The following is a 72,089-nucleotide window of genomic DNA, read 5'->3' as shown; positions in this document are numbered from 1 at the left end:
TCTACCTAATCTTTTGAAGTTTGTGCATATATTGTTGATTTTTTTCTCTTGGTCACTTCTTTTATACTCTTTATATGGATCCCATGCAAGCATGCATAAAATTAAAGTTTAATTTTGTGGTTAGAAGCTTTAGATTTATTTTCTTTATGTGGTGCTCATTACAAGGAATTTTTTTTTTTTAATTCCAGCTATTAAATCAATTCTAAAAGTTTACCCTAATACTTTGACAATGTTTTAGATAGACACAAATTTTAATTGTTATTATCAACTTTTTTATATATGCACTATGAGGTCCTATAAAACATATCACAGATAGGGCACATCAGTGAAGATGCAAAGATGGTTGTAACAAGTTTGATAGATTAGAGTTTTCAACACACATTCTTGCACAATATTCACAACACTTGGATTGTTTTAGAGCTTAATTAAAAGATATAATAGATTGTATTGCCCATAATGTTAACTAGGAAGCTACTGCATTTATTTTAACGGTCTACTATTCTCTTTGTAGTTTAAGTTTTATTCTCTATTGTTTAGCATATTGTATCTCTTCGTAGTTAAAGCTTTATCATCCCTTTGAAAAAACTTATTTAGGTGAACTAGATAGCAAATATCATACTAAGCATTTTTTTTTTTTTTTTTTTTTTTTTTTTTTTTTTTTTGGTGCTACTTATTTTGTTTTGTTAATAATTACACAGAGAGTTTGAGATCAAATAATAGAGATTATTGTTCACAGGCCAAAAATGGCCTACTATTGAAAGGTATAACTTATTTTCAATGCTATATTTTCAATTGTGGATGAAAACTTATTACCAATGTCTTAACTCTTAGTTTTTCTCAACCAAAAAAAAAAAAACTTGAAGTATATATCTATATATATACACACACATCCTCTTTGTTTATTATAATTTTTTGCTAGGGTGAAAATCACTCAAGTTTTGGTGTCTTCTCCCATGTAAGTCTCTCTTCTTCAAATTCTTAAATGTTTATTAATTTAAATTGTTCTTAATTATTGAATTAATACTTCCACTTAAATATGCTTTCAATCATTTTTTGGATAGTTTTTAATTACTAAATTTAAGGTTTTTCCATTTAAATATTACTTGAGCCTTAAATTTTAGGTATCTCCTTTCATATTAGTTACAAGCTATCTACCATCTTCCATTCAATTATTATTATTATTATTATTATTATTATTATTATATATGCCTTTTATAATACATTAGTCTTACACAATATACATTCATTATATAACTTAAAAGTAAAATAATCATTTATTTTTATTATCTATTTTATAGTTTACATATGAATTTTGATTAAACCGTGCATCGCACGGGCATAATACTGGTATATATATATGATCGAAGCCTCTGAAGCTTCCACAATTTTCCACGTCATCACTATTTTCTTTTTGTTTTTATTTCAGATTCTTTTTCCACGTCAGTATTATTTAAAAAAAACAAAACAAAAATTCTGATTTTATATGATAGATATTAGAAGATCATATATAGATACGTATAGTAAGATTAATGCCACTTAGTCGGTTGCCATGAATTAAGAGTCCCATTAGGAATTGGATTTTATTGGAGTGGCGTGGAAGTCTCTAAACCATGTTTGTATGCAATGCAAACTCCTTCACAGTGAAGGAGGTGCCGACTTACTCTCCTATATATGTATAAACAAAAATTCTGATTTTATATGATAGATATTAGAAGATCATATATAGATATGTATAGTAAGATTAATGCCACTTAGCCGGTTGCCATGAATTAAAAGTCCCATTAGAAATTGGATTTTATTGGAGTGGTGTGGAAGTTTCTAAATCATGTTTGTATGCAATGCAAACTCTTTCACAGTGAAGGAGGTGTCGACTTACTCTCCTATATATGTATAAATCTATTTGTGTTACCGCAAACTATTCTTTTGTTACAAACACTTCTTTCTCAAGGTATGAAAATTTCTCTTCATAGCTTTCTCTCTTTAGTTTTTGTATTCTTTCTTTAATAGTAGTTTGTATATGGTCTGTGTTTGTGTTTGTTTTTCCTTTAATAGTACGTGTGAATATATTTCTTGGTACTCATGCAAAATCTTTAAAGATGCCTTCATATTCTATGTTTCCTTTTCATTTGCTATTTCTTGGCTTATATTATAGATTGTAATGTATATATTCATCAAACAATTTAGTTAATTGGTTTTTACATCCTTAAACATCACCCGTTCATGAATGGAGATTCCGTGCAATATACCACTAAGTTATTGTAGAGTGAAATTCTCTCATAACAATTTTGACATTTTGATTTTTTTTTTCCAACTTTTTTTATTCAAGGGTTTAGATTCAAAGTTACAGAAGCAACTTTCAATCCAAACCTTTCAAAAAAATTTCATAAAGTCATTTTTTTTTTTATTCTTAAGTAGAAAGGATAAGATTAAAAAAAATGTAAAACTATTTTATAAGCATGCTAATTACATGGAAACCTAATTCAATTAGGAGAGAAATTCAATGAGAATTAGGAGAAGAAGCTACAGGTCAAATGGAAACATAATTCAATTAGAATTAGGAGACATAAGTTACCACATAGAATAGAAACCTAAATTCAATTAAAATTAGTAGAGATAGAAGTTACCAAATAGAATAGAAATCTAATTCAATTGGAATCAACAGAGATAGCTAAGAACCTTGTATAATATAAAATCTATAATAGTGTTCCGTATTATATTTTAATATATTTATATTTGGTTTTGAAATTTGTTATTATTTTTTTAAAGTGTTCTAGATTCAAAAGATACGCTATAACCCTCTATTCCAAATGTTAGTTTTATTATTTTTATAGTTTTACTTAAACTAAGTGACATTTGAACATCGGTGGAATTTTCATAGTGAGGTTGTGTTTGAAATTGTAACTTTTAAATCAGTATGCTAGATTATGATACTTTTTCGATACTAATATTGTTTGGTTACTTAGCATAATAGTTAGAACTTAGAAGCTATATGGGCGTGGTCATAAGAATATGTTTTTTCTATTCTCTGCCCTGTACAACACTTCAATATATAACATTGGTTACACATTTTTGGATTGAATATTCACTTTAGGATTTTGATTATAATGAGAAGAATTTTGTATAACAAGTCGCCTTCTTTGAACTCTACCATTGGGCCCAAATATTGGAAAAAATATTTTTTATAGGACCTTTAATCCTTCCTTAACAATTGTAGTTGCTCTTGCTTGTGCTAAATTTTCCGACTTTGTAAATCAAATTGTTTTCTTCTAAAAGCCTGTGTTATTACCCTATCCATTAAATATCATTATCTTTGTTTTCACACTAAAAGTTTGTGTTCTGGTAAATTTATATCTTTGTGATGGGAAGTTTAATGAAAAGTTTTTAAAATCTCATATCCAATAACTTTCCCGTGCATCGCATGGGCTAACGACTAGTTTCAATTATTTCACAACTTCATAATTGCTATCTAAATCTTTTTTCTTTTCTTTTCTTTTTTTATTAATGTAATGTTGCTTTCATTTGCACTACCACCAAAGACCATTTTTATTAAGTGCTAATTACAATGTATTATATTATGACCTCAATAACTATGTTTTTTTTTTTTTTTTTAATTTATTTATCATTAGAGATATTGAATTCCGCTTTAGGTACAAATTGTAGTAACTATATTGTATGACTCCAATAATTTCACCCTATTTTTCCTGGCAAGACTAACTCCACGAAAATTGTCCTTATGCACAATTCATCAGAATTTTATTTTATTAAAATTAAGTACAAAAGAAACACAATTGCAAGAGAAAGTAGTTCATACATGTAACTCAACTGGTAAAAAAACCAGTTAGCTACCACCGCACACCCTTAGTGCGATGGTCACTTCATAAGTATAAATGCTTGTGGGGTATGGGGGTAAGGGCTAGGATTCAAGTCTCCAAGAAGAAGTTTCACACATATATACTTAAATTAAGTTAGAGTAAAATTTCTATCTTCTAAAAAAAAAAAAACCAGTTAGCTAAACTAGTAAGATCTCTAATAATTGAATAAAAGATCTAGTGTTCAATCCCCGCTTACACCAAAAACCATTGGTGTCTTAGTCTGATGATAAAAGAGTTACTATCAAAAACAGACACCATAGTTTACCTTCCACGTACACATTAGTACACATACCTAACATGTCTATAACTATTGCATAATATGTTGCAGTCAAAACGTTGAAACTTCTGTATTATCAAAGAAAAGTCCAGAAGGCTTAGAATCAGGCATCAAAGCCAACATCAAATAAAATAAAACAACAACAACAACAACTAGGGCTGTGCATGGGTCGGGTTGGGTCAGGTTGAGGGGATTTTTTGACCCAACCCACCATGGTGGGTCAAAAAAAACCCAACCCATCACATAAGTCCAATCCAACCCACATGGGTCGGGTTGGGTCGGGTAGAACCCATGGGTTTGAAAATTTTTATTATTATTATTAAATTGAGTAAAAAAAAATTAAAATATTAAAAAAACCTAAAGATTAGTATCAATGTAACTCTTTAAGGCAAACAACACTAATGACTAAACAACAATAGTAATTTATTAGGATTTGTGTGAACTAATTGGCTTTTATATAGGATAGGAAGAACTGACTATTTAAAAAAATTTATTAATTATATAATATATTTTATATATATTAAATTAGTATTAATATGAGGAATTAAGGAAATACTACTCTACAACTGTTTTTTTAATTATTAAATATATAATATATATTTATATATATATATATATAAAAGTTCCCTACAATTGATTTTTAAAAAATTATTAAATATAAATATATTTTAAATATATATTAAATATGAGTGGGTCGGGTTGGGTTTGGCGGGTTTATAATTTTATGACCCAGACCCAACCCAACCCGCCATAAAAATTTTTTTTGTAACCCAACCCAACCCAACCCACCAACCCTTAAAAACCGACCCAACCCGGCAGGTCGGGTCGAATCGGGTTTGGCGGGTCGGTGGGTTTTCTACACACCCCTAACAACAACAATCTTTAGCCTTATTCTGTCTCTGCCTTCCACGCACACGTTAGTACATGCAGTCAAAACGTTGAAACTTCTGTATTATCAAAGAAAAGTCCAGAAGGCTTAGAATCAGGCATCAAAGCCAACATCACAGGGCCTTTTGCAGCTTCTTCAGTAGTCAAGACCCCAGCGTTGTAATTCAAATCCGTTTTGGTAAATCCAGGACTAACTGCGTTAATGGCAACTGTGGGATACTTCTTTGCTAGAACCCTTGTGTACGCATTCAAAACTGTCTTGGAGACAGAATACGCTGAAAAATTATTACTAGGCCAACCTTTATCTTCTATCAAATTCTCCTTCACATCTTCTAAGAACTCTTCAACCACCTCATCCACTTTCTCTTCTGTGAGACCATCCACATCTCCTAGCTTCTTCTTTGCATTCTCATTTGAAATAAACTGAAATACAAACACAAATTTTCAATTTAAATATTTTTTCTTTTTTTCATCTTGGTCCAGAAAATTCTAGCACCATTCGTTTAATGCATGTCAAATACAGTTTCAAAGCACAAATAAAAACATGTTTATATCATCTAATTATCAAGAACAACCATAAAGTTTTCAAGTTATTGGGGAATTTACACACTAATTAGTGTATACTCCGTACACATTAAATCTAGAATTTCGTGCATAATTTTCACAATTTTTTTCCAATTATTTATAATAAAATGTGAATGATGACAGTGTGTACGGATCATGTACTCTAATGAATGTTTAATGATCATGACTTAAAATACTAAATCTACAACCAATTTTTTTTCCAAAATATTCATAATCTAATATTATAATAAATGTGAATAGTAAAACATCAACAATATCATAAATAAATAAAAATTATTATCCTTTTATCTTGTATTTAAAAAGTGACATTTCAGTTTGCTTGCAAGATTTAAATAATAAAATTGTGATATTCCTAACTAGTATTACTCTTTAAATTGTCACGTAATAATTTTATTAACCATGTGATTACAAAGGAATTGTGCCTCTTTTAAAAGTATCCTACGTATATGGTGTATACATCCAACCTCTTACAGCCTATAAGACCACAAACTGTGACGGATGTAATGTATATATCCAATACATAAGATACATTCTCTTTCTTCAGTGGTAGCATGTCTACTATGACATAACTAGAGGTAACTAGCTTCTTTGGATTAATAATATTTTACCTCAAGCTGTCCCAAGGTGGAGGAGATGTTTACTATTCTTGCTGATTTTGATAACTGAAGAAGTGGAATAAGTTCTTTGCTGAAATGCTTGATCCCATAATAATTTTTTTTGAAAGAGTTCACCGCAGATTCATAAGTTTGCTGTACAAATTTCTTAAAGGCTCAGGCATTTGGACCTGCAACCTGTTATCGCATACAGTGGTAAACGATCTTTCATACATGTCTAAGTTAAATTATTTGATTACTACTTTTAATTATTCATCTTGCCATGTTACTAAATTTTGGATTATGTCCTCAAATTTTGAAATACTGAAAAGATTATATATTACACTGAGAGACTCACATCATCAGGACCAAATTTTAAGTCTTTTGGATCCACTGAACCAACTGTGGTTAATCCATTAACTGCTGCGTTATTTACCTGCATAATAAGAGCAAAATTTCATCTAGTTAAATTGGGTTTTAATTTCGCCAATTAAGCTAGCAAAAAATAGATGGAAAAAAGAGAAAAATAATACATGGTTTATCTTTATTTAAAACTCTATATAGAAAAATAATTTAATTATAGTTGTCTTTTTCAAATCTCATAAATTATTATTTGTCTCAAAAGTTTAAATTGTTAAAAAATTATTGATTTAATCTTTTAATCTAAGCTGCCGTATGTGATAATTTTTTTTTTTAATTTTATTTAAATAAGAGAAGATGTGGAGACAAAAATAGCTTAACTAGAAATTCCTACTATGATGACAGTGATAAATTTTGAAACAATTAGCAATGTATTAGAATCAAAACACCATAATATAATGTATTATCTTTGTTAAAATCAAAATTTTGCTAATCCCAAATTCTAGGAAAATGGTTGCAACAAGTTAAAGAAGCAATTAAACAAAATCTACACGATCACATGCAAGTAGTAGTATATATAGAGTCAAGTTCAGAAGATGGGTAGAGAGTTGGATTAGCTAGGTACCAATATGTCAAGCTTCCCAAATTCGGTTTTGATGAAATTCACGAAAGCAAAAATGCTAACTGGGTCCGAGACATCAAGTTGATGAAAACTCAAATCGGAGTATCCAGCAGCCTTGAGTATATCAACAGCTTCAGTGCCCCTCTTCACATCTCTAGCAGTTAATATCACCTTGACTCCATTTGAAGCTAGCTGTTTGGATATTTCAAATCCTATCCCTTTGTTGGCTCCTGTTACGACTGCAATTCTGGGAAAGAGTTTGAAATAAATGCAAAAAAGAAGAAGGAAAGAATAATGAGGATCAAGGATGTCACTAGAATCTCTGGCTTATGTTCAATTAAGAGATTTAAGATTTAATCTCTGCCTACATCAGAAACTGACTGATGTTTTAATCTAATAATAATAACTATTATCAAGAGCGGATATCATAAACTGAAACTCTTTAAAAAACTAAAAATATTATAATTAAAGATCAAATTACCTCTTCGTTTCAGTATTCTTGGTTGTTTCAGCCATTTGTTATGAGCTTAGAGTATGTACCACCAATTAATGCAGAAGATGCCTTAATTAAATTTGTGGTTTGAAGTTGGTTTAAAAAAGTTAAAGCTAATTGGTATTTATAATTTTGGCTCATTGAATTGTCTCTTTCTCAGTCTTGCTAAACGTTTGCATACGTAAGCCATGACATTTTTTTCCATCTAATCCATTCTATTTCTACACGAACGCCATGATGACATCTATGATCTATATAATATTTAACTGTTCTTGACAATGAATTAATATTGACTAATACATCTTTTTGCTCCTCCCGATTGGAACAACATTAAACTTTAGTCTCAAATATATTATATATAGTTTCTCAAAAAATATATTTTTTATATATTGAACTCAGTCAAAGGAACATTTCTACATCATTTTTTTTTTTTTTTTGGGAAATAAAGATTGCAAAAAGGCTAACAGACAAGAACGGAAGAAAACTATAAAGAACAAAGATAGTGCTTAACAATAAAAGTTTCTTAAATATATATGTAAATAACCAAGAACTTGGTAGTTCAATTGGATGACACTTTTTGGTGTTTTAAAGAAGAAATTCAGGATTTAAATCTTAAATCCCCCAATTATCAAATTAGCAAAAACAAACTATAAGGTTAGTATATCACTATATTGTATTACAAATTTTATGAATACTTCAAATTTTATTATATAAAACTTACAAATTGATGTGTAGTCAATTACAAAAATAAATAATTCAAACATTCATTATAACTATTTATACATTCTTGATTATTCTATAGACAATTAATATGATTCAGTACATGTTCACACAACGCATTCACAACCCAAATCTTCACACAAAACCAAATTTAAGGTATTACAGAATTATTACGGTGTATGCATTTAGGGATTTTATGATGAAGAACTTTTGCTAAATGTTGTAACAAATGCACCATCGGAAGCTTTATCCACACTTGATTTGCTTCATCTTCCATTCTCCAATTCTACATCAAGCTTGAAACAACAAGCACATCAATAAATGTTAAGAAGGACATCACATGGTGTCAATTTTTGATATTTTTAAACATTAAGTAATATTTCCTTATTTTATATGGTTTTTACGGTCACATTCAAGCCAATTAGAATACTATGCGCAATTTAGGAATGTTATACATGCTGGTTGAGTCTTCTATGCCATATAAATATGCAATAAAATAGGGACAAAGTAAAATTTGACAATAATTTCACATTCAAAAATTAACATATCACCTCAAACATGAGTCTCATCTAATATGCAATTTGGAATTTCTTTTAATAGCCCACATGTGCAGTGATAGGCTAATTTGAAAATGGTGTGAATTTTTGTTTTATCCTAGAACTCATAAATAGGCCTAAATGTAAAATGAAAATATATAATTCTTCTTTTGATTTTTTTTTAGGCTTCAAAAACTTTTATGAAGTTAGGGGTTCAGTCTAAGTTTTTATAAGATGTAGTTTGAATAACCTCATAAAAAAAAAGGCCTAATTAGAATAAAATCTAATTTTTTGACATTTTTCTTTTTGTGTCAAATAGAAACACTTAGTTATGTCCTCAGTACCACATTGGTGCAATTTGAGTTCTTCCCCTCATGTGCAATATCTCATGTAAACGAATTTAAAGCCTTTTTTTTTTTTGTTAATTACTAGTTGTTACTGATCAAAATTCTTGCCACCACCCCCCTCCCCTCCTCCCTGTTTTTCTTAGGCTAAATGGAAACAGAACCTGGTTGTAAAACTATTGTCATCAAGAAGTGAATGTTTGAATTCTTAGGATTCATGCTTTCCATTGTTTGAAAGGCAGAAAACCTTCAACAATAAATTAATAGCCAAAAATCCATTCCTGATTTTGAAGAAATAAAATCAAATAAACTAAGTAACTTCTTTGCAGGAAAAGATGAGAACAAATAATGTCATATGTGGTGTGGAACACAAGGATTATGATTCCCTTGTGATTATAATTAGGTAAGCAAAATTTGATTCTAATAACTTTTTTCACTTTTGGGCCAATTCAATTCTCACACACACACAGAAATTGGTGTCTATAAGTCTATAACAGGCCCTAAAAAAAAAGTCTAAAACAGGCATAAATGGCCTATCTAAACGAAATAGACTAACGGGTTTATCCATGTAGTTTAGGTGTCGATGGTGTCAAAAACTTCAGGCCTACACGGACTAAATTTTGGGTATGGTTTCCAGTCCTAGGCCGAGCTACCACAACTACAAGGCCATTAATGAGAGATGGACTTCTCTATCAACAGTGGCACTAGTCCCAACTCTTAGGGTCCTTTGAGCCTTTGACTATCCATCAATTATATTGGATTCCATGCATGTCTCACAGACAAAAGAATAAAAATTTAGGCATATAGTTGTTAATTTTCTCAATTAAATTCAACAGTGTAACAATGTGATTGCATTGATCAATGAATCACATAGTTAAATTCTGTTGATCTTAAAAATGATAACAACATGACACATTTGTTGAAAGCTTTTGTTTTTAGAAGAAACATTTGTTGAAAGCTGTAAGCATATGATCTGGGTTTTTTTTAAGACTTTTCCTAATCATTGAGCCAATTCTTATTTCTTTGGAGTGCCTCGTTAAACTGACAAAAGCACAAAATTTATGCTAGAGCAAATTTCATGCCTATAGATCCATTTAATGCTTCTCCAGTTAGACTAGAGACTGCTTAAAACTGTTTTCCTGCTTCATACTAGGAAGTGTGTGAAGCATTAAACAAACCCCTAGCCTTAGCTTATCAGTACTTTATCAAAATTACTGTAGATAAAAGGTAAAAATTAAATAAAATAAGTGAAAAATTCACATAAGACCCAAAAAAAAACAAGAAAAATAAAAAATAAATTTTTTTAGAAGAAATATAAGCAATAAATTTGCTTATAATCTAGATCCAATAGAATTAGTATCAAGTCAAAGGAGGTCAAAAGAAAGACTGTGCATCCAAATATGTTTTATTGCTGTGGTCCTAGCACCACAATTTTCACCTCCATAAAATAAATGCTTCTGCAAATAGGACATGATCGGCCTCAGATATGATCAGGACACTTGAAACTGTCAATTGTCAATGAATGAGTGAGTGAGTGAGAAGGGTATCGTTTTTGTGCTTTTTATTTGTTAATTTTAAAAACAAAGTCTTAGTTTACCCAAAATTTTTACACATTTTTCAAGCATGATTTCTTGTGATTTAGTGATAGATTCAAGTTAAAATGATTTTGTTCTGATTACAACAAATTATAGCAACAATTGTGAAAGAAAAATATTGTATCCTTTTTTTTTGGGCTGCCTTTGGTCAGTAAAAAACACAGCATGGCACATCACGGTACGCTTCGATGGTGAAACCAAAGTAATACATTTATTTACAACAAGAAGCATCTTTAATTAAACAGGCCCTCAAAGATACCATTCCCTCTTGATGTAAAATTCCTGCAATGTCCTAAAATGCAGGTGATGCTACAACCACTTACGTGAGGTGAAACTATTGGGTACAACCAGACTTCTGAAGCATTAAATGCAACTAATAGCAGAGGATAATGAAATTATTGGATACAGTAATCAACTTTCACTTGATTATTGTTTTCAATTTTATTCACATTGAATTTAACATAAGAAGAAATTTAACAATTTTTGAGTGCTTTACAAGGTTAAAGCATCACTGCATAAGAGTGGTTAGGAGAGAAGCTAGAACTTAGAAGACCATTTGATGGAAAAATTATTTTTAATTTGACAAATATTAATAAAAACTGTAGGATGTTATTTACAATTTTGAATAAGATTATGAGATTGATTGCTCAACTTTTAACTTTAAAACATCTTGCAAACAAGTGATATTTTATGGTGTTAAAGCAAATCAGGAAGAAGAAAAATACCAATTATGAAATATATGAAGCAGAACATAATAACAACAAAGCATGTACTATAGTAAAAAGGGGCTATTTATTTTTGAACCCCAACATTTACATGAAAGTAAAAGTCCTAGACCACTTAAAAAATGCCCTTTGAACAAAAAAGAAAGAAAAGAGAAGCTTCCATATCTGTCCATCATATTTTCATCTTTTCCTGAACAAAACCCATGTACAAGCAGCTAAGGAGATATCTACTTTTAGTTTTATAGCCTTCCAAAACTTCCTATTCTAAAAAAATATTCTTACTTCCAACTGTCCCTAATCATCGCCTCAATCTGCTCTTTGTACAGTGGTCTTGAATAAGAGGATGTAGAGCTTTTGATCCATTGAGAAATACATGAACCCACCTACTGAATGAGTAACAAAAGACCCAAAACTTGTCCCCACAATACAGTGCCATGCTGGCCCATACACCCCATCAAATTCCTGCAAAATCACAACCACCCCACAAAAATCTTTTACCACATCAATCAACTCACATAACATCAACAAAAAAACCTCAAGTAGATAATAGATTCATGATCAAAATATGAACTAATTACATTGCAATTAACAACAATTGATTACCTTTTTGAGAGTCAAAGCAAGGGTCTTAGAAGTGAACTTTTCCATACTATCATAAGCCTTTCTAGCACAATCCACAACATGGATCTGCATAAATGGTGGCATATCAGCTGAAACCACTTTCACCCCATTGCTTGCAAGGATATCTGCTAAGTCAACCTCTGAGTCACAGAAAGACCTCCTTCTGCCACCTCTCACAGCTAATGAAACTGAAACTCTCTTACTTTCACGACAATCTTGAAGATCCTTCATTTCTACATCCTTCAATTTCTCTGACAATCTCTTAACATCAAGCTCTTCACGGGTTTCTTTCTTTTTTTCATTCACTTTCACCTCATGAAACTTTTTCTTATCCAACTCTTTCTTGAGTTTCTCTTTAGAAACCTCTTTTCTTGCTTTGGTGCTGTCTTTTTCAAGCTTTGGAGCAATAGTTGTTCTGGTGAGGTGGTTTGATTTGGTTAAGGAAAACATGGAGGAATCAACAGAAACAGTCAAGGCTTTGGCTTGTAAATGGGTGTCCATAACACATGGGGTTGGATGTGGATTGGTGGGGTTTTGGGGTTTATGTGCTCTTCTGTGATATGGGTTTAATCTAGAGAAGTTGTGGGACATGAAAGAGGAGGGTTTAGAGTGTAAAGGGGGATCTGGGTTTGGTCTTATGTGGTGGTGAGAAGTGGTAGTGGTGGTGGGTTTGGGGTGCTTTTTGATGAGAGTGGGATCCATGGATGGTTTGAGTTTGGGTTCTTCTTCTGGTTTTGCTAAGATGCGCCTTTGGGTGGTTTGGTGAGCCATGTTGGTGGGGAATGGGAAAAATTAGGAATTGGTTCAAGGGAAAATGGAGGGGAATATAAGGTGGTTGGGTATTGGGACTTGGGGGAGGGAGAAAGTATATGAGTTTGGGGTACATGGAAAATGGTCAGTGGTGGGGTTCATTGGGATAGGGACTTGTGTGGTGACGAGTGTGAGATCTATTGCTATTTTGTTCTAACATGCGCCGGGGGCGGAGGACATGGGAGGTTTGTGCTTGGATTTGACTGTTGACTTGATTAGTGTTAGGTATTAAATATAAAAATATCCATGTGTTTGATAAAGATGTATTAATGTCAGCATCGTACATACCATTACATTGAAGAAAGAAAATTAATCTTCATTTTACTTGACTTGAAAGTGAAAGGATCCTATAATTGAAAACTTTCTTTACAAACCTTCTATGGTTGCTTGCATTATTCAATCACTTCCTTCTGAGTGGCCCATAGATTTCATCTCACATGTGTGATTTTTATATGAAAGAATCCAAAAAAGATAATAATTCTTAAACAAGAGTACTTCTTAGATACTCGAAAAATGGTAAATGATGCTTCTTACTCTCATATTCATGATAAAATTTACTCATTGAATTCATTGTAAAGTTCACCGTAAAAGAAGAGAACATCATTTTGTTATATTATGAAAATACTTAAAAAATTTCTCTTAGAACAAAATTGTTACCGGAACTCAAATTACTTCTTGGACTGTGGAAGTGTAAAACTTTACTTGCCTCAAAAAGGTGATTTAATTTATCTGATTACAATTTCTTTGCTCGCTGAGCAGAAGTTACTACAAGTTTGGTGATACAGTTGCGGCGGTTATGTATTATTGAACTTTTTAAATTGTAATGTAGATCATGCATCGAATCATGACAAATAAGAATTAGGAGAGAGAAATACCATAATGGCATCTACTTTTTGGTAGAAGCTGACTAGGATTACCCAAAATTTGTAATAGATTTCGTCGTGATGGGCAATAAAAATAGGGCAAATGACCATAACCAACGACAGTGTCTTCTACAGAAGCATTGAAGCACATGGCTCTCATTATTTCCTTTCTTATATCTTATTGCTACGTGTCCTTTAATTTCACGCCGATTTTTGCAGGCCATTCCTGCTAGCTGATTATTTTTGGAAACATGTATTAAGAGGTACACACAAATGTTAACAAAAAGACATACATCACGAGAAACAAAAACAGTTTTGAATTTTCTAAACAAGAACATGTGGTGTAACCTCCCTGACCTCTACATCCATACAAGTGGACTGGAGAAGATTTCATCAAACTGGTTTAGAGTTGATCTTTTTTTTTTTTTGAGAAACATGCCAGTAAGGCTTTATTGATGAATATTAATAAAGAAACATGTCGAAGAATAACAGATAAAACATTAGGTGAAACATCTTCTAACCAGACTTGCTAATCAAATAAGGTTTAGCTGGCTAATACATGTGCAATAACGACATTACTGCTGTGTTTTACATGGTTTAGAGTTCATCTTTCTCATTTGGGATGTTAACCCAAAATTACATCCAAATACACCACTTTTAGTGAATAAAAGAAGACTACAAAAGAAAAAAGAAAACAATTCAGTGGAAAAGATATTTCAAGAAATTTTATTTGCTCTTTTTGGGCATAAATTCCAGTAAAATCTATACATTGGTCAGAAGTATAACTCTGAATTCTTGTGCATTTGGGCTAAAGTTTGGCCTTTAGGTAAGAAAATGAAAATCATCATGCATGGGTCCCAAGAGTGCAATAAGTTCCGAAAAAGTATGTCTCCTCCCCCACCCCCACTGACTTTTCAGACTCAAGTCCAACAAAAGGAGGTTTTTATCATTCTTTTAAATAATTTTTTTGAGAAACAGCGAAGTCTATTCCACGTATTTGAATTTGATAAACATGATGTTTGGTTAGAATGCTCAAATGGTTGTCAAAAGATTCTTCCATTGAAGAGTCTCTAGACTATGTAAGGAATTCAATTCGATCTCATGCAACGATGTCTCAACAACACCATCACAAAGCACATCTATATCTTTCTCTACACAGATTGAACATTAAAGATAGATATATAGATCTCACTTGTAAGTCGTAACTTAGATAACTAGAGTACTATTTTCCAAAGGTAGACAACAGTATAAAATGTGAAGACCATTATAAAAAGAAAACAATACATCAGTCTAATTTTTCAATTCTTGAACATTTTTCTTTTGTACAGCTCAAGCCTGCAAGAAATTTTTTTTAGTTTACAACATCAATACACAGAGCGCTGATTCAGAAGAATGATACAACACAAGTTTCTGATTCTCGTTGACCACAAATGCTGAAAGGGTAATAAAACCTGGATTTATATTTTCCTGAACAGAAACTATAATGGCTCTGAGAAATTCAAAAAAAGAGGTGCTCGACATTTCAGAACTCAGCATGGTAGCATTGCCCAATCAGAAGATGACGTACCTTGACAGGGACCAAAAAAAAAAAAAAATGAGACTGATGTTATGTGAAGGATGTTGACGTCTGACCTTCTAATTCCATGGACTTGGTAGCCGAGCATCTCTAAAAGCAGATGTACCACCAGATGCTGCAGGGGAAGGAGAGGATGGAATGTAATTTGTTCCTGATACAGATAATGTGGGCAGGTTTCCAGAATTCCCCGGATGCCCAGTGGGAGCAAAGCGTGATGGACTGCCGATTGCCACTAAACTCGTACGTGAGGGGTGTGAAACCTTCACATAAACATTACATACTTGCATTAACATGTTGTGCTTCATAATAATAAACCAAAGGGCTCCTAGTAAACTCCTTCTAGTCATCCAAGGTGTCAACCATCATATTGAAATGAGTAATGGCTACTTTTTCTTTAGTCAGGAAAGAGTCTAAAATTTTTAAATGAATGGGCAAAATGATTATCCACATGGAAGGAGAAAAAAAAGGGAGAGGGTATGCACTTGGCACAACCATAGTGTGCAAGACACAACTTTTATTATATAAAATATAATATGACTTTTATCCTGGGATGCACGGACGCGGCTCCGAACCCAGCGCACCCGCGTCCGACGCGGCGGGACACGCCGACGCGGGAGGGACGCCGCAGACCGCGCGTCCGTGCCGCGTCGTGCCACGTGGATTTCCCGACTCGCGCCGACGCGGCTCAAATCGACGCCGACTCGCACCGATTCGGCTCCCACGCATGCCGATTCGGGCCGAATCGGATTGTATCGGCAGAATATCGGCGTGTTTCGGCCGGAAAAAGGAAATCGGCCGGTAAGGGGAAAAAAAAAAAAAAAAAACCTTCTGGACTGGACTGGATATTCTTACGCTACTGTTGCCGGTGGACTGATTTGCTTCTTCGTGTTCTTCTTTGCATCATCTTCTGAGTTGTTCTCTGTTTTTTCTTTTTTTCTTTTTTCTCTGGAAGTCTTCTGTAACGTAACTACTGTTTCTCTTTTTGACAAGTACAAAAACTTTTCTTTGGTTTTTGTCCCTCTCTGACCAAACGTGAGAGCCACATCCTCTCTCTTTTTTTTTTTTTTTCTTTTTTCTTTTTAATGGAAAGCTACACGTGAGAGCCTCCAACCTTTTTTGTTTTTTGTTTTTTTTTTTACTTATTATTATCTATTTATTTTATTCTTATTATTTCTATACTATTATTATTATTATTATTATTATTATAATATGAGTTTTCTATTATTATTATTATTATTATATAAAAAAGCATGCTTAGTAATATATTAAAAATATTTTTAATAATTTTTTAATCGCCGAGTCCCGCCGCACCCGCACCCACCTTTTTCAAAAATTGTCGAGTCCCGCACCCGTACCCGCACCCGCACCCGAGTCCTAAAACGCACCCGTGCTTCATAGCTTTTATCTAAGGTGCCTTGGTTAATAATTTAGCCTGTTTTTAAATCTCTTACGAACACACATGTCCATGTACTACACCACATAGGACTCGTTTAACAGTAGACTGTAGTATAGTGTGGTACTGGTAGAGTACATGCAACAAAACCTTCACGTCTAGTTTCAAACAATCCTCTCAATAAATATGTTACTATTTAGAGTCAATAACTTCTTTTCATTATATACTATGAATCTTTCAATTAGAGGCTATTATATATATTATGTTTGAATAGTGAGTGCTATACTTCAATCAGGCAAGTGCTTGTGCTTTCTGCCTAAGCTCTAAGAGGCATGTGTGCTTAAGTGTGCTTGACAGCTTTACTAATACTGCTTCACCCTCCTCTCTGTTCTTACTATCGGAAGAATTGCCGCTTGAGCTATGGCTCATTTTCTCTTTTCAATAAATATACTGCTTCACCCTCCTCTTTGTTCTTACAATTGGAAGAAGTGTTGCTTGAGCCATGGTTCATTTTCTCCTTGCAACAAATAACTTCCTATACTGTTATTGTTTCCATTGTTTAAGTCAGACCAGCCAGAACTTGGTCCACAGCTTGTACCTTACAATGGGCTATAACCTGGGTCTTTTGTATAGCAGTAAAAAATTTAAAAGGCTGTGGTGTGCATAAAAAAGAGTGGTTAATTTCAGAGATGAGCTTATTTAGCATGAGACCAACTCAGGCTGCCCCATTTGACAGTCCTACTCCTACCTTAAATATTTAAATAAAAATGTTCATACTCAAGTTGTAAGTTCTCAACAAAAACTCAATGACAAAACAATCACGACAATCAGAGGTAAATAAAATGTGAAAGAAATCAGAGGAAATTAATACTTAAGTTATCAGTTCTCAACAAAACCCAATGACAAAACAATCATGATAATCAAAAATCAATAAAATGTAAAAGAAATCTGAGGAAATTAAAGCTGGAGTAAACAGCATGCTTAGATACTTCACTACATGATACAAGTAATAGTAATTTGTAAACATTACCATGTGTTGATTATAGACAGGCCTTCGAAGAGGAGACTCTGAAGATGGTGACATACTGCTAGTCCGAAGCACATGGCGAGGATTAATGCTATGATTTAAAGGATCGTCAGCTTCTGTCCCTTCCATATCTCCACCAAGATTTGCCTCTAAGCCCATCCTTGGAGCAATATGCCTAGTCAATGACCCCATGTCATTTGCGCCATCCCCTTGAAGTGGAACAGAAGGACGAGTCGCCATTACTTGCATACTATTTCGCCTCTTTAGTTCTTCCTCTGCATTCAAGATCTGCCAACCACCGCCAATTGATTATATCTACCTATCAAAATCATTGTCAGAGCAAAAAAGGGGAAAAAGAAAAAGAAGAGCAGTAGAACATAGTTCCAACACAACACAAAGTGATGAGTTATGCACTTATGCATGTAACATCTAAACAGATACCCAAACAAGAGGAGTATAAAACCAAAGCTTACCTGCTTTAGCACTAGTACTAGATTATGTTTCTTAGCATTCAAACTTTCTAACTTATCTTCAATCTCCCTTTTCCTTTTCTGTTTTTTGTTTAACACATCCACTTTGTCGCTTACCTACCAAAAAACACAGTTAAATACAGTAAACAAACACTGTAAAGAACAGAGCCCAATAACTTAAAAACTCATACTTTCAGAATCAAAACCCATGTTTAGCTAGTACTTTTTTTCGGCTAGGTAAATTGGGGGAGCAGGGCTGGTGGGGTTCGAACCCTAGTGCTGAAAACACTCGGGCTTCCCTTGAACCCCAATGTTTAGCTAGTGATTCACTGTTTCTATAACATGTCTAAGATTCTTAATAGTGAATACAAATTACAAGCATTCTTGACTCTCAAATAAACTAAGCTTCTTAAGGAAGCAATATCGTATGGGAAATTTGTCATTTTCTCTTCATCTTTCTGTACCAATTCATACATACAAAACAATGTCAATCACTCAATTGTTAAGTGTCAAAATCTAAATAAATGGTTATTCTTTTATTGCAATTTGTAAATGAATTAGTGACTAGGAAGATATGGCTATATCTATCATCTGCAAAAACGCAATCTTCACAGACAATTCAAGATCAATCATAAAAGCCCTTTGTAAAAAAAAAAAAAAAGTGATTACCTCAGAATTAGGGTTCGCGATTGCCAAATCAACCGGTTTTGTTTCGGCCGGCAAAGCTTGTCCGTCGACATCGGCACCAACCGCACCGGAATCGATTTTCTCAGGCTTCAAATCCGGCGCATCAACAACAACCGGTTTCACCGAGCAATCACCGCCGTCACCGGTTCCTCTCTGATCGTTTTCCTCATTCTTCGGCGGGGCTTCTTCGCAATCACTGGCCTTTTCTTCTTCCAACTTAGGCTCAACCAAAACCGGGTTCTCTTTCGGAGCTTCGGCTTGCTGGTTCAGGTCGGGGTTCTGGCTCGAGTTCGGGTCCGGGTCAGGGGTGGTGGAGCGGAGGCGAGAGAGGGCTTTGGAGCGACGGTGAAGGAGAGACTTGAAGTCTTTGAGGGAGAGTTTAGGGGTTGGCATGAGCCATCGACGAGGCACGTCGGGAACTCTGTGCAGGTTCCCTCTGTATAGCGATATCGCCACCATTTTTTTTCCTGATTCTTCTTTCTCTCTCTCTCTCTCTTTCTGATCCGAATCTGATTGACCCGTGGATTCTCTGTATCTATTTCTGGTTTGCTCTGTGTTTTATTTTCTGAACATTGCAATAGTATAATGAATGGTTTGCTACAGGTCGTTTATTGGGAATAAGATCAATAACTACATACCCGTTTGGACAAAGCTTCTTTGCGTCTGCGTCTGCGTTTTTCGTTCCGTAAGAAGCGCGTTTTTGTGAATCCGTGCACTGTTTATAAGACTCGTAACTTTTATTTTCCACAAAAATTCTATTAAAAATGAGTCTTACGATATTATTTACATATTTAAAATTTATTTTGTTACAATATTTTCAATTTTCAGTTTTCAACCAAATAAACGATATCCAAACATACCCACATCATTTTTTTTTTTAAGAAACAGTAATTCTTATTAAAACACACATACAAGAAAGTAATATATAGAGTTTTTTAAACAGATTTATAATACATTACATAATAAGACTATGTCTAACATTTGTAGTAGTAACTTAGGGTTAACTACATCATATCTTTGAGTGGGTTAGATTGGTATTTTTCTTTATCTTTCTTTGGCCATATTGACCAAAATAGAAACATTAAAACGTATTAGTTATGTGACTCTTTGAGACTCGAGTTCTATGAAGAAAAATCTGAGATTATAATTTTTTTTTAAGCTTCTAGTGAGTTCCATAAAGAAAAATCTGAGATAATATTTTTTTAAAAGTTTCCGAAGGAAATCAAGTTTCAGAAACTCAAGTTCTTCACATTAGAATGCGAAAAACTTGAGTTCCAAATAAGGCCATATAATTAATTAATTAATATGTTTTGAGTTCCTAAAAAAAAAAAAAAAAACTAATAGGTTTTGTTTTCGGTTGCATAATGAATATCTTTTTTTTGAGAAACAGTTGCATAATGAATATGTTTGCAAAGATAGCATAACTGGCAAAAAAGACCTAGATTAGATTTCCTACGGCCTACGAGTTGTTTAATAAAGAGAAAAAATAATAATAAATTAGGCTGAGCTTATAAATAGGGCAAAATTTGCAAAATAATAGTAATTATTTGAATTAAATTAGCACAGTTTGAAACCATTTGGGATTTTACATGTTCAACGCTTAAAACTCATCCAAATCAGTTGAAGTCAAAATACAATTTAAAAAAAAAAGAAAAAAAAGAAAAAAGAGACCAGATTCTGAAATAACTTCAAAATATTACCAATTTAAGTAATTTTTATTAAAAAAATATTATTTTTACAAATATTTCCTCTCAAACATAAGAATAAAATACTAATACCAAATTCAACCAAAACTTTTTTTTTAAATACTCACTTTGCTCCCTCAATACAAACGACACTTAAAACCATTTGAAAGTTCCTTATTCATTGCTTCTCTTTAATAGCTTATCTTGATTGTTACAATGACTGCATTATGGCAAATATTTGCACTAGGGAGTGTCTAAGTGATAGATAAATAGCAACTCGGGATGGAGAAGGAAGACGCGGAGCAGCGGAATTTTAAAACGATTTTAAGTAACATTTATGCCGAATGGGGTTGAAGAGGATAAAATGAACGTGGACGGTCTCATTCTACTGGATCAAACATGAGCAAGAGTACCTTTTTGGTTGAAATTAGTATGGAAGAGGACGGATTCTTTCTAAAGGACGTGCAAGAAGACGGATGGGTACAATCTAGACGGTGACAGAGTCACGTAACATTCATATGATGTAAGACTGTCCTCAAGGTGACAGATGCAATGTGGACAATGATAGGGTAACGTTACCTCCACACAGTTTAAGTAATCCTTAAGAAACTTAAAAATGAAATATCTTGCGCTTTACGGCTAACCCTAATCAATAAAATCACTATATGGAAAGGATCCTGTAAAATACGTACTTTTATGAGGATCTTCTCCATAAGGAAAGACCCTATTTGCCAAGAAACAAATGTCAACTCTACACTACTATAAAAACTCCAAAACCCTCACAAATTAAGGTACGTATAATTTATCCCAGCTCTGGCACTCTAGAGTTGTGAAGAGTTCTCTAATTTAACTATCGGAGGGTATTTGGCCGGTACCACACCGGTACTCTCCTGAGATCTTATTGTTTTGTGTTGTGAAGATATTGTCTTGAGCACATGAGGATTGTGTAACTGACTGGTGATTTTCAGCATCATCAGGGATATTTTTGAAAAGTTTTGGTAGTACCTAACATTAGCCGAACGTAAGGGGTAGGTTTTGTATTTTACCAACAAGTATAAGAGCATTAACCCTAGAGATATAAGATAGTACATTTTCTGCAGAAACTTCAAATTAATAAACAGGAAATCTCTAGTCCAATGTAAACTTTCTTATGGAGGGCGAACTTTGAAACAATACAATTTTAATATTATGTCATTAGAGGATGGTCTGCTGGAAAAAAAATAGTGATGCATCTAAGTACATGATAAATAGTCTAAGAACAAACTATTAGAAGTAGAAAACCATAATTTTAACACAATGATAAACTGTTAGCCCTCAACCCATAAATGCTGAAAAGGTTAGAAAACTAATTTAAAAAAAAGGAAACCAATAAATCCTTATTCGGTAATTCTTAACCTACTGAACACCATAATGCCATAAAAGTGATAAAACTTGGGGAAGACTCAGACTCAGTAGTAGAATGGTTCCAGGTTAGGGAAGTCTAACAACATTTCATATTCTTGATATAGCATGGCTTCCACAAAAGCAAAGTCAGAGGACGATGAAGCCTCAAAGTCATTGCTTATGACTGCACATTCTATTGCTTTAGCTCTGGTATTACTTTCTTGAATGGCAGCTTCATTGTCAGTGTCACTAACTTGCAGTATCCCTTTTTGTTTTTGGCTTGCAAATTCTTTTGATGAATACTCGGCAGTGGTTTCTTGTTCTTGAGGATCAGCTGGTTGAAATGCCTCATCAAGAAGAAAGTCGTGCCAGCTGAAGTCTAGGGATGACTTTTCTTGCGCCGCTGTAGTAGAACATGTAGGAGAATATGACACTGAAGATGATGACAACGAGGCCTCAGCAAAGGCTGGTGGTGGGATGGTCTCATTGTTAGAGCAATTTGAGGCCTCTGTGACAAGTTTTATAGCTTGGAGCTCAGCGAGAAGATCCGATGGGTAGTTGTCAGTATGGTTGTTATTGAAAAGGGTATCTTGGATTGGTTCTTTTTTTGCAGTCATCAATTGGCTATTGAAATTTTGGAATCCCTGTGGTGCAGCTGGATATGGTTCTGATTTTAACATAATTGCACTCTTCAAATCTTTATTAAGAGGTCCAACTCTGATGCCAGGTTTTCGGAAGCCACCAATGTTTCCATAATCAGCAAGTATTTGAGAGAAGGGCTTGTGAGTAACAGGATCGATTCCCATTTCAGAAAGCTTCTTTCTCAACTTGGTGTTCCAGTAGTTCTTAACATCATTGTCTGTCCTCCCAGGAAGTTGTTGTGCTATTATGGACCACCTGGACCACAGAAACCATGAGACTATGAGAGAGAGAGAGAGAGAGAGACATTAGTCACATTACTCTAGCACTAGTAACAGAAAACAGTCTATAGTTGGTAGTTATGTTTGTTATCATCTTCCGAGAAATGACACAACTTTCTCCATAAAAAATACAGAATAGCAATACATAGCCAGATTTTGGATATTCTTTCCGTTTTTTGTGGGGGCGGGGGGGGTGCTGAAGATTTTGGAGTTGCTTTGAAAATTTTGATTGTTTTCTTCAGAGAGGAGAGAAACCAGAACTGCAAAGCAACCTGAGTCATACTATTTTGTAAGAAGCTGTTTCTCTAAAATCCAGAAGTGCGCTAAAGTACCAAGATTTTGGTAAGTTAGATATACTAGGAACAAGGATGAGAAAAACTCAAAAAAGGTATTTAGAGAGACTGGTGGAGACAGCATAAATGCAAGAGTGGGAAAGTGGTTTTAGAATATGAAAATTATTTTTAGAAAATTGTAAACTCTGATGCTAATATGAAAAATAAGCTTATATACATGGTAAGTGTTGGAAAACAAATATGAAGTGTAGGAAGCGCAAGGGAATGCATGTGATAAACTCTGCTTTGAGACAGAATATTGTTTCCAGAGTAATTAGAATTAAATAATTTCTGGAAGGAAAATCAACTTAAAATTGAGAGAAAATAGCAAATATGACTTGTATGCATTGCAACTTTCTACATGAGAAAGAGAATGTTGGAAGAGCAACATGGAATATGAAAGAAAAGAAACAGGAAGCTTAAAAAACAAGATCCAAAAAGAGTTTTATTCCCTTTTAATAAGTAATTTAGAATTAAACCAAGTGAAGAGAGAGAGAGAGAGAGAGAGAGAGAGAGGAACTACTATAGAAGTTTATAAGAAGCCCACCTGCTACCTATAGCCGCATGAAGCCTAACAATCATCTCCTCTTCTTGAGGTGTGAAGCCGTCATGCTTAAGATCAGGCCTCAGGTAGTTAGTCCACCTTAGCCTGCAGCTCTTCCCACATCTCTTAAGTCCTGCACAACAGCCTCACATACAGTATCAAAATTATCAGTTAAACTAAAATCTGGTTATAATTAGTCCATATTATAAGTCTGATCCAACCCATATAAACTAACCTGCTTTCTTGGGGACAGCTGTCCAGTTGCCTGTGCCATGCTTGGAGACATATGCAAGTATCTTTGCATCTTCCTCTTCAGTCCATAGACCCCTTTTAAGGTTCAGCCTGTCGCAGCAAGGCGGTCTTACCATCTTATCTGTTAATCCAAAAATCACAAAAATGAAAAAAGAAAGTAGGAAACAAAAATAAAAAGAAAAGAGAGTTGATGATGAGAGAGCTAGATAATGGTGATGCAACTTCAAATAACTTGTTTTGCAAATGCTCTTTGAGAGGAAAGAGAGGATGGAGTAGAGGGGTTTAAAGGTATGACTAGTGTGAAGGCAAGAAAAGCATGTTGGCTTGCTCCCATTTAACTAAATTTGCATGATGTATGCCATCTTCATTCCAACGGTTTGAGATGAAAATAAAGATTACTCTCTCTCTCTCTAACTCCACCATACTCACATGCTTGGCTTCAAGAGCATTTGAGTCAGGTTCGAAACGGGTGAATTATTTGGTTAAACTTAGATTAAATCTAACTAAATTAGTTAGTTCATTGTGTAAAGGAAATGACTAGATCTGTTTCAGTTTCTAATAATCACAAGTTTGACGAGAGAAACTATTTTAAACAAACGATTCAACTAATTGAAGAAATGATATTGAACAACCTACGAGTGTCTAGCAACTTGGAACTACCATGCATGCCTCATATATATGTGGCATTAGAAAGTGTTCGGAACCTATGATAATGCTTCATTATTTTCACTACTGATGCATCAATAATCTACAATGTGAAAATAATGGGGTAAAAAAAGCACAGAAATTAGGAAAAAGAATATTAGAAAATTACGTTCAGTTAAAAAGTGAATCTTCAAGTTGGTAACTAGGTCTGAGGACAAGGATTTTTTTATAAAAGGTAATCAACATGTCCAGGTGGAATACCACATATGCTTGGAGAAATGGGGGCTTTCACACAGCATGAGTGTTTAATTATGGATGTCCAGGTAGAAAAATGTTACCTTTTTAACCTTGCAGCAATGGGATTTCATCTTTGAGGTATGATTCTGAAAATTTGTTTAAGATCAATGGGGCCATGTGGTCATCTCTAAGGGTATGAAGTATGAAGGGTGAAAATGGCTAAACGCCCTTTATTTTTAAAGTACGTAGCAAAACATCCATCTTTCCAAAGTCGAGTTCTATGCATATTTTGCCACTTGAATTTTCAAAAAAATTCAAGTGGAACTCAACATTGCAAATGTCAAGTTTTACTTAAAAATACACATAGAACTCAATTTTGAGGATATCTAGTTTTATGCGAAACTCAATTTTGTTAAAATCGAGTTTCAAAACAGGACATTTTGCTAAATACTTTGAAAAGACTTTACAAATAAAAGGCATTTAGCCATTTCCTCCATGAAGCCACATCCAATCATATAATAAGACAAATATAATCAAGTAGTATAGAACCTTGGCATTACATAAGAGAAAAGGAAGTAAGCTACAAACAACTAAGTTTAGCTGAGAGTAATTAAGGAGAGGACTAAGTAATATCAGTCCCAATTGTTGGACATAAACAAAATTTCAAACATGATTTCCTGGTGATGTGCATGTTTAGAATGACTTGGGATGAAAGGAGGAAAGTATATATTACATGCATATGGCTTTTGCCAAGCTCAGTAGCAATTCTGGATTACAATTTTCTTTACTTTTGGATAGTCCCAAATATGAATTGAATGGCTACCATGTGATCACTAACATCAATGCTGCTGGTTATGTTTTTTTAGTACAATCTAGAACTTCAGGTATCATGCAATGTTTCTAGACTAAGCACCATGTTTTTTTATACATGAGAGAAATTGGCAGTACTATTGAATGTAAGGGTTTTAGCTAAACAATTTATAATACAATATCAATATTACGTAAATCTCAAAATTTTACATCAAAACAATATATATATACACACACACACATCATTCTTAAGATATTATATATTGACAAAAGTCTCTTCAAATTCATTCTCTAAGGTGATGCATTGAGCCTGAGTTGAGTCTTCATTGGATTATTAAAGCCTTATCTCAGAGGACATGTTGAAACTTGTAAACACTTACGGAGAATTTTTCCTTATCTTTTGTGCTGAATATAGAGGGTAATGTTCCAGCCCATATCTCAGCCCAATGGACACCTCTTTTGCATTGGGCTGGGCCAGTGTCTATCTCTTCTCTACCTTCTCTTGTAGTCCAAGCTTTGGAAAGAAATGGACCCATGCAGTGCTCTTTCCCTCTCCATGTTCTCTTTTGGGAGTTTAGTTCAATAAAGTAGTTGCCAAGAGTTATAAAGTTCAACTAACATTATTTTGTGTTTTTAATTGAGACATTCAAGTTTCATATCTCTCTTCTCTATTATAACTATTGAATTTTAAAAATAAATTTTTAAAAAAATATATATATCAATAGAGTAGTTATTCAAGGGGGAAAAAAGCATCTTCTAAAGTCTAAACCCCAATAGAATTTCTCTAAAAAATTTCTTTGTATGGCCAACTTTCCTAACTTGTTATTAAAAATTTTTTCTAAGCAATCTTTTTCATCCAAACAATTTTAAATTTTTCCTTTACAATTACTTAAAGTAACATAATATCACACAATTTTTTTCAAGATTTATTAAGGCTGGAAAGGTATTACTTTTACATAACTTCATCCCTGATACCATTTTGTATTTTAGTATTGTGGCACAAAAGTTATAGGCCCAGAAGAACTGTATTCTATGTATTACTTTATCACAATTTTTGATAACAAGACATTACATGTTATGAAAGTTATTTTTTTGCTAAACACATGTTATGAAAGTTATGACAATATTATATTTCACCTTTTCAACTATTTGAAGAAAAACTAGATTATTTTGTGCTCCAAGGAAGATAATTTTTATTTAATTTCCTACAATTTAACATTCATATATCTGTAAAAGTTATATGAATTTTTTTTTAAATGTCAAATGGACATTGAGCATTAAGCATTCCTACATTATTTTTAAGATTGTTGGGGGTGCAATATGACCTTTCTGAACTCCCAAAAACAACTTTGAAATTAATTGTTCAGGATCACCATTGCACTTTTTTTTAGTATCATCTACTCTAGAGGACACCCTCAAAAAAAAAAAAAAAAAAAAAAAAAAAAACCCTACTCTAGAGGAAAGCTAGAGAGTTCAAGAGGCCATATTTGACACCTTGATAGTTCTCAAAATTAATTTGTAATCAGAACTCCAAAATGCAGTTAATTTTTGAGAAAAAAGTTCTCTTAATTATATGTCCCCACCATTGTAATACTTTAAATTATGTGAATTAAATTGGAAGAATGTATCATTCTCAAAAAAAAAAAAAAAAGGAAGAATGTATAATTATTACACCGTCGTGTGTTGATCTGAATTATGTAACAACTAACAACTACAATGAATTCTAATGGAAACTTTATTACAGCATAATAATTGGTCCATTTTATGTGGACCACTGAATCATAACAGTCATATCTTTTTCCATTCTAGTTGCAACGTGAGGGAGGTTTCTATTTGTTTCGAAATTAATATTTTTTGAAAAATAATTTTTTAAAAGTATTTTTAAAAAAATTATTTAGTAACAACTTTAAAATAAATTGAGTTAAAAGATAGTTTTCTTTTAACTCAATTTGTTTTAAGTATTTTTAAAAAAAATAATTCGGTAGCAACCTTAAAATAAGTTGAGTCAAAAGATCATTTTCCTTTTAACTCATTTTTTTTTTTAGACTACCAAGTATAAGAAAGTGCAAAATTTATCTTTGCATAAGTTTTTCATAAAAACAAATGTAGACTGAGCTACATATAAAATATATAATGGTCGATCCGTGAATCCTCTTTACTAGCTAATCCGCATTATCCTACATGTACCTTAAATGTATTAGCAAATCACATTTTTGAGTTCCACTTTGACCAATTCGGAAAAACAAATAAGATTTTTTATCGAAACAAATGTAAACTAAGCCACATATAAATATATAATGGTCGATCCGTGAATCCTCTTTACTTGCTAATCGACATCATGTATCTTAAATGTATTAGCAAATCACATTTTTGAGTTCCACTTTGATCAATTCGGAAAAATAAATAATGAATTCCCCCAATTTATTTCCAAGGTTGTATGTCTTCAAATGATTTCTGGAGTCAAGTTAATTTATTGGTTTAAAGTCGTCAAAGTTGAATTTGACTGCCTCATTATATCCTTGATTGACATCATAGTCAAGTGTCTAGTCAAATTTCCTAACGGAAGACTCTAGTGAGTGATCAGGAATTGGTCAACAAAGAAAATTCCAAATTGGTGCATATTGGAACTAGTAGTTCCTTTCTTCATGGTGCCAAAATTCAGAGGAATTTCAAAGCCTCTATGGAAATAGATGCCTGAGGTGTAAAACCATTGAGCTAGGGATGGTACACTGTCATAAGTGTCATGGTCATATATTGCACACACCAAAGCTATATGATTCTTAGCAATTAAGAAAACATAAGCTTTATGATTCTGATTTTGTTAAGTGTCCCTTTACCAGTATTGCATAAACTAAACAACACAAAAATATGTAAAATCATGCTTGGCTCTGACTAAGTCTCTACTAAAAAAATATCTAATATTTCGGATGTATATAACATCACACTCATAGCATGAGGATCCCACAACTAATAGGTGAAGCTCACGAATTGTGAGTGTAATATTGTTTGCATCTGAAATATTAGATATTTTTTCAGTTGAGACTTAGTGACACATGGAATACGTCTTAGTCCTCTCTTCGTTATCAAATTACTTGCGACTTTAATTGTCCTATCTTAATACTTCAATAGACATACCAACCACCAAATGGTTTTTTTTTTTTTTTTTTTTTGGGTGAAAGGGATGTAAACCTGTAAAGTGCTAGACAAGCAAGAAGGCATGATGGCCTGAGAGAGATTATTACTCTATTAGGGAAAAACTATATCATGATTGAGAGCAAGAAAGACACAGACATCTTTAAAACTATACCATTCAGTGAATTACATAAAAGTATAAAACTCCAACGCACACTAACTGTTCACAAGACAGGTCAATTATAAGAAGCTTATGCCAAAAATGCCAACGAAGTGTTAAAATTCAATTTGGAGCATATTATATATCCCTAAATAAGGATCACATTAACATATACAATTATTTATTCTCCTGCTTGTTCTTTTTCTAAAAAAACAGATAGACTTATGGGCAAACAGCTTAGCTATACAAGCTTTTAGCCTCAAATTATAAAATTTAACTTTCCAGAGTAGGAGACAGGTATATCCAGCCAAAAGATAATTCCTTTATTCAGCTATGGATTCCGGTTTTTACTTTTTTATAAAAAATTAGAATAGGATACTTCATGGTTCTTTCTTTACAAATCATATTTTATTGTTAATAAACAATTAAACATAAAACCGTAACTGAATAAAAGATCTATTGTTTTGATATAGTAGGACCACTTTATATCTCTATTTTATTAGATGTGGTTTGATGGTAAGAGTTTTTGTATTGTTTTATTTTGTGAGTTTACTTTGTGAGTGGTTTGATTGATAGTACAAGTGGTATTATTTATTATCATATCGTGATGAAGGTTGATGAGTCTACGCCGAAAATCCCTCCGCAAAAAAATGACCACTCTATCTTGTGTCATATAAAAAAAACTTAGGAGGTGTTTAGTTGTATTGTTTAAACAACACAACACGTATTTTTACAACATTTTTCCATCCACGCGTATTTTCACAACACTTAAATAATGTTATTAGAACAACATTACTAAACAGACCCTTAATTTCGTTTTTTTAGGACCACTTTGATTTTCTGCATTGTTTGGAACTAGCAGAAAGGCACACATTCGAGTTCTTTTACTGCAATAAAGGGTTTTTTTTTTTTTCTTTTTTCTTTCTTTTTTTTTCCCTCTAACTTTTGGATGGATTAAAGGCATTAGAATATTACATAAAGAATAAAAGAAAGTAGTTGCATTCCAACGTCAGGGTGGTCAAACTCAAAGGAGTCACAATGCATTATACATGACTCATAATAATCAATGAGAACGAAAGGAGTTCTGAACGATTCAACGTGCCATGACGTGTTTCACACATACCGGCCAGTTGAAACTACACGCGGCTCACAAAATCTCACTCGTTTTCGTTCTCATTCTTGTTAGGAAAATGTTAAGGCTATGTTTGGTTTGAGGGAAAGTGAGAGAAGGGAAGATAAAAGACTTAATTTGTTTGGTTAAAAGAGAATAGAGGGAGAAAAAATTTCTATGGTTTCACCAATTTTTATTTTTAATTTTCCATCTAAATCTATAAAATTATTCTAATACCCTTAAAAAGTTTTAAATGTTTGTGTGAAATTATATTTGTATCCTTATTTCTTTATAAATTAAAGGGATAAAAGTGTAAAATACATTCAATTTCTTTCATTTTTCTTCTCCTCTACATCCAAAAACATTTTTTTTCTTCTTTATTTTTCCTTTCTCTTCTCTTATACTTTTCTCTTCTCTCTGACCAAAACATAGCCTAAAGCTAGCTTAATTTATTATAAAATAAAAAATACTAAACATTTCAGAATTTTACTACCATACAACATTTAAAAAATTGGATTTTAAAAAATATAAAAATTAATATTTGATTTTTTTTTTTTTTGTGATTGTTAACACATTAATATATGACAAATATATTTCTAAAAATACTTCTACTTACAAACTTAATTATTTGATAATAATTTTCAATAGTGACACATTAATGTGTAACAAATATATTTTTTAACTACTTTTTAATTTTATCTTAAAGTTGATATATCAATTTATAAAGTCAATAACAATAATAATAAAAATCTAACTACTTTTTTTATTTTATCTTTCATCTTAAAGTTGACATATCAATTTATATTAACATATCTTTTACATCACCTTCATATTATTATTTTATTCCTTATGTCAATCCAACTAGTATTTTCTAAATTATCAGAAAAATAAACCATGGGAACAATAAGAAAATTCAAATGTCTACTTTCTCTCATTGCCATGTTCTTTACATAAAAATTTATACAATTCCTTCTAAAATCATCTCATATTCAACAGAAACACTATCTCTATTATAAAACAAAAGATAGCCGCTCTTTTGGAAACCCCAATATGAAAAGAAAATAACAAAAGAATTTTAGATGGTTGAATACTTCAATTGCGCCAATTAATTTGTGTGCAATGAGCGTAAAGTTGTTGAGAAAGAAAATATAATAATTTACTAATAACAATGTGGTATGCAAATTTAAATAAATTATGTCATTCACATGTATAAAGTGGTGCAAAATAAGGATTGTCTTTAAGTTAAATGAAAATTTTAATATTTTCAACAGAGATGTCTCGGTTTTGAATCTTTCTCGTTGACATATATAAAATGAAAAAATTTAACTAAATTAATTGTAACCTTAGGTTACAAATTTACTAAATATCTTTTTATTAGAGATGAATTTTGACAAATCTACAATTGGATTACATTTTTTTCTTATATCCTTCATGCTTGTAAATTTTCTAAAAAATTAAAGATAAATAGTTATGTCACCAATAAATTTTTTAAATTGCAAATTTTTGTAATTTAAAATTATGCATAATATATAAGCTTATAAATTATATAGTAAATAATATCCGATTGGCACAAAATTTGACATGTGTATTAAAAGAAAAACGTAAATCTCATGCAATTCAATGGTTAGATTTTTAAATTATGTAGTAATATTTATTTTATTGGGTAGGGTAGTTTTGTAACTAAACTTTGTTCTATATAAAAAAGGAAAAAAAATGCATTGGCTAATAAAGAAAAAAAAATCAGTTTATTAGGTGTTGTTCCTAATTAAATTCAATTATGAAACTACATTGGCTAATAAATCATATAATTAATTTAACTGCCATAAATGGAATATATAATATCATTTGTCTTGCATTAACAAATGTAGTGATATATTTGAAATAAATTAGTACATTTAAGGTAACACATAAATAATTGTACTTAAATTTAATTTAAAATTCTCTTTAAATATTATTTTTAAAAAGTTTTTCTGTTTTTTTCCCCTAACGGAATTTCATTCTTTTGAATAGACCTTATAATAATTTTTTTTTGGAAAGAAGACCTTATAATAATTAGTAGATGATATAATCAATGTATGAATTGAAGACGACTTGATTTGAACGCAAAAACGTCTTAATTGCCATTATGGCCAAAAGAATTGTCAAAAGGTAGGCTTGAACTTTGAAGTGTTCTGATTTTTCAGAGTCTTCCTAGCTATGAGTTGTTTGGTCTCAGACAAATCCAATAATAATATTGTATTATCCTAAGTTTTCCTATCATTTTTTTCAAGAGCTAAGTCCTCCCCATCCCCTAACTTGACAAAATTTGCATTCAAAGAACAAGGTGTATGGCTATCTTTACTTCCAAAAAAAGAAAAGAAAAAAAGCTACAAATCGTTATGGCCGGTTGTGAGAAATAAATTTAAGAAATGGACAGAAAGATATATACTAGGAGTAAAAGCAAAGATGATCAAATGGGAAGGTGAGACCCCATTGAGGAGAAAGCAACCACTAAAAAGTTCTTTATTTTGGTAATAATTAAGGGTGATATATTGAAGAAACAGCAAATTAGTCTATTACGTAAACTATCAGCTTTATCAAAAGCCAATAAATAAACCACTACATGCGTTAGGTTATCAAATATTACAAAATCATCATCACATACTATTGGTGTGATGGTCACTCCACAAGTACAAAATTCTTGAGAAGAAAGCAACTGCTAAAAAGTTCTTTATTTTGGTAATAATTAAGGGTGATATATATTCTTATCAAAAAAAAAAAAAGGGTGATATATTAAACAAACAGCAAATTAGTCTATTACGGAAACTATAGCTTTATCAAAAACCAATAAATAACCACTACATGCGTTAGTATCAAATATTTCAAAATCATCATCACGTACTATTAGTGTGATGGTCATTTCATAAGTACAAAATTTTTGTAGGGTGTGGAGAACTAGGGTCGGGATTCAAGCCTCCATAAGAGAATTTCATATACATATACAATTAGATTGGATTAAAGTAAACTTTCTATCTTGTATAAAAAAAATATTACAAAATCTAAAGTTTGAGTAAACTCCACTTAGCTAACCTATCAGTTCTTTTCCCCGTAGGTGTGCCCTACAGTTAGGAAATGTGATTCTTGCGATTGGATAGAAGAAGTTTCAACATAAGGATAACGTATGCATTGTTGTTAATCTTACAGCCACTAAAAAGTTCATCAAATGGAACTTTTATTTTGGATAATTACCTCTATGGTAGCACAGAAAGTTGCATGCACTTCCCGAAGAAAACAACAAAAGATAACAGTGCCTGCAACATCCATTCTAGAAAAACAAGAGTATTTTATTTAAAAACATTTTTAGTTCCACAACTGTCAACACTTCTAAATTTTTCATATTGGATTTGTATAGTGTTTATCATCTATACAATTAGGTTTCATCATTTTGCATACTAAAATACTTTCAAATTCATATGTTTAGAAAACTTAAATAGTAGGGTTAGATATGCAAAAATACTAACTTAAACACTCCTAAATTTTAGATAAATTACAAAAAAGAGTAGTTTTTCACCCTATTTCTCTTTCACGTAAGTTTAGCTAACTTATTTTAATTCAATGATAATCTCTTATCCATATCCCTTAAAATTAGTCACTTCCATATCTTTTTATTAAAGACAAGTCATTTACTAAAATCAACCATAAATAAATGTTTTTCTTCCTCTGTTTAATCTTTTTATATATATATATAAAAAAAAAAAAAAAAAAAAAAAAATTCTCTTAGAATAAGGAGTAGTCATTTCCTACAAGGTAATTGTGGGTCCGAGAGCTCTGCAGTCCGGCCCAAACTCTATCTGGGCCCAGGGCCCGTGCCGAGGAGGTACCTTGCCGAAGACAAATGCTCAGTGGCCGAGGTAGCAAGGGGAACGGCTGAGAACTTACCCTGTCCTCGGCATTCCATAGCTTCAACAGGAAGACCAACACCTTGGTGAAGGCAATCCCCAAACAGCCCCCTCAAAGGGATGTGAACGGAATGGGGCCCATAGGGAAGCAGGGTGTGAACTCGGACCAAGGAAAGTGCGTCCCACCCCCTTCAGTAAATGTACCTGCCAATACCCAGAGTTGGTTAATGAGAAAAGACGTTTGGGCGGTGCAAACGTCGATCCATGCAACTAATAGAAAGTTAGACGGGACAGTTGATGGGATGGACACAGGAACAAGCTCCTGCCTGACCTACAAGTGGAGGGTCAGGATCAGCCAAGACGGACTATATAATAAAAAGGAAGGTGCACCGATTGGGGGGTTGGGAAAAATGGCCAGAAACCAGAGCCTCCCAGCCCACCTTTAGGAAAAAGACTCCAGGGGTGTAGGAAAACTGAAACTGGTACGAACACCGTGAAAAACCCACCGCCTATCAACCAAGGCCTAGCCTTCCAAACCCACGCTCTACAAATGATATTGTTAGGGGCCTTTTCACGTGCGAACCCGACACTGTTACGGTCCGCCACGAATCGCGTCCTTACAATTGGCGCCGTCTGTGGGAAAGGCTTGTGTGTTGGTATAGGAAGTGGGTCGATAGAGCTTCTTCGTTATATCTAACCGTCGGTTATAGAGTTCTAGTATAAAGTTCTGTTAGGGACTATGTTTCTTGATTAGGGGCTTGGTTGGGGAGCCAACTCCCTTAAAGCTAAGGTCCCCTGTAAAGAGTAAACTAGGTACCTTGTAACGTTAACCGTATGGATAAACTCTAGGAGCTTGGCCGAGGAGCTAACTCCCCTAAAGCCAAGATCCCACACAATGAGAAAACTAGGTTTTGGACAGAACCAAGGCATTGCATGGTCCACGGACCCAGGCCTCAGGGGAAACCAACTACCTGGATGTGGAAAACTAGGTTTTGGACAGAACCAAGGCATTGCATGGTCCTCGGACTCAAGCCTACGGGGAAACCAACTACCTGGATGTGGAAAACTAGGTTTTGGACAGAACCAAGGCATTGCATGGTCCACCGGACTCAAGCCTCAGGGGAAACCAACTACCTGGATGTGGAAAACTAGGTTTTGGACAGAACCAAGGCATTGCATGGTCCTCGGACTCAAGCCTCAGGGGAAACCAACTACCTGGATGTAATGAAAACTAGGTTTTGGACAGAACCAAGGCATTGCATGGTCCTCGGACTCAAGCCTCAGGGGAAACCAACTACCTGGATGTAATGAAAACCAGGTTTTGGACAGAACCAAGGCATTGTATGGTCCTCGGACTCAAGCCTACGGGGAAACCAACTACTTGGATGAGGAAAACCAGGTACTAAGCGAGTTTTAACTATTATGCGTAACGTTAAAAATGGTGCTTATATCTTCGTAAGACAAAGGTTAGGAATAAATCTAAGGCCTTTGTGGGCGCAAGCAAATTAGGGTTCGGGGAACATGGTGATGAATGTATTACATGCATAGCTATTTGTACATGTTAAAATAAATTAGCGCAGAGTTCATAAGCAAATAGTGCGCGTCTATTAGGGCGGTTAACGATGTAATCAGAAGGAAAAAGAAAAAGCAAGATTTCATATATACATGTTCAAATGCTTGTAAACCATCAATAAATTAGGAAGTTTGTGAAAGGAAAAGAAACAAGTTAATCGTTCAAATAGAAACGAATACAAAAAAGCCCAACGAAGGTTTCTACTTTTCTGCTTTTTTGTCGGTAACATTTTGGGAAATGGGAGCAGATTCAGCTTCGGTGCCTGGAAGGATGGTCCCTTCCGCGGAAGGCTGAACAGGACCAGTACTGGTACTCTGGGGAACCACAGCAAGGGAAGTGGCCAGCGACGGCTCTGCAAGTATGGTGGGTTCCTCTGTATTAGGCACCTGAATGCCAGCCACGGGCTCGACAACCTCTTTAGGTGCCTCAGAACTCATGCGCTGGGATATCACTGTCACATCCTGAAGTTCTCCTTCTTTGGGCGCCTTGCTAGAAGAACCGCTGGCCTGCGAGTCTTCCAACGGGGTGATCTCTTCCTCGGGCTGATCACGAGTAGCCACGGGGCTAGTCGAAGTGGCCTCGCGGATGGCTGCCGGGTAGAATATGCTCTCCGCCCTCCACAAATCGGATGAGGCATCCACCCCTGCTCGCTTCAATGCTTCCTCCCAAACCTGGGAGCAATAAAACCTACACACACCAGGGATCTGCGCCTTAAGGATGGCCTGGGTCTCAGCTACTCCCATGTTGTAACCATCGTCCTCGGCCGTATTCTTGGCAGCTTCCGCCTCATTCCTGGCAAACTCGGCCTCCTGCTTTGCCCTTACGGCTTCATCACGGGCATATTCTGCCACTCCTTTTTCATGCAGAGCCGTGGCCAGCTGCTTATTTAAATCCTCGATCAGAGTTCTGGCTATTTGCAGCTGGTCCTCGGCTTCAATTGCGCGCTTGGTTTGGTCCTTGGCCTGTTTTTGGGCACTAGCAAGGCCCGCCGAGACGTTATTCCTCTCGCGAGTGGTCATTGTTAAGTCATCCTTGACTTGGGCAAGTTCCTTTTCAGTAGCTTCGAGAGTCTTTGAGGCCGTTATGCACCTCTTGCGTTCGTTCTCGGCCACCTTACTCCTGTCATGCACTTCTTCCTCCATCCTATAGGTTGCCTGGAGAGCCTGTCAAGAAAGATGAACGTGTAGTGAGTGACAAACTGGTGACAAGAATTAGTAAAGTGTTAGGTTTCAAGAAATCTTACCATGCCCAAATATCTCTTAGTACTGAGAAAAACCTCATGCATCCTCATTCTCTTCAGCTCTTCCATGTCATTAGGAAGTAGCATGGTTCTCCCTAATGCATCTGCCACGTATCCACCCTCGCCGTCTCCAAGGTCCCTCAGAGAGGCAGTTTCCAGTAATGGACCCCCGTGAAGCATTGGGGCAGGAAGCCAGGCGCTCGGAGAGGATTGGGAATCAATCCCTTTTCCTTTGCCTTGAGAGGTTTGAACTGCGGGTCCTTTGCCTCTGCCTTGGGGTCCGATCTTCGGTTGTTTTGTGGGCGGAGTCTCATCCTTCTCCTTAGGAGGTTGGGATTTTCCCTCGTCCACGATGTCCTTGCCCTTGGGGCTCCTTTTTCTCTTAGAATCAGCACCTTCGGGTCGAGGAGACCGAGCTGGTTGGGAGGAAGTGGGAGGTTCGTAACGGGTGGACTGTGGTTGGGACTTGGTGGAGGATGACCTGGTTTGAATTGTAAGGGGCCGAGCTGGTGGAGGAGGAGCATTGGGTTGTGGTGCCTCCTGGGTATCCTTCCCTGGTTGGTCCTCGAGGAGTTGGAGAAGGGGGGTTAAAGGTATTCTTTTGACTCCCATCTCGGCTTGAGAAGAGGTACCTATTAATGATAATTCCGCCTCGGACAAGGCTGGGTCACCTAGGTCACCCGGAGGGTCCTCGGATTGGTAGATTAAGTCGAATACCCCAAACCCTTCCTCCGGCTGATCTGGCTCACCCTCGTCCTCTGCTGCTTGATGGGACGAAGAGGGGCCCACCAGGGGGATGTTCTTGGGGACAGCTGGCTCCTGCAAGATCAAGAACCCCTTCTCTACCACTGTAATCTTTGGAAGCCAAGGACGGCGGGCACTGATCACGTGCTTCGCGTCCCCGAACGACTTCTGAACCGGAGGGTACCCTAGTATTTTGTGAGCTGCACGAACTTGGCCATCACTGTCATTCACAAAAACTGCCGCTTGTAAAACGGTCTCCAAGTCTGCCCGATTGACTAAATGAAAATGCCGTTTATAGGCGCGTTCATCTACAAAAACAACAAACATATATGCATAGTTAGTCATCGAAGGAAGTAAGTTTAGAATGGTTTAAAGGGTTATCCCTCTTCCATTCCTAATACCCCACCTGGTTCTCCTTCTACTACGGGGCATGGATCGCCATCATGCCACTCCCCAGAGACGATAAGAAAATCCTTGTTCAGTCCCTTGTTGGAATCAGGGAGGCACTGGATCAACCGAATCCTATCATCCCTTGACCTCATGTAGTAGGTTTTTCCTTTCAATTTTTGGAGGTTATAGCACCAGTTTACATCATGGTGGGTCAGTCTTAAACCCATCTTCTCGTTTAAAGCGTCCACACAACCCAAAATCCTAAGAACATTGCCGGCGCACTGGGTAGGGGCTAAACGGAAATGCCTGAGGTAACCCCTTGTCACTGGTCCCATGGGGATTCTCATAACTCCCTCTACAAAGGCGAGGACGGGAATTACAACCGCGCCCGTTCCCCTCTTAATGTGCCATTCCCCCATCTTACAGTGTTCCAGCCTTACGTTAGGGGGAATCCTATAATCAACGATGAACTTATTCATCGCCTCTTCAGTATCAACCAACTTCCTCAATCTCAGTTTAGCCGCTTTCGCCATTTATTAAAACAAACCTAACCCGCGACGGAAAAGAAATGGAGCTAAAGAGAAATAAATCCAGAAAAGAAAAAACGTGAGTTAATAGAGGTAGGGAACTTACATAAAAAGAGAATTACGCTTCGGATGGGCTATATGTGCTTGAGATAGACTTGAATTTGGGCGGAAGTTCGGATGAACCCTGGATACACGCACTAAAACTCTTAAGTATAGAACTGGAGAGACGGATCCATCTCCAAAAAATCTTTTATACTTTCTAGGGTAAACAGCACGCCCCTTTTTCCCGCCCAAAGAGGCCAGGAGATCACCACCGTTCGATTCCCATCACACCGTTGAACGTGGGAAGCACCAAGCCACCCGTATTTAATGAGGCCACGTTTCGCCTTCCAACGGCTCTAGGAACGTGCCTTGGGCAGGTGAAAAACCTCGGGAATCGCTAGATGACAAGGATTGATAGGCATTGGCAGATCCATGATGTCATCAAAACCCTCCTATCCGTCCGAGGGGACGGATAGCAGGATTTTGAGGGGCTATTGTGGGTCCGAGAGCTCTGCAGTCCGGCCCAAACTCTATCTGGGCCCAGGGCCCGTGCCGAGGAGGTACCTTGCCGAAGACAAATGCTCAGTGGCCGAGGTAGCAAGGGGAACGGCTGAGAACTTACCCTGTCCTCGGCATTCCATAGCTTCAACAGGAAGACCAACACCTTGGTGAAGGCAATCCCCAAACAGCCCCCTCAAAGGGATGTGAACGGAATGGGGCCCATAGGGAAGCAGGGTGTGAACTCGGACCAAGGAAAGTGCGTCCCACCCCCTTCAGTAAATGTACCTGCCAATACCCAGAGTTGGTTAATGAGAAAAGACGTTTGGGCGGTGCAAACGTCGATCCATGCAACTAATAGAAAGTTAGACGGGACAGTTGATGGGATGGACACAGGAACAAGCTCCTGCCTGACCTACAAGTGGAGGGTTAGAATCAGCCAAGACGGACTATATAATAAAAAGGAAGGTGCACCGATTGGGGGGTTGGGAAAAATGGCCAGAAACCAGAGCCTCCCAGCCCACCTCTAGGAAAAAGACTCCAGGGGTGTAGGAAAACTGAAACTGGTACGAACACCGTGAAAAACCCACCGCCTATCAACCAAGGCCTAGCCTTCCAAACCCACGCTCTACAAATGATATTGTTAGGGGCCTTTTTACGTGCGAACCCGACACTGTTACGGTCCGCCACGAATCGCGTCCTTACAGTAATTATTTTAGTGTTTTTTTTAATCGTTTTATTGCTCATGATTTTGATTGTTCTATATAATTTTTAGATGCTTCTTTCTCTTTTATTTTTTTGGAAATTTTTGACACTAAACCAAAAAAAAAAAAAAAAAAAAAAAAAAAAAAAAAAAAAAAAAAAAAAGAAGCATCATCACACGCGCAAAAACGTGTATGGTAAGGCTAGTAAAATATAATTTTTTGATAGCTTTCATGTTAAATGTATAACAAAAAAATTTAAAAATCTAATTTTGATAATTTTTTTAAATTTTGAAAACAAAAAATAAAAAAGCCAAAAGCTAAAACTTTTTTCTGAAACAAACCATTAAAGAGGGCGAGAAATTCCACTTATATTATCTTTAATGAATTATGTGGGGACCGTTCGATCAATAGGCCCATAAAGTTCAGGATTGTTGGGCCTGTGGCCTATCCGAGGATGCATATCCGTCCGAGGAGGCCAAGTCAGATCATAAGGTAGTTACTGAAGGGGACGGTAGTCAATATCACAAGGGTAGAGTTCCGTATCTGTCTAAGGACACCATACTCCTCAGCAGTATGCGTCCGAGGACGATCAGGACGTGGTCTTATTACAACCAGACCTCAGAATTAGGTCACCACAAAAGATAGAATAATCGACCAAGGATGAAAGAGATAAGGCAAACAAATATCTATAACTACAGCTGCTTCCGCATTAATGACCTCTTAACCAACTCTCTGGCCGCATTAATGTGGAGGTGATACCTGAACAGTAAGGAAGCAGTCTTACAGCTGCCCATAGGAAGTTCCAGGAGGTGCTAGATGGGACAAAAAGAAATCTTCCGGACCCAACCTACACGTGTGTGGTGAGGATGGAGCACAAAGGGGGGTATATAAACTAAAAGAAGAGCATGCAGAAGGGGGATCGGAACAAAAAGAAAGAAAAAGAAATACATAGACAAAGAACAAGAGGAAAAAAGGGAGAAAAGAGAACTATATCAATTACCAAAGAAAAACGATCGTTGTGCCAACTTGAGACTTTGAATATACGTGAGAGTGAATCTTTTTATGATAAAAAAGTTAACCCAGTTCTTTACACCCACGCTCTACAAATCATATTGTTTGGGCCTTTTTATGTGCGAACCCAACACTGTTACGGTTCGCTGCAAATCGCGTCCTTACAAATTATATCTAAGTTTTATCATAAAATAAAAGTATTTTTTAGATAATTATATTTTTATTTTTTCATTAAAATGTCATTTTAATAAGTTTTTATCTACATTTAAAAAAAAAATTAGTTACAAAATTGGTTATAACCTTAGATTACAACTTTATTCAATATTTTTTTATTGGGAGTGAATTTTGATAAATTCACCATTAGATTACATTTTTTTCTTATATCCTCAATGTTTGCAAAATTTCTAAAAAATTAAAGATCAATAGTAATGTCATTAATAAGATATTTAAATTGTAAATATTTGTAGTTTAAAATTATGCTTAAAATATAAACGTATAAATCATATAGTAAATAATATCCGATTGACACAAAATTCGACATATGTATTAAGAGTGTAAAGAACATACAATTCAACTGTTAAATTTTAGTAATGTTTATTTTATATTAAGTAAGGTTGTAGCTTTTTTGTATTAATCAAATATTATTTACTATATGATTTATAAACTTATATTTTATGCATAATTTTAAATTATAAAAATTTACAATTTAAACAATTTATTGGTGACATAACTATATATCTTTAATTTTTTAATCGTTTTACAAGTATAAAATATATAAAAAGAAGACGTAACTTAATAAAAAATTTGTCAAAATTTGAGTTCTCAAAAAGTAAAAATAAAAAATTTGTCAAAATTTACTACCAAGACGTAATCCAATTTTACGGCTAAACTTCCGTGAGAGAGAGAGAGACACCTGCCTATTACGTTACCTTTCCAAGGCACGTACTATTTGGGTCCAGCCATGCCGGCATTTATATATTTTTGATTTACTAATTAATCTCAGTCTCAGCGGCGGAGTTTTTAATATTAGAATTACAGATTCCCCTGACATTAATAAAAATATGCTATAAATGCCTTTTAAAGCTTCGTTTTTTAAATTTGGAGGGTATCATTTTTTAACAACAATCCCAAACGCTACACTACTCATTTAAGCAAATACTTGCTTTGTTGCCATGCGTAAACCTCTGGCAAAGGCGTTCACAGCCTCAGACCCCTTTTTTGGGCTTTTTCAGTTTTCTTTGCATCAAGTTGCAATTTCACTCTAAATTATCGTTTTATTTTACCATCTGGCCAGAAATGAATTAAATATGGGTTTCAGATAATTTAATTGGTAAAATTTTTTATAGTTGAATAATAAATTTGGGTTCAATTTTCACGTAAACCAAAAACTAATTGGTGTCTAGTCTAATGATACAAAATTATCGTTAGAAATAAACGCTATAAATTAAAACTCTTTAAAATAAAAGATTTCAATGACGTTAAAAAAAATCATTTTAATCAACCATTTCAATTTTTCTTGAGATCGATGCCATTTTTTATTTTTTATTTTGGTTTTATTTGTAAGACTTTGGCCTCAAAAAGGAAGTAGTAGTTAGTTTATAATGACTTTGGCTCTTCTTACCATAGCGATGCATCTTAAGAATTAATGCCATTTCCTATGACAACATGTTTGAACAAATCAACATACACAGGACACTACAAATTCAGCACTATCATTGGTGATCACCTGAAACCTCGATATGTACTCAATCTCAAAGTATCATTAATGTAATTCTTAAGAAGGGATCTAGGCTATTCTAATGTTGTTTTCTCTATAATAAAAGTTCTCTTAGTCATTAAGAAAAAAAAAAAAAAAGGTTTAAGGAGTATTAATAATATAATAATATTTGAATATGAGATTGAGTGTTCTGATCTTTTTTTTCCCCTTCCAATCAAATCAGTAACTTGTATATATATATAACTTCTAATATATAGGTTATTGGGCTTTTAATATGATGGAACCGACCCCTGTTATATCTTGTGTTGTAGATTGGAAAATTTAAAGACCAAGAAATTTACAATAAAGGTTAGGACTTGTGGTCTGTTTGGATTGAGAAAAAGGGAAGGGGAGTAGAGTAGAGTATAGTAGATTTAGCACAAAATTAACTTATTTTTAGCTAACTCTACTCTACTATCCTTCACTCTCCCTCCTTCTTCCTTCCATCCAAACATGCCATTATTTGGATGCTTGTGGAGGATTCTATTTTCCTATTTTAAACATAACTTATTCTAGATTGAAATAGATACTAAAACTTATCAAACATGAAGTAATTCTTAGCTACTTCCAAAGCATGGAGAATTGTGCTCATTTCTCTCACATTCATAGTAGGGTCTACTAATTAAATTCGTGATAGGCTCTATCATAAATGTGAAAAAAATGAGTACAATTTTTTCATATTTAAGAATTTTCTTAAAATATGAATAACATCTCTACAAACATTAACAAAAATTGAAGATGATGAAATATAAAAAGGTGTTTTAATTTGGAGTTTCCATATTGGGAACTCCAATGGATTTAAACTAATTTCAATTCTTTAATAAAACTTAAAACTCGTTTTTATTTTTATTAGTTTTGGTTATCTGGTGTTCTTATAGCATTTGTTAATGAACAATTTTGTGAAAATTTTGACTTCACTTTTATAGGAAATTAGTTACTTTTTTCTTTTTCCATAAAAAATTTATAAAAATATGAAAAATGTTACATTCATAACATTTTAACAACAAATTTTAAATGACAAGTTATTAGTGGTTGTTACTGATGGGCAAAAAAACAATTTTAGTGATGAATTCAAATTAGAACTAATAAAAACTTAAAATCTATGATTTGTTTGTGAAAGTGCTATAAAAATATTGTGGATATAACATTTTTCTAAAATTATTTTCTAAATAAATGCCTTAAATGATGCATTTATAACTTCCAAAATAATATACAAATAAATGAGCCAAGCTTAACCCATTTTCATAAAGTTCCAACAATTTGTTGAATTTTTTTTTTTTTTAGCGGGTGAGTTCAACTTATAGCATTTGCTTCTTATAGTTACCAACTAACTAGAACTCACTTTTTAGAAATAATGTCAACCGGTAATATTATAATTATTCTTTATAATCAGATCAAAATATCAATTGGATTTTGGTGGGGGCAGAAATTAAATTTTAATATCAGAAAAATAGATTTTACAGTCGACAGAAGAGACAAATCAATCAGTACATGTACTGTACAAAATTACCCATCATTTTCCAACCTTTCCTCCCAGACAGTGATGACCGATGATTACCGCAAGAACAAGAAAAACTCACTCAAAGCGAGTAGTTTCCCTGCGAGTACACCCTCCCCTGAAACCCCACCACTGCATTAATTTATTTAGACTATTCCTTTGTCTTTTCTTTTAATTAAAAAAAACTTCCACAAACTCCCAAAAAATCATTCAAAATTTCAAATCCCAATTCTCTTTCACTCTCATTTCCTTTTCAACGTAAACTAAAAAACTGTCATATAAAAATTAGAAAAAAAGAAAAAGAATTCAGAATTTGCCTCTGATTCCAGGAAAAAGCTTTCACCACCGACCTCCAGATCAAATCAAATCACTACTCCCAAACACGCCCTTATTACATACACGCTTATGCCCGTTGTAGCTGACCTAACCTTCTCTCTCAAATCAAATTCTATATATTCTTTTTTTTTCTGTAACCCATTTCCCATTCAAATTTTTTGAACTGTGAATCGAATTGCATGTAAAAAGATTGATAAAGATTTTGGGGTTTTGAAACAAATTTTGGGGGGGTTGGGTTTTTGATAATGAAGAGGGCTAAATTGGAAAAGTTGGATACTTTCTTGTCTCTGAGTAGACAAAGATCGATTCAGATTCTGATCGGTTTGGGACTTTTGTATATGCTTCTTGTAACCCTAGAAATCCCCTTCGTTTTCAACTCTGGGTTCAGTGCCGTGTCACAAGACCCGCTTTCTCGGCCTCCTCGGCTCGACTCGGAGGAGGATTTGGAAGAACGCGGAGCCCCAACTCGCCCAAACAAGCTAATTTCGGCCAACTCGCCGCGCTCGGCTCAGTTCGGGTACAAAATCGTTTCCGGGTTGGGGTTCGACCCGACTTCGTTTTCGGGTCGCGGGGGTGGGGATTCGGAGCTTTACAAGTCGGTGAGGGTGGCGTGGGAGATCGGAGGCAAGGTCTGGGAAGAGGTTCGGGTCGGGAAAGAGGAAACAAAGGAAACCGAGAACCGGGTCTCGGAGCCGTGCCCGAACTCGGTAGCGATAAATGGGTCGGAGTTTTTGACCCGGAATAAAGTGATGGTTTTGCCTTGTGGGTTAACGTTGGGGTCGTATGTGAGTTTGGTGGGGAAGCCGAGAGAGGCACATGCGGAGCAGGACCCAAAGATTGCGCTTTTGAGAGATGAGGAAGAGTCGGTGATGGTTTCGCAGTTCCTAGTTGAGTTACAAGGGTTGAAGACTGTGGATGGTGAAGACCCACCTCGAGTTTTGCATTTCAATCCAAGGTTGAGAGGGGATTGGAGTGGAAAGCCGGTGATTGAGCTCAACACTTGCTATAGGATGCAGTGGGGTACAGCTTCGAGGTGTGAGGGATGGAAATCTAAGGCTGATGAAGAAACTGGTAAGTGAGTGAGTGAGTTTGTGTTTTGTTTAGATTTTGTTGCTAATGATTTTGTGTGTGTGTGTGTGTGTGGTATTTGAAATGGGATTGCTTTTTCGTTGGTGGGTTTTCTTTGTTGTGTCTGTTTGAGTTTTATTTAATAGGCCGATGAAGAAGCTGGTAAGTGAGTGAGTGTTTCATTCAGATTTTTTGTTTAGTAATGTAAATTGATTTGCTTTTTCTTGTTGGGTTTTCTTTGTTGCGTCAGTTTTGAGTTTATTTCTTGTGTGAAATGAAATGAAAGTGAAATAACGTGGGTTTAAAGTTTTAAGACAGTAGTTGAGGTTATGTTGGAATGAATTATGAAAGTTTACCTATCACCCGTGAAGAAGGAAGAAACTTATAGGTGATTAGTCGATTTTTTCTGATCCCTAGGGTGATCATGTTTCAAAACTCAGTTCTGCTAGGGGCACCTATTTTCACATCCTCTCTCACATAGAATTGTCACTCACCTTGGCTGGGTCCACTACAATGCAAGGACAGGGGGAAAGGTGTGAAAAATTTGGTGAAATTTCGGTGTTGATGATAGACTTGTTGTTCAAAAATATAATTACTTCTTGTTGGGGTTAAGAAACCTGGCTTTCTGTTTGCCTCAACTTTTGGACAGGAAGTGATTTTAACTCACTTTATTTTTGAACTGGCCTGCTGGTAATTGCCACTTGTTGAATCTGAAAATGTTAAATCGTGCTATAATTGTGATAAAATCCTGCCCACACTAGGGATTGGGGGTTTAAGCAATGGGGAAGGCCAACTTGGTTCCTGCTCCATTTGCCCTAGTGGCATTCAGAATAATCACCCTTGAGAAGGCAGGAGAAATGTTTTTTCCACTTGAGGTTCACATGTTGATGATTGAATTGAAGGTCAACAACCACCACCAAATTTTTTTGGGGTCAGCTATAGCTCCTCTACAAGATTAGTTAGAGTCGGGAGTCAGTCACATGTGTACTTACCCTCATTTCTATTTTATCTGAAGTCATAGTTTGTACTACTTCCTTGATTGACATGTCCTTTTTATTTACTTCTACTAATGTTATTTTTGGTATTCTTCTATCTTTTTTGTTCCTTTAACTTGAATCAGTTCACTCTTTTTTACTACTGCATTAATTGCTCTCCCCCTTTTCACATGATGAAACCATTTCAAGCTAATTTTCCATATCTTTTCATCAATAGAGGCTACCCGTATCTTTAAGTGGATTTCCTCATTTCAAATCCTATCTTTCCATGTATTTACTTTTATCCATCTTAACATTCTAATTTTAGCTACATTCATTTTATGAACAGGTTGTATCTTAACATCCTAACATTCAGTACGATAGTTGGTCTTATAGTAGTTTTATAAAAAATTTCCTTTAACTTAACAAACCAACGCTTATGAAGGAGAAATGTACTTTCATTGAAATATAGGTAGAAGACACGATGAAATAAAAAGACTGATATCTTAAAACTGTTCTGGGTTGGCATGGTAGGGGGGAAAATTTTCCAAGTAGAGGACTTTAGGGGTTGTTTTCTTCCTTGCTCATGTTTCTACTCTAATGTTTTTATTATTATTGGTCATTTGTTCTTTTGAAAAGTTAATTATCCTCTACATATTTTTAAAACTGTTCCAAAAAATACCCAATCATGGTACTTTATGTTGGAAAATTTCCTGCTGCTTTCATCTAATTTTACCGTGGTAGCAACAAATTGAGAAATTTCTTTGACTGGCTGCAGTTGATGGTCAGGTGAAGTGTGAGAAGTGGATTCGAGATGATGACAGCCGCTCAGAGGAGTCTAAGGCAACATGGTGGTTAAACCGGCTAATAGGCAAAACCAAAAAGGTTACCGTTGACTTGCCATTCCCATTTTCAGAGGGAAACCATTTTGTTCTAACTATTAGTGCTGGACTGGAGGGTTATCACGTTGATGTTGGTGGGAGGCATATTACCTCTTTCCCATATCGCACTGTGAGTAATATCCTGTAACTCACTTTTCTCAGGATAATGTGGATTTTATTCTTAAGATTTTTATTTTAATGTCAACAGGGATTTACTCTGGAGGATGCCACTGGGCTATCAGTGAGTGGGGATGTCGATATCCACTCTGTGTTTGCTGCCTCTTTACCTTCATCACATCCTAGTTTTGCTCCACAGCGACATCTTGATTTTTCAAGCAGATGGAAAGCCCCACCACTCCCAGATGAGCATGTGGAGCTTTTCGTTGGTATTCTTTCTGCTGGCAACCATTTTGCTGAGCGAATGGCTGTAAGGAAGTCTTGGATGCAGCATAATCTCATCAAGTCTTCGAAAGTGGTGGCTCGTTTTTTTGTAGCACTGGTAAGTGGCATCAATTTTGGCACTTGCAGTTCAATGGTTGTAGGCTTAATTATGAATTTCATGGTGGATATTGTTAAATACCTTTTGAATTGACTTTTGGACAGCATGCAAGAAAGGAAGTGAATGTTGAATTGAAGAAAGAAGCAGAATATTTTGGAGATATTGTTATCGTGCCTTACATGGATAACTATGATCTCGTTGTGTTGAAAACTGTTGCCATCTGTGAATATGGGGTGAGTTGTGGAATAAATACAAATTGCAGAATTTAATGTTAACTGCATATTGTGTAGGTTATTCTTCAAAGATCATTACAGTTAACGTCTTTTTGATGTTTACAGGTTCGCACAGTATCTGCTAAGTATATCATGAAGTGTGATGATGACACATTTGTGAGAGTAGATGCAGCTTTAAATGAAGCAAAGAAAGTGTCTGAGGGTAGGAGCTTGTACATTGGGAACATAAATTACTACCATAAGCCATTGCGCTATGGTAAATGGGCAGTAACATATGAGGTATGGAAGAGCCTGATCCCGCTTCTATAATTAACTAGTTTATAATGTCTGTAGTATGCATGCTTCAGATTTGTTTCTTGACTTGATGCATTCTTCTTCTAGATGATATTACCAATTTTAGTCAAGTCTGCTGTATTAAATGTAGTCCTGCAAATCTATCTGTGTGTGATCCCACTTCTATAATTAACTAGTTCATTTACTTACCATTTAATTTATCAAAAAACAATTAACTAGTTCATAATTTCTGTAGTACGCATGATTCAGCTTTGTTTCTTGACTTGATGCATTCTTTTTCTAGATGATACTTCCAAAATTAGTTAAGTCTGCTGTATTAAATGCAGTCCTGCAAATCTCTCTCTCTGTGATGCACTCAGTCTCTTCTACTGGTTATGACCACCCAATTGTTTCCTGAATTGGCTTGTTTTCTTATAGAACTGGGTAGAGGTGGGGAAGATTGATGACTTAGATTTGTTGTTTCTTTGTCTGCTCTCTCTCTCTCTCTCTCTCTCTCTTTTTTTTGGGGGGGGGGGGTGTGGTGGTGGTGTCAGGATTTGGCAATTTGTTTAAAAGTGAAATATCAAGCTTAGGTCATAATTGGTTGGAGTGGATGATGATAGGTCTTATTTATGGGCTGGATTTTTCTTGTGAGAGGAATATACCAATCATGATTCATGTAGATCAGTATTTTTCCAATTCATTGTTTTGAGAAATCTAATTTGGTGTGATTGCTTAATAGAAATTCTTCTGCATTTCTTTTATCAGCGTTTTACCCTACATTATTGATTACTTAGTTTATTGGGATTTTTGATATGCGTTCTAGATATTCACAAATGTTTGTCATTTGGTGGTGGTATCAGGAGTGGCCAGAAGAAGATTATCCGCCGTATGCAAATGGACCAGGCTATGTTTTATCATCCGACATTGCACACTTCATTGTATCTGAGTTTGAGAAACACAAATTAAGGGTTAGTCTCTCTCTCTCTCTCTCTCTTTTTCTCTCCCCTTTTCTCCTCCTGTGTGCATGTGTTTAGAGTGCAAGTGCATTGTTTTGATGCTGTGTGGTATGTATTTATTTTGCTGGTTATTAATATGGTAACAACTTTGTGTAGTTGTTTAAAATGGAAGATGTGAGTATGGGAATGTGGGTGGAACAGTTCAACAGCACCAAACCGGTTGTGTATAAGCATAGCTTGAAGTTCTGCCAGTTTGGGTGCATAGAAGATTATTATACAGCCCATTACCAGTCTCCAAGGCAGATGATCTGCATGTGGGACAAATTGCTATTGCACGGAAAACCTCAGTGCTGCAACATGAGATGATGATTGTGGTATGGTCGATCTTCTTCAGAATCTGAGATAGAACAGGGAGAGAAACAAGTTTTGCAGGCATAGCATCATGTATTGTATATTCTCTGGAGGTTGGGTTAGTTATCTCTGGCCCTGTACAAATGCCCTTACAAATTCATTCATTATTTCGCGGACCTTGTTTCCTTTTTTCTTTTTCTCCCTTCCTTTTTGGGCCCTGATGTTGGAAAACGATGAAATTAGATGTGCAGGGAAAATTTTTCACACTGATCGCAGTCCTGTAATTTACATTAGAACCACAGAGATGGAAATGAAATTAGATTAGAACTTCATGCTTGTTCTGCTTCCTTTTTATTTATATTTATATTTATTATTATTATTTCTTGGGTACTCATTCATGCTTTCAAGCCTCTGAACAAGATGGTCTCTATTCCTGTTTCTGGCATGTAATCCTGTAGGGCTGTGAAGAATCTTTAACATAGCATACATGACAAGATGGTCTATCTTTCTCAGTGACCGCTCTAGGAATTTTGTTCAGGGTGTTCCTTAAGAAGCATAAATTACACCATCCTTTTTCTTTTTAGCCTTCTTTTAGGTAATTAGGTTTGATTCAATTTTATTAATTTCATTCAATTCCGACTGTAATGGCTAGAAAATATCGTGCCGGTAAATAAACCGGAACAGTAACCAACCCTATTCCACTTCGAAAAAAATTTCAGGTCAATGCGGTCTATTTCGGGTGTTTCGGTAAGTACCGGCCGAAATTCAAGATTTGGCCAGCATGAAGTTTGTGTTTTAAAAAAAAAAAAATTGTTAAAACCAAAATCAATTTGCATTCTGTAAACCAAAAAACCTTAAAAGGAAAAAAAATGAAAAGAAAAGAAATGGACAAAGGTATTTGTACAGCTAAAAAAACTGTATTGAGAAATTTGAGACTCAACTTGAGAAGAAGTAATTAGGTAATCAGGTTTGATTAAATGTTATTAATTCCATTCAATTTCGGCTGTAATGGTTGGAAAATACCATGCCGGTAAATAAACCGAAACAGGAACCCATCCTATTCCACTTTGGAAAAAATTTTGGGTCAATGCGGTCTATTTCCAGTGTTTCAGTAAGTACTGGCCGAAATTTAAGATTTGGCCAACATGAAGTTTGTGTAAAAAATTAATAATAATAATAATAAAAAAAAACTGTTCTTTAAACCAAAACAAATTTGCATTTTATAAACCAAAAAACTTCAAAAGGAAAAGAAATGAACAAAGGAATCTGTATAGCTAAAAAAATTGTATTGAGAAATTTGAGACTCAATTTGAGAAGAAGTGTTACCGCACTGGTATTAGTAGAAGACAAAGAAGTTATGAACAATGAGGAATTTAAAATATAGATGTAAAAGTGTAGATGAAGATGTGATAAAATTTAAAAGTATGAAGTGTAAAAATCGAGGAAATAGAAAATGTGTGTGGTTAAGAATAAACAAGAAAAAGTAATTAAAAATGAGAAGTAATATATGTTTGATGAGGAAAAATAATACTGTAATAAAAAGTAATAAAAGGTTGAAAATTGTGTTGTATTGGACAGTGTGCTTAGTCGAAGGAATCAAGCCATTGTCAAGCCTGTAGTAGTTTTATTATAATTTTTTTTTTTTTGAGTTTTTCCTTTTTACTTGAAAGATCCCAATATATTGTTAAGTTGCTCAAATTATGGACCAAAATTTAATTTTATTGGCATAAAAAAAATTTAGGTGGTCCCAAAATTTTTTTTAAAGGTAAATAAATATAAAATTTTAAATTATTTATATATATATATATATATATATTTTTTTTTTCCAGGTCAGGTGGTCCTTGGACCACCCTGGCCATAGGCCCATAAGGTGGCGCGGCCACTGATCTCTTTCCGCACCTGCCATTTTGATCTTTCAAATTGAATTGCTGCTCCTCCTTTAAAGTGGAATTCATCCTTTGTTTTTTCCTTTCCATTCATTCGGATCTCATGTCTTGTTTCACATTGATCACTAATCAGTAATCACTATTGTTTCATTGAAACAAGCTTTACAAATTGCCGTGTCAACTTTTGCAACTCCTGTAGTAAAATTCTACAAAAGTAGTTCCTAGGCCAAATCATCTTCGTAGTCTCAGAATCATAGAAGAGGTGGAGAAATTGGTCTTTGGCTCCATTTCACGAAGTGGGCAAGCGGGATAAAGGCCCTTCCGAACCTTCTTAATCTCTCCCACGAGGCTTGAGCTGCCCTTCAGAGAAGAAAGAAAGTGATTTACCAAAAGTGCTTGAGCCATTCACGGAGGAAGGTAGTTTAGGCTTTTTAGCTGAAGTAGATGGGACCATATCTATGACAACGTTGGTGCTACACTAGCTATAATGAAACCACCCTAGTCAGCCATATATGTGAGGCCGAAAGGCCTCAACGCGCACATGACTGGTTTTAGATTTGCGTAGAATTGTAAGAACAAACACCTTTTTGTTTTTTGGCTGAATAAAAAAGGGATCTTCTCCGTGGGCTCATTGATCATACAGTACGTGATGACAATGAATAATACCACATATATCATAGAGCTTTGATGAAATTATCATCGTGGGCACAACATATTCGTTAAAATACCATTATCTGAAATGCTCAACTTCTGCCAAGTATCATGTGAAGTAATATGAGAACTCTTACTATCAGGTCACATCTTGTGGTGAACACTTATGGTCTCATAAAAGTGTAATTCCATACTACACAATTTATATTTACTGTCACACCAATTTTATCCTCATAACGGGTTCATTATTCTCATGACATGCTAGATTAGATTAGAAATTAAGAAACTTCATTTTAAGTTTGGAGATACGATATATATATAATATATAAAAGAAGTCTTTTGTTGCTGAGTGACCTAAGGCACACAAGTTAATTCATATTTTATAAATGATGTTTTTATATGTATTTCTTTTGTTAAATAAAGTCAAACTGTATACATATATTTATGAGATAATTATGTGGTGTCTTTTGTCTTCAATAAGGATAACCTTCCTCCTGCTTTATCGGCAACTTGTAAGGATGATTATCCACCTTGTTCTTTTTTCTTTTAGTAATGAATTACAGATTATCAAAAACAAAAAGAGATAATTATGTGGTATGACAAACATATATTCACGATATAATTAAGTGCTATGACCCCACCCCATGTGTGAAGCAGTACACATTTTCTTAATGTTGGCATTGTGCAACAATGAACATTCTAAATTACTACTTTTCTTAACTTTCTAAGTGTAAAAATGCCATAAGTGACAATACCTTGCGAATTCATACATACTATAAACGTTCGCACATGCACACACAGAGCTGACAAACTTATTTTGCCGCATTGCAACCAAGAGAGAGAGAGAGAGATGATAAACTTATTTTGCAGCCGACGCTCTACACACATTCCATAAACGTTGGCGCCTGTACACACAAAGATGACAAACTAATTTGGCCGTGTTACAACCGACTAACAAAGATGATATTAAACCATCACTTAAACCCCAATTATGGTAATTAAAATTTAAGCAGTATGATTTACATACCATAAGAGAGAAAATTCATATACATTGTGTGGGATCCACATACCATAAGGTAAAGATACATGTAGTCATAAGATAGGGGAAGAGGAGATGGAAGATACCATTAAAAAAATTTTAAAAAAAAAACATTCATATATGGTGTAGAGGGTGGAAGGAGAGTTTAGCATAATAAATCATTCATATATTGTGAGTGTGAGTAGCGTTACGCCTATTCCAATTACATGTAGTGTCCGTTTGTTTACACTTTCAAACAATAAAAAATATTTTTTAAAACTAAAAAAATAAATCAAACGTTTGGTAATGTTTGTACTTCTCAAACAAACATCACTTTAATTTTTTAAAAGAACATATAGGATCCCAAAAAAAAAAAAAAAAAAAAAAAGAAAAAAAGAGGGAAGACTCAAAAACGTTGACAATGTGCAACAAAACAATAAAATAAATATAAAAAAATATATTGTAAAAAGACTATTTTGCCCCTATTCGTAACCTTCAAGTATAAAGATCGCCACAGCGAAAAAATCCTCACAAATTCGTACTCTTCACTCTTCTTGAATACTATAAACGCAGAGCCACGGAAAACCAGAAAACGCACACAAAAAAATATGGCAGACTTGTTCTGCCGCGACTGCAACCAACTCACGGAGGTGGTGTTCGACCACTCCGCCGGAGACACCATATGCTCGGAATGCGGGCTGGTATTGGAGGCTCACTCCATCGACGAGACCTCGGAGTGGCGAACCTTCGCGAACGAGTCCAACGACCACGACCCGGCCCGAGTTGGCGGCCCGATGAACCCGCTTCTCTCCGACGGCGGGCTCTCCACCGTCATATCTAAGCCCAATGGCACTTCCTCTGGTTTCTTGACCTCCTCGCTCGGCAAGTGGCAGACTCGTGGCTCTAACTCCGATAGGCACCTCATCGAGGCCTTCAAGGCCATTGCCATTATGTCCGATAGGTTTTGTTTCTTTCTTCTTTCTCTCCTCTCAATTTGATAAATGTGTATCTGTTTGGTTTGTGAGAAAACGGAGGAAAAAGCGTAAGAGAATGTGTATGTGACACGTGCTATGTATTTTGTAAATAAAAAATTTACTTCAAACTAAATTGTAATTTCACAGAAGTTAATAGGGTTTAATAAAAAAAAAAAAAAAAATGATGTCAATGAGTTTAGTTGGCACTTAATAGACCATGCTTAATGTTTGGGGTATGGATTCAAATTTCAAAACTTTAAGGGTAAAATTAAAATTATCCCAAACTTAAGGGTGCAATACCCCAAAACTTGGGTTAGGTTCAAAAAGGCACAAGAGATTGAAATGGCTTACATTGAAGATGGGATTTTGATTTTTGGCCAAAATAAATGGATTGCTTTTAATCCCTAACAAATTTCAAAGTGATTACTTTTAGTCCCTTATCAAATTTAATAGTAATGGCTTTTAGTCACTAATGTGTCTAATATAGTGATGATGTATTAATTTTTAGTTGGGTCACGTTTGTTTTAAGGATTAAAAACGATTACTTTAAGTCCTAACTTTTTTTTTTTTTTTTTAAGATCGGATAGAATTCTAACTCTGTTAAGATATTCTAGACGTCTTTGAGTTTGATTTTTACTTTTGTTTTGTTGTGGGTATTTTGAAAGGAAATTGAAGTTGACATTTATTGCTGTTATTGTTGGTTATAAAATTGTCAACTGCATATGTAACTGACCCAATTTATGGCTGTTTCAGGCTGGGACTGGTTACAACCATAAAGGTATTTCAGCTATTTTCTGTCATTTTCATTGAGTACTGGTGACTTATTAAGCTTTATTGTGGTGGTAATTATGCAAAATTGTGTATTAGTATAAATTATTCTAGTGGTGGAATTATTATTGTGCATGTTTTAACATTCATGTTTTTCAGTTGGACATTCATTTTGCGTGTTTATGGGGGATTCTGAAAGAACTAAATGTTGATGTGGACTATTGAAGTGTATGAATAAATGCTAGAAATAGAGGTTGACAAATATGTGTAAGTAGCCTGAGGAATTAAGTGGAGATTGGGAAAGTTATGGTACGGCAACTAATTGGAAAATCCATACTGGTCAAAGTTAAAGAGGGTTTATTTTAAAGATGAAATCCTGAATTAAGATGGAGTGTTTTTTATAATAAAAAAATTGGAAGTTTTAACCCAAATTTCTTAGTTTAAAAAAAAAAAAAAAACTGTAGTGATGGCCACAATGTTTGGATGCTGGAGTGAAGAGACAAGGTCATTGGATTGGAGTGGCTTGAACTGTTGAGGATGAGGAGGACAACAGGTGGATGTTTATTGTTGAACTCTAGAAGCATGGTAATGTTGAGTGTGAATGTGCGAGACTATACAGGAATGTAGACTCCCCACTTTTGCTGGGTTCACAGATTTCGTGCACTAGGCTTATGAGAGATGGACATCTATGAAAGCTAGTGCCTTGGAAGCTATTCTAATGATCTGCCAAACAATCATTCTGAAGATTAGTGTGCTAATGTTTTAGTGCAAAATGCTAAGCAGCTTGACAATTGTCACGAAGGCATTAAATTTGATATAATATGAATTTACGAGCCACTACTAGATAGTTGTTTGTTATGATATTCGGAAGCTCTACTCTTTCTTAGTCTTTTGAATACAATTTAGGATTTCTTTATGTAATATTGAAGTCTTCTTGCATGCTCATGGAATGTTTACTCAGTGATGGTTCTTACCTTTGAGTGTTGCGGTTTTATATTTTCTTTCTTTATCATTTACTTTATATAAACTTATAAATGTTGATTTAATTTAGATTGCTCATCTGTTTATATCTATATCTGATTTAGGATCGGGCCAGTGAAATATATAAGAAAGTAGAAGATCAAAAACCTCTTAGAGGACGAAATCAAGAAGCAATTGTGGCTGCTTGCCTCTACATTGCTTGCCGACAAGAAAACAAGCCTCGGACTGTGAAAGGCAAATGGCATATCTTTCATAATATTTTAGTTGATTTTTATCTGTTTACATAAGAACCTAATTTTTGTGGATTTTATGTAGAAATTTGTTCTGTTGTCAACGGGGCCACACAGAAAGAAATTGGCAGGGCAAGAGAGTTCATTCTAAAACACCTGGAGCTAGAGCTGGGTCAATCTGTGGAAATGGGAACTATACATGCTGTGGACTATATGGTTAGCTGTTGTTCTCGCTCTCTCTCTCTTCCCCCTGGTTCTCCTTCATCTGAATTAGTGGCTTATTATCAGTTGCATGTGTTGTGTCCTCAAAGATTTCTTTTTGTGAAAGATGTGCCTATGCATTATTTAGTATTCATGTTCCATGGTCAATTTGTAGAGACGTTTTTGTTCCAATCTTGGAATGACCAATCAAGAAGTCAAGGCTGCCCAAGAAATTGTTCAGAAATCTGAAGAGCTTGACATAAGGTTTGTTCTGGGTTTTTTCTTATAAATGTTCTAGTATAACTCAAAGTTCTAATTTGGCAGAGTTTGGTCCTTTCTTGTAGGTTGTTCTAATATTCTGTGCGGGAAGATATCCTTCACTTGAGGATTTTAGATTGTATATAAGTCTAGTAATGGCATATTACTGCCACCTGTCATTTTAGTAGCTGATACCCACTGTAATGGCCTTTTGGTAATTCAGGCTTCACAAATGCCTGTATGATAAATAACAGGTAGCTGATTATTAACATGAATGATAAATAAGACCCATTGGGGTGGGTGCATAACTTACCGATAAAAAAATAATTATAATGGACTAAATGTGCTTGGGAAAATTAGATTATAACTGCTTAATGGGGACTATTTTTTTATGAGTCATATAGCCACTTACGTGACATGCTCTTCTTGACTTTCTTGATCACATGGATTTACATGTTTGTGTGCTTTAAAAGAATTTTTTTTTTTTTTTAAAAAAAAAACACTGTTATGCATAACTTACTGATAAAAAAATAATGATAATGGACTAAATGTGCTTGAGAAAATTAGATTATCTGCTTAATGGGGACTATTTTTTTATGAGTCATATAGCCACTTACATGGCATGCTCTACTCCCTTTCTTGACTTTCTTGGTCACATGGATTTACATGTTTGTGTGCTTTAAAAGAATTATTTTTAATAAAAAAACACTGTTTAGTAGTTTTCACGTGGCTTCAGTTTAGATCTCTTGTTGATTTGGACCAGTGATTTTTAGTTTGTTTTTGGGTTTAAATTTTGTGCTACACTCCTGCAGGAGACTTCTCACATGTTTCTTATTCTAATTATATGAAGCATCGTATATTGTTTCTTCAAATTTTGAACAAATGTTGTTTACTCTTTTACATCTGCAGGAGGAGCCCGATATCAATTGCAGCAGCTGTTATATACATTGTAACTCAACTATCAAATGAGAAAAAGGCACTCAAAGGTCAGAAAATTGTGATTCATATTAGTCTTTGGCTTTCTATAGGCAATATTAATGTCCTGTGACTGCAGATATCTCACTTGCTACTAGAGTGGCTGAAGGAACAATCAAGAATTCTTATAAGGATCTTTATCCTCATATCTCACGGCTAATTCCTAGCTGGTTTGCCAAGGAGGGTGATCTCAAGAATCTGTGCAAGTCCTAAACATGGATAAGTCTTATAGCCATGCTAAATTGCAGCAGCTGGGTACTGGGTTTTTCATTTGGAGATGAAAGTTTTCAGTAGTATTTTTACTCCCCCTCTTCTTTCATGTATAGATGGATAGCCTTTTCCCCGAATCTCTTCTTACCCGAGTCAGCAGCAAGCATTAAAGCATTATTGGACCGTTTTCTGTGGTCCATGCATTTAGTTTTCTGAGGTTCATGCATTTAGTTTTCTTTACCAATATTTTCTTGCTTCTTTTAACAATGGTCCATACTTTGCACCAAAATCATTATTTATAGTTTGGTCTTTAACTAGTTAAGTCTTTGCTTTGGGCTGGCATCCCATTATGTCTAAAATAACATTTTCGGCGGCCCAAGAAAGTTGATGGAAATATTCTAGTTAGGACTTTGGATGCAAAGACAATCCATATTATTATTAGTCAGGTTAGTGATACTGTTAGTGTCAAAAAGCAGAATCTGTCTTGGATGTATTATTAATGCGATCATTGTAAATGATTACATATATTTTCCATGTAGTAGTTTGATCAGAAGTTGTAACCTTTTAGTGCTCATTAGCTTTGTATTTGATCAGTGTAAAGTTCAAGTTGCAGTGCTAGTAATTCCTTGGTTATATACCAGTGGAAAACTATAAATAAATAAAAATCCTCCTTTATATGGCTAAGACTATGGGGGAAAGGGTCTAGAGGTAAATTTTTTGTCATAACTCTGGCATGGTTAACTTTAAGTGATGGGTTTATATGAAAGTGATAAACGATTATTGTTTGGTCCATACTATGCAACACAACCATTTATAGTTTGGTCTTTAACTGGTTAAGTGTTTGTTTTGGGCTAGCATCCATTATGTCTAAAATAACATATTCTTTGGCCCAAGAAAGTTGATGGAAAGATGCCAGTTAGGACTTTGGATGCAAAGACAATCCGTATAATTATTAGTCAGGTTAGTGATACTGTAAAAGTGTTTTTTTTTTTGAGAAACAAACTAACTACTAAACACACACGTGCATACTTAATTACACTTTCTCACTAAGGTCAAACACATTACTTAACTCAAAGTACTACCACAAAAAGGCCTAATCCAGAGTACCACTATTGTGAGTGTCAAAAAGTAGAATCTGTCTTGGATGTATTAATGCGATCATTGTAAATGATTACATATATTTTCCATGTAGTAGTTTAATCAGAAATTGTGACCTTTTAATGCTTATTAGCATTGAATTTGATCAGTGGAAAGTCCAAGTTGCAGTGCTAGTAATTCCTTGGTTATATTTATATACTAGTGGAAAACTATAAAAGTATAAAATATATATATATATATATATCCTTCTTTATATGGCTAACTTCTGTGGTCGACTTTAAGTGATGAGTTTATATGAAAGTGATAGACACTTACAGTCGACCGTGTCAAAATTGTGGTCCCAGAAGAATTGATATTTTGGAGATATTGCCCTTTAAAATCTGGGTGAGGACAACACCTTCTTTTGTCTTGTATGTTGCTTATTGCACTAGGTGTTTTGACTCCTTTGAGAACCATTGCCCATTGGGCGTGCCCAAGTTGCCAACTCACGGTATTGTCGTCTCTTGGTGAAAGGAAAAATATTTTCAAATTTGGTGATTTTCCTCTCTGGCAGTACTTGGGGGTGTTTGGTCTGAATACTAATTATACAAATAGATCGTGTCTCAACCCCGGGGCCTGCGTTCCAAGTAGGGGCCATCCTGTGAACTTGGTTTGTGGATATGGAAGTCCCAGCCTCTTGATATTAGATTGTAGCTTTGACTGACTTTTCTTTTTCTTCTTCTTCTGTCCGTTTTACATGTGAGATATTTCATTGCTCTTTGCCCACTCTGAATTCTAGGTGGGATTTTTTTTCTTCTTGTACTGTTGTTGGAATCATAGCCATCTCCACCATACTATGTGCTGTGGCTTCTTATCTTGTTAATAATAGTATAGAGATTGTTCCCTTTCGAAAATTATTGGTAGTCCGGAACTATACCCCGTCCTTCTCACGAAGGGGTGGGTTCTACCCCTCTATGAGAGGAAGGGGGTATAGTAAAAGTACCCAATAACAGTCCGTTCTTTTTAGTTTTCTAATATTTACTGTTTTTTTTTCTCTCTCTTAGCATTTTTATGATTCTCTATTCTTTTCTTATCTCATCACTATGGGAGCTATTTCATTAAAAATGTCAAAAGTCTTTTACTTTGTCCAGCCCCGACTTGTGCCTCTCTCATCCTTGGTGTCTCCCCTGTTCTCAAATAGGGGATGGAATGAGGACGAGGCATCCATGATCTGATTCTATCATGCACATTGTCACCCCTAGATCAAGGTTATGCCATTTCCTCCTTTTCAAGCATCTTTTCTTCTTGATAAACTAGTAAAATCAAATGCAAACTTCAGTACTTAACCCAAAAATAATAGGTGCAAAGATGGAAGGGCCCCATTTTTCAACTTCCAGAGGCGTGCTTTCTGCCCCAATCATTTTTCTGAGTTTATAACGTTGTTTTATAGGTAATGGGTTTTGGATCAATTAGTTTCTCATCTATCCTTAATTGAGGATTAGAGGGTGGGGTTTGAGAATTGAGATTCAATTGGGTACTTAGTTTATACTTGCCTAAAAAAAAAAAGTGCTAGGCATCCAATGTTCTTGTGACGCCCTTAACTATTCTTTTCTTTTTCCCTTTTTGTCAAGTGAAAAAGAAGATTAGTGGATTTTCTTGTGATTTCTTAAGCTTTTTTGCTTTATGAATGAAGTGGATAAGATTTATAGGAGTATATTCTCTCAAACTCTCATTAGACAAAAGTTTAAAATGTTTGTTACACTTATATTGTTTTACTTATACGTACACAATTTTGGCAATTGTGGAAATTGTGTTCAAAACACGATTTCAATTATTATTTATATCTTTGAAAAAGTAAGGGTGTCTTGAAATCATGGTGCGCGCACACGCACCTGCTCACAATTTTGAAAATTGTGTTCAAAACACGATTTCAATTATAATTTATAATTTCAAGAAAGTAAAAATGTTTTGAAATCGTGGTGCGCACACACTTTACATATCAGTGTGTAATTAACAACCTCAAAAAATAAAATTTTAGTCTAGAAGATAGAGCAGGTTCTGATGTACTCAAGTCTCAAGTTGCATTGCATTTAAACTCCTTACTAATTTTTCTGGCTTATCCACTAACTACAGCTCTCAACATTTCTGAGATTTCATGTCCTACGAAAACAATTTGCTTGGTTTTTTTTGGAGTTACGACGGCAACATAATTAAAATACAAATGCAAATCATAATCGTTTAAATTTAATCGGTCCTACATGCTTATATGTTACCAAAAAGAACTATTTATGCCACACGACATAACCTGCATTGAAGTTAGCTAGACTTCTTTCAAAACTGATTGAGGTGTTAACTGTTTATATTTGCTTGATTGGAGTAGCAAAAAAAAAATCGCAATTAAAATGGAAAGGAAAACATTTTCCCAACTTTCATCCATGTTTGCCCAAAATTTGTGAAAACTGATTGATTGTTTGTCCCCAATAAATATTAGCTCTTTCTTTCACGTTACTCCCTGACCCAGTTGATCTTAGAAGAAGAGAAAGGGAAAGGGGGGCCGTGGACAGTCCATATGGTCCATACTTTTGAAAATGACGCAATAACCTTCCAGGAAAAATCAGTTCCTGTGTCACTTTCCATGTACTTAGAAAAGCTCTATTGGCCACGTGAAGTGACATGACTGGCTTCTTTGTCTTTTCAACGCAGAAAGTGACCAACTCACACTGTTTATAATGGTTGTCTGCAGTGGCCAGTGGCCACGTATTTTACTGATACTTTAATGGAAAAGTGTTTTCCATAGCTAGGAAAGTGACAAAAGAAAATTATTATAATTATAAATTTATAAAATGGATACAAAGAGGGGGGACCAGTTTTAATAGTCAGTTCAGATAGAACATATTTGGACAGCTTTTATGAAAGGGTAACCCCCATTTGCAACAGTCTTTCGGCCTAAGTTGGATCTTGGAAATCTTGGAATCATGTTACATTTTAGTCGGCATAAAACATTTGCTTTTATAAAAAGTCAAGATTGGAATTGGATAGTTGCAATTCCAGGTATCAGACAATAAATTACATATTTTCTTATAAATAATTTATAATATTTTTATATTTTAATTTCTTTTTTAAATTACTCTCTTCTTTTTTTCATCTTTTGAGAAATAATATTATTAAGCCAGTTTGGATAGCGTTGGTGCTTGCGTTTTCATTTTTTTATTTTTATTTTTTAATTGAGAAGCGTTCCATCATGTATTGGCAGTGGATTTCATGTACTGTACACGGAACTCATTACCTCTTTGACAACCAATGACTTCATAGGAATGTGTCATATCAGTGGGTCTCGTGCATTATTCATAAGACTCAGAAACTTTTTTTTTTTAGCAATTTTTTTCATTAAAAATGGATCCCATGATACTATTCACATATTTAAAAATTATTTTACTACAGTATTTTCAGTTTTCAGCAAAATAAGTGGTATCCAAACGCACCTTAAATAAGTTTTTAATATATTTTTTACTACTATTAACAAATTTTTTTAAGAGATTTTTTTTTTTAAAGATTCTTTTAATTTTTGTTATTTTCATGTAGACATTTGTGTGTGTGTGTATATATATATATATATATAAATTACAAGTAAAATAAACGCTATCTACTCTAACTAATATAAAATAAAGTTTAAAAAGGTAGAATAATAGAAGTTAATTTATCAAAGGTATTATTATAACTTTACTTAGCAAATATAATTACTCTATAGCCTTAACTTTCACCAATAATGATAGATTCTCTTCAAATCGGATTATAATAGAATTTTTCCCATCAATTATGTAAAGTACATATAACAAAAAATGTTTTGTTTCATCATTTATTTAATTCAATAAGTCTTGGGGAACAAGATTTTTCACAATTGCTAATATAGCGTGTTTTGACATTGGTATATAATAAAATTGATGTTGATAGAGAGCATGCACATTTAAAAGTAATGTCGCTGTAATCATTTCTTGCAATCTTAGCAAGTTATAGTATAAATATAATATTATACTATAACTTTATTTATTTATATTTATACTATCTGTAAGAGGACTCTCTTTCTTGGACTGGACTTTTATGTAGTTTATAAATATCTCTAAACCTTACCTTTAACCAGGAAAAAACTTGAGGACAATTCGATAAAAATATATCTCAAACTCCACTTAAAATGCCTACAAAATAGGACACTCTCTTACTAATCCATAACTCCAAAACAAACTTATCCATTTTTTTTTTTAAAGAAAGAAAGAAAGGGCTATATATATTATACTATGAGATAAAATTTATAGATCCCTCTTCCATTTGCAGGTCTTAGACAATTGCTTAAATGCCCAAATAGAAAAGCCATTTAATTTCAAGCATGGAAGGGAATAACTTTACAAAAGAAAACCTTAACATAAAGGAATTCCCCGTTCTTTTTTAAACTAAATTTTGGTGTAAATTATTATACAAACTTGTTCCATAGCCATAACAACAATGATATATAGGCTTTGAGGATAGAAATTCCTCTTTGGTAGGATGAGGGGATATTTCGATTTCAGTCTGTCTATGGACACATTCAAACTCATACCTAATTTCATAATATGCTTGGATATTGATTTATGATTAGATTTTAGCACTTACACCACAGGTACTTGCTAGGAAAAAAAAATTTAGATACACCAATTACAAAATGACATTTAAGCATGTTGTGAATTTGGATGTATCTCTAACATTATTCTTTTTTGGTTCAACCGTTTTTTTAATTGTCTTCTACCTCAGTTGACAACTAGCACTAGTGAGCTTTGTGCTAACTATTTGATAAACTAAACCAACACGTATGGTGGTGTTTGCCACTTGCAACCACAGCAAAGAACCTAACATGTATGTGAATAAGGAAGAGCTCTTATTGCTATGAATGCTGTGATTCCACAAACAAATTATTAAAATACTTCAATAGCAAAGCAATAAATTGTCATGAAACTCCCATAAAAAAAAAAAAAAAAAAAAAAAATTTGTCATGAAACTAACGTGTCTAATTATATTTTTTTTAAAAAGGCATGACTAACTTTTTTTAACTTTTGCCTATTTGGCTTTCTCAAAAAAAAGAAAAAGCTTTTACCTATTAGCAAGAGGCATGAAATGACTTCATGGATTCTTGGTGTCACAATAATATCTTGCTTTCCCAGGAAAAATTCTTCTGTATCATGAATACAGACACCTTTGTTACAAACTTACAATCAATCGGTTTCAAAAAAAAAAACTTACAATCAATCACAAAATATATGTAAGACATGCTCTGACGTGTTTAAGTTTAATTTTTCTTATGTGCAATTATAAGCTTGCAAGTGGCAGCATAATGAACTTTTTTATTTTATAATTATCCATCTCAAAAAATACCAATTTTCAAATCTCTATTCTATGGAAAATTGACTAGGCCTAAAAGATCAAACATAAAATAAAAGATTAATAGACAACCACTGTCGTCCAAACTTTGTCTTCTCTGTCAATAAACATCACCAGAATTCTGACCCTATCATTATGCCTTTAAAGCTTTAATCCAATCCAAACTCACTATGCCCCATTTCCTGGCTTGTGCCCACTCTCTCGTGCGCATGACCACTTTCTATGATTTGGACCACTGTCCACGTTGTCCTTCCATTCATATTGATCCATAAAATTATGGTGGCACTATTATGAGTTCTATTTAAATTGTTTATCCTATTAAATTATAAATTATAAATCTAGTTGATAATCCGTACAGATGTTAGATAATTGTAATAGTTAGGATTAAAAGAACTCATAATTTTATCATTGGAACACATAAAACTTCAATACTTTTGAACGAGATACTTTAAACTCCATACTTTCGTTAACTTATCCAAAAAAACCCCAAACAAAACCCACCCTCATATATAAAATTCACATACTCAATGTGAGTTTCAGTTAATTTAACCAATAAAATCTCTGATAGTTGAATAAAAGATATGGAGTTCAATTCTTAAATACACCAAAAATCGAATAGTATCTTGGTTTGATAATAAATAGCACAATCATCAAAAGCTTATACATAGTTTACAAATATTAGGATTAATGATTAATAAGATAAACAATTAACATACTTGAAACACTTAAAAGTTTTGTCAATTATTTGGTAAATATTCATTTTGTTTACTAACACACTTGAAACACTTAAGATTTTTGTCAATTATTTGGTAAATATTTATTCTGTTTACCTTGAAATGCTTTAATTTTATTTTATAAGAAATAGAAGGTAGTCTATAGATTTATTTGTTTGATTAGTTTTTGTTCCCTTCGTCTATTTTATTTGTTGAATAAGAGATATGAGGTTTAATTCCGATGTACACCAAAAACCGATTAATATCTTAGTCTGATGATAATGATAAAGAGTACAATCATCAGAAACTTATACATAGTTTCAAATATCAGAATTAATGATTAATAAGATAAACAATCAACATACTTGAAACACTTAAAAGTTTTGTCAATTATTTCGTAAATATTCATTTTGTTTACTAAAATACTTGAAACACTTAAAATTTTTGTCAATTATTTGGTAAATATTTATTTTGTTTACCTTGAAATGCTTTAACTTTATAAGAAACAGAAGGTAGTCTACAGATTTATTTGTGTGATTAGTTTTTGTTCCCTTCGTCTATTTTATTTGTTGAGTACTTTATTTTTTACCATGCCAAAATACTTGTCAAGTTTTAAAATTCAATAGTTGTGGGTTTTAGTTATAATTAATAAAGTCTCTTGTTGTCAAATAGGAGATCTAGAGTTTGAATTCTACCTATATAAAAATTCAATTAGTATCTTGGCTCAATGATAGAGACAATTTGTATCGTCAAGCTTGTCACTAGCAAAGAAAGAGATGGCCAATTACATTGATATTGTTCTAGGGTATAAAGCCTAATGACAAAGACCACCAACAAACATACCTCGAGCCATCAAACTTGTCACGCATTGGTGGTGTGGAGAGAGAGAGAGCCTGGTTAATGCATAAAAGAAAACCCGGTTTAGTAATAAAAATTACTTTTAAAATAATTAATAATATTAAAAATTACTTAAAAATAAATCTACATTATTTTGTATGGAATTTTGATAAATACAATATAATTTTAAATCTACAACATTCACTCTATGGTGATTACTCTTTATCACCATGTTAAGACACCAATTAATATGAGTGAAATTTGAACCCTAGATTTCTTATTCGACGATAAGAGACTTGACTAGTGTAACTAACTGGAATCTACCATTAATTTTGTATTAAATTAATGGTAATTTGTTTAACGTAATGGGGAGCAACACGACAAGTAAACTTTAAGACAAATTTGAAAATATTAAAAAAAAAAAAAAAGGGCGGGGGGTGGGGTGAAAACAAAAATTCACCTAAATTTAAAGGACGAAGTTTGAATTTTGTCAAATATAAAACTCAACTGTCTAGTGCATAGAACGGATTGGCAGCCAGTTAATTATAAAAGAAAAGATGAAGAAGTGCACCTTACAATGCTCCCATATAATCGCATTTTATTTTATTTTTGGGTTGGGATGAATCCACATAGTAGCTGAAAGGCACAAAGAAAGGATGTGATTCAGCTTGAGTGGTACTTAATAAAAGGACCAATGTAGAAGTTCTTACCCACACGATTCAGCTATTTGTCCCAGATGTAACATCCATCGAATTCAATTGTGAAACGATTACAAAATTTTATATATATATATATATATATATGGACAAAATTTAGGTACAGTACTTTAGGTGCTGTTCCTTACGTTCCACTCTTAAGATTCAGTCATATGACTACTTAACTAAAATATACACTTCCATCGCATGAGAAAAAATCCACATGGCAGAATCTTAAGAAGGGAACCTAAGGAACAATACCTTAGTATTGTACCTAAGTCTTGCTCTCTATATATAAAGGAAAATTATTGAATACTCCGGGAGTACCATAAATGCACACTCCCTCATCTCACATAAATTGTAAGTCCCACCATAAATTTAATTAATGGAACTCATAGTTATGTGAGAGGTAGTACACATTTATGGTATTCCGAGAGTACTCAATAATTATCCTATAGATGAACCTTAAATGTAATAATTTAAGTTTATGCTATGTGACACATTCTTTTAAATTCTATTCATTTAGCCTTTAAGTCAAATTTTAAGTTAATGAAATGTGCCAATGGAATAAATGCATATATTAATTATCTATAAATATGCATTGATTATATATGTAAAATAATTTATATGGTTATTTTTAATGATTTGATATTTTCAAAATTGCACAATTGAATTACACATTTTATTGTCCTTAACATATATATCAAATTTTGTGTTAATTAGATACTATTTATCATTTGATCAAGTATTTTACAAATAAAATAATTGTTAATCTTTGATCATCTTAATATTTTGAAAGTATAGAAAATATAAAGAGGAAGTATAATATATAAGAAAATGATATATAGTATCTAATTTTTTTTCAAGAATTGTTGTATCTCTATATAAAATATAAATAAAAATAAAAATCCTTACAAGTTTGTGCTATCTCACTCTATTTGGGGGTTGGATTACGGCCATATTTTGGACATTTTGACACTTCTTTTCAAAAAGAAAAGAAAAAAAGTTGGGACACCCATGCAAAGGTATGCCAAAAACATATGATACATATATATATATATATATATTTTTTTTTTTTGAATACCAGTACGTGAGATATACATATGCATGACAAATAAACTAGTTTATTAATTATATATTTGTTTGAGCAGAGGCCGATTTTTCTTAAATCAAGTCTCTTTTAATGTTGATTACAAGTGATTCGAAGTGATGCTTCAAAATGAAGTTGTGGTTAGAAGTGGAATCTAACTTTGTAGATTAGTGAAGGGGTTCAGAAATGCCTTGCTTAAGGGGGCCTTTATATGTAACCACACAATTGTACCTCAAAGTAACAATTGATAAAAAAAAAAAAAAAAAAAAAAAAAAAAAAAAAAAAAAAAAAAAAAAAAAAAAAAAAAGAAAGAAAGAAGAAAAAAAAGGGGGTAAGTTTGAAATTTGAAGCTACTAAGTGCTAAGATCTAGTCCTAAGTTATTTTTCCATTGCCATTGTATCTCAAACAAATTAATTCAAAGTAAACTAATTAGAAGCCTAACTAATTCAAAGGTTCATAGTAAATGAATCAAAGCCTAGACTATCACACTAACATCAAACTGAAACATATTTTAGATCAAATGAGACTAAGAACTAATACTTGAATCAAACTTAAGTAAATGTGATTAAACTGAATTACAAAGTTACAAGAATAAATTCGTTACAAAGCCCTATGAACTATAAGAAGACCACCAAGGAACTAGATTACAAATGATCCTAGAAATAATCTCAATAAGTTCTCTAAATTGTTTGTGGTGCCTTTCTTTGAGAATTGAGCCTTTTATTTGTACTTGAGGATTTAACAATTATTGTTGGTTACTTCCTCCATGTGTTGTTTTCTCATCAAGTTTGAAGAACACTCATTGAATTGGTAAAAAAAATGCTTATACTCTTAAAAATGCTTATAACTCCTAAACTTGCTTCGAATTTTACTGAAACTAGTCGCAGACCCACGCGATGCATGGGATTAGATAATTATATTTTAGTTATGGTATAATATATAGAATTTGTTCTCTAAATTTTATGGAAAATAATTTGTTCTCCCAAAAACTTAAACAATTTCTAAAATCATTTTTCATTTATTTATCTCAAAAAATATATCATCATTTTATTATATGGATTTATTTGATTGATATTATTCATTTTTTAAGCGGTCCATATTTTGGTAAATTATGTTATTGTGCGTTATATTTTCCTATTTTGTTTTTCTTGTACAACTAAATTGTTTGAGTTTCAAATATATTATTCAAAATTTTCATTCTCTTAAAAAGAGATTATTATATTTATAATTTTTCTTATCGTAGGAGTAGTTTCGAACTATTGATTGAGTTTGTTTACTAATAAAGATACATGAAATTGGAACTACATATTTCTTAAACATTCTTAAGAGACTATACCATATTATAAATTTAATATTTAAAATAATATGTAGGAAAAAAGTAGACTTTATGTTTGAAATTGAACACTTCACCTATCGAAATGAAAGAAAATAATATGTATATCATAAAGAGAACATGATCTAATTTTTTTTTTTTTTTTTGACTACATACACTTTTATTTATTAAAATTTAATTTCCTTTAACTAGATCTTCATATTGCATTTTTGTTACTATGCTTTTGTTGAGCCTTTTCATCCGTCATATCATTGTAGGGATGGCAATTTTTCCCCGCCCCGCTTGACCCGCCCCTCCCCGCTTCACCCCGTGCGGGTTTTCCCCGCCCCGCAAAGGTGGTGGGGCGGGGATGGGGTGAGATTTTAGACCCACACCACGGGGCGGGGCGGGGCGGGGATGGGTTTACACTTTTTAGACCCACCCCGCCCCGCCCCGCATTAATAAGGGTTAAATATAATATAATTTTTTAATGAGTTACGGGTCTGTGTCTCTAAATATGTGTCTATGTCATTGTTTTTGTAATTTTGTGTGGGCATTTAGCTGCTTAACAACACTGTTTCTTTAAGCTTGTTAAAATTTTATTTTATCATGTTATGAGATTTTTGTTGTGATATTGTCTTGTTAAACATTTAAATAATATTATTTAGTTTTTGCTAAAAATTAGTTTGATTTGATAGAATAAATTTATTTATAATTTCAAGTATATTTTTATTATTGAAACATGTCATTTTATTTGAAAAAATGGTAATAGTTGTAGGGAAAATTAACGAGAAATAAAGTTTTACAGTGTAGGGCGGGGCTTCGCGGGTCTTCATGGGGCCTTAAGGGGCGGGGATGGGGCAAGAAATTTTCCCCGTCATGCGGGGCGGGGCGGGGATGGGGCAAGAAAAATCAATGCGGGGCGGGGGCGAAGATCTCATCCTTCGGCCCCGCCCCGCCCCATTGCCATCCCTATTCCTTACTTAGAACTTGTCTTTCTTTGCTTTCTTAGTATCTTCAATCCACTATGCGTGTTACCAGATCCATTGAAACCTAGCTTTTAAGCCCACTCTCTACAAATTTATTGTGTTGGGCTTTTGGGGCCTAAATCCTTCTACCCTTTAGGCTCAGGAACCAAAATCACACTCTTACATATACATATAAAATTATAATACAACTAGCCTCTAAGCACACACATTGCGCGTGCTTAGAGGCTCTTCAATTTTTTTGAGTAAATGTTAATAATTTGTATCTATTATAACTTAAAAATATATATTTTTATTTTTCAAAAAAATAAAAAATGATAAACTTTAGAGATAAACAGTAAATGTAATTTTTTTTTATCGTAAAGAGAAAAAAATCCTAAATTTTAGGAGTTCTCTTTTTGAATTCAAAATGAAATTTATTAGTTGACATTTATGACCCTCTTTCTAAATGAAGTTAATCTTCATTAATGAGGGTATTTTTGAATCATATAAAAGTCTAGGTGAAAGAGGGAAATCCTCTTATATATGGTATAGATATATAGTTATATCGAGTTTGCATGTTCACGAGCTTGTTTATGAATACATTATTATGTTTGAGCTAGATTGTTTAAAAGTTGAGCCTAAACTTGTGGTTGAGCTTAACTTGTTTGTTAAACAAACGAACATGAATTTTTTTCCCCTAGCCTAACTTAAGTCGTTTATAAATAACTTGGTTCATTTATAGTTTTACCTACTGTTCGCGAAAAATAATATGCAAGCGCATAGAATCGTAACAAGTAGTAAAGTGTTTTTAGAAAATGAATATTGAACCCACAGGGATTAACTATGTTATTGAATACCAAAGTTCACTATATTAATTACTATTTGGAAAATCGGAAATAAATGGAATGTTCTACTATCTGAATTAAATTAAACTATTTAATAAAAATAAATCTACGAATAAAAAGAATTAACAAAGTGTAAAAATCTAACAGTGTAAAAATATAATAAGAATGAATCTAGAGCAGATGATGTCACCTAACAAATCCCACACAATTTATTCTTCCTAATTATTAAATTCTAATAATCTCCCGTTAATGATTAAAAATTCCTTAAGTATTCAATATCTTCTCTCGAATAATATCAAAAATATCTTCAAATAACAATTCCATATCTCTATGTGAATTTAATTAATTGGAGACTCATTATGTACTTTGAATTTTTTTAAAAATCACACTAATCGCGGTAAAGCATCTCTACTTTTGCTTAACTAATGGTGTTTAATTCTAGAACTAAAATAACAAATCACCTCTTGGTTTCATTGTAATTCAATTGATCAAACAATAATTCGTAAAAAAAATAGTAAGCATTAAGAATAAGAATTAAACACTCAATCATGGAAATATTAAAAATAAAATAACTCAGAATATAAATTGTGTGTTCATTGCTAGACTACATCACTGCTCTAGAAAATAAAATTTAGTTCATAATAAAATTGAAAAGAAAACAAATAAAACTTATGTCTTTCATCTAAACTGGTTAATCAACATGAAGCTCTCGCCCTTGTCCTCAGATCCTCCTCTTCAAAAAGACTCCTTAAAAAAAAAAAAAAAACTTCAATGCGGCACACTTAATTTTTGCCCTAAAGAGCCTTTAAATAGGTAAAGGAATCCTATTACAAGTTGAATTCCCATTTGGAGAAAATCCCAGATTTTTAGGCTTCACTTAACCGACTATTTTAGCCCATTTAACTTCAGAATTCGGGCTTTTGGTAAACTAAAAAGTTGTAGCCCTTTAAATTAACTTTTCAGCCCAACTTGAATCATCTCGATTGGACATCTGAGCAAAAGTTATGCTGAAAATACTAACTGATGTGCAGGTTTGAATCCTAATCCGAATTGGACTTGGATTTGGTGCAAATTTGCTTTGATTCCTTGCTCCAGTTGGACTTAAATTTAATTGGGTTGGTCTTCTCTTGAATTCATGCCTGCCTGGATGTAAGTTGATTTGATTCAATTGACTTAGCCCCATTTTGCATGTAAAGTCCTTGTAGATTAATCTGAAATCTTCTCATTCCTTCAAAGCACAAATGAATAGATAAATATAAATAAAAATCAAATCAAATCAAATCAAAAGAA

At 34.0% G+C, this 72,089-nt stretch overlaps 5 protein-coding genes and 1 pseudogene across 6 annotated transcripts; 2 read left to right on the top strand and 4 right to left on the bottom strand.

The window, feature by feature from the left end:
* Positions 1-5,079: 5,079 nt before the first annotated feature.
* Positions 5,080-7,713, bottom strand: LOC115962511 (annotated as a pseudogene).
* A 3,883-nt stretch (positions 7,714-11,596) lies between these two features.
* On the bottom strand, positions 11,597-13,143 carry LOC115963594. The gene is made up of 2 exons (XM_031082662.1): positions 12,214-13,143; positions 11,597-12,072 (listed from the first exon to the last, which is right to left on the bottom strand). The coding sequence occupies exons 1-2, from the start codon at positions 13,000-13,002 to the stop codon at positions 11,917-11,919; spliced, it is 945 nt and encodes a 314-aa protein (XP_030938522.1). The 5' UTR covers positions 13,003-13,143; the 3' UTR covers positions 11,597-11,916.
* Positions 13,144-15,139: 1,996 nt separating this feature from the next.
* Positions 15,140-19,708, bottom strand: LOC115963593. Its single transcript, XM_031082661.1, has 4 exons — positions 19,040-19,708; positions 18,374-18,487; positions 17,904-18,188; positions 15,140-15,740 (listed from the first exon to the last, which is right to left on the bottom strand). Exons 1-4 carry the CDS (start codon positions 19,514-19,516, stop codon positions 15,540-15,542), a joined length of 1,077 nt encoding a protein of 358 aa, XP_030938521.1. The 5' UTR covers positions 19,517-19,708; the 3' UTR covers positions 15,140-15,539.
* Positions 19,709-22,008: 2,300 nt separating this feature from the next.
* Positions 22,009-24,467, bottom strand: LOC115965598 (transcription factor MYB35-like). Of its 2 annotated transcripts, none has more exons than XM_031084857.1 (3): positions 24,157-24,467; positions 23,925-24,066; positions 22,009-23,022 (listed from the first exon to the last, which is right to left on the bottom strand). In XM_031084857.1, the coding sequence occupies exons 1-3, from the start codon at positions 24,287-24,289 to the stop codon at positions 22,191-22,193; spliced, it is 1,107 nt and encodes a 368-aa protein (XP_030940717.1). In that variant the 5' UTR covers positions 24,290-24,467; the 3' UTR covers positions 22,009-22,190. The 2 variants fall into 2 exon arrangements, with proteins under 2 accessions (XP_030940717.1, XP_030940718.1); XM_031084858.1 differs by having other exon boundaries at positions 23,925-24,054.
* A 19,635-nt stretch (positions 24,468-44,102) lies between these two features.
* On the top strand, positions 44,103-50,040 carry LOC115963671 (hydroxyproline O-galactosyltransferase GALT6-like). Its single transcript, XM_031082764.1, has 7 exons — positions 44,103-45,536; positions 47,286-47,518; positions 47,597-47,887; positions 47,992-48,120; positions 48,226-48,399; positions 49,257-49,364; positions 49,509-50,040. Exons 1-7 carry the CDS (start codon positions 44,711-44,713, stop codon positions 49,716-49,718), a joined length of 1,971 nt encoding a protein of 656 aa, XP_030938624.1. The 5' UTR covers positions 44,103-44,710; the 3' UTR covers positions 49,719-50,040.
* A 3,741-nt stretch (positions 50,041-53,781) lies between these two features.
* On the top strand, positions 53,782-58,172 carry LOC115963098 (transcription initiation factor IIB-2-like). The gene is made up of 7 exons (XM_031081990.1): positions 53,782-54,219; positions 54,986-55,010; positions 56,086-56,215; positions 56,297-56,427; positions 56,588-56,676; positions 57,580-57,656; positions 57,725-58,172. Exons 1-7 carry the CDS (start codon positions 53,867-53,869, stop codon positions 57,856-57,858), a joined length of 939 nt encoding a protein of 312 aa, XP_030937850.1. The 5' UTR covers positions 53,782-53,866; the 3' UTR covers positions 57,859-58,172.
* The last annotated feature ends 13,917 nt before the right edge of the window (positions 58,173-72,089 follow it).

This window comes from Quercus lobata, chromosome 10 (genome assembly GCF_001633185.2).
Source record: "Quercus lobata isolate SW786 chromosome 10, ValleyOak3.0 Primary Assembly, whole genome shotgun sequence".
NCBI lineage: Eukaryota > Viridiplantae > Streptophyta > Magnoliopsida > Fagales > Fagaceae > Quercus > Quercus lobata.
This window is presented reverse-complemented; position numbering and strand designations above follow the sequence as displayed.

Coding starts and splice junctions, on each gene's coding strand:
- LOC115963594 (XM_031082662.1), bottom strand. CDS start 13,002: ATGGCTCACCAAACCACCCAAAGGCGCATCTTAGCAAAACCAGAAGAA. Junction 12,073..12,213: donor TTGCTTTGACTCTCAAAAAG/GTAATCAATTGT, acceptor GTGATTTTGCAG/GAATTTGATGGGGTGTATGG.
- LOC115963593 (XM_031082661.1), bottom strand. CDS start 19,516: ATGGTGGCGATATCGCTATACAGAGGGAACCTGCACAGAGTTCCCGAC. Junction 18,488..19,039: donor TCGCGAACCCTAATTCTGAG/GTAATCACTTTT, acceptor GTTTTTTGGTAG/GTAAGCGACAAAGTGGATGT. Junction 15,741..17,903: donor CTGTCTATAATCAACACATG/GTAATGTTTACA, acceptor GTTTATGTGAAG/GTTTCACACCCCTCACGTAC.
- LOC115965598 (XM_031084857.1), bottom strand. CDS start 24,289: ATGGTAAGACCGCCTTGCTGCGACAGGCTGAACCTTAAAAGGGGTCTA. Junction 24,067..24,156: donor AGCTGTCCCCAAGAAAGCAG/GTTAGTTTATAT, acceptor ACTGTATGTGAG/GCTGTTGTGCAGGACTTAAG. Junction 23,023..23,924: donor CATGCGGCTATAGGTAGCAG/GTGGGCTTCTTA, acceptor TCTGTGGTCCAG/GTGGTCCATAATAGCACAAC.
- LOC115963671 (XM_031082764.1), top strand. CDS start 44,711: ATGAAGAGGGCTAAATTGGAAAAGTTGGATACTTTCTTGTCTCTGAGT. Junction 47,519..47,596: donor CCTCTTTCCCATATCGCACT/GTGAGTAATATC, acceptor TAATGTCAACAG/GGATTTACTCTGGAGGATGC. Junction 47,888..47,991: donor CTCGTTTTTTTGTAGCACTG/GTAAGTGGCATC, acceptor ACTTTTGGACAG/CATGCAAGAAAGGAAGTGAA.
- LOC115963098 (XM_031081990.1), top strand. CDS start 53,867: ATGGCAGACTTGTTCTGCCGCGACTGCAACCAACTCACGGAGGTGGTG. Junction 55,011..56,085: donor GACTGGTTACAACCATAAAG/GTATTTCAGCTA, acceptor TATCTGATTTAG/GATCGGGCCAGTGAAATATA. Junction 56,216..56,296: donor CAAGCCTCGGACTGTGAAAG/GCAAATGGCATA, acceptor GATTTTATGTAG/AAATTTGTTCTGTTGTCAAC.